Source organism: Bufo gargarizans, chromosome 6 (genome assembly GCF_014858855.1).
Source record: "Bufo gargarizans isolate SCDJY-AF-19 chromosome 6, ASM1485885v1, whole genome shotgun sequence".
Classification (NCBI taxonomy): domain Eukaryota; kingdom Metazoa; phylum Chordata; class Amphibia; order Anura; family Bufonidae; genus Bufo; species Bufo gargarizans.
In genome coordinates, this window is record NC_058085.1 from 248,698,343 (window position 1) to 248,770,431 (window position 72,089).

Genomic DNA, 72,089 nt, shown 5'->3' on the forward strand with positions numbered 1-72,089 from the left:
TGGCACCATGGGTCACTGTGTGTGGTTAGAATTTAGTAAAAGTAGGTGGAGCCTTTAACAGACAATCACATTATAGCCATTCATTTTATATGGGAAAATTTTTATTACTGCCGCTCTTTGACTGTTAATGGCAGGGCCCTCAAATTTGGCACAGTCAGTCATTGGGTGACTTGGGTTCAAATTTTAAAAAAGTGGGTGTAGCCACAAACAGCCAATCAGATTTCAAGCCAACATCCTGTGGTTTCTTCAGAAACTGCACCATCTAGTTATAGTTATTATTTATTTCAACACGCCATTAATTCCATGGCACTATACATCAAGAGGGGGTTACACATACAGTACAGACCAAAAGTTTGAGCACACCTTCTCATTCAAAGAGTTTTCTTTATTTTCATGACTGTGAAAATTGTAGATTCACACTGAAGGCATCACAACTATGAATTAACACATGTGGAATTATATACATAACAAAAAAGTGTGAAACAACTGAAAACATGTCATATTCTAGGTTCTTCAAAGTAGCCACCTTTTGCTTTGATTACTGCTTTGCACACTCTTGGCATTCTCTTGATGAGCTTCAAGAGGTAGTCACCTGAAATGGTTTTCGCTTCACAGGTGTGCCCTGTCAGGTTTAATAAGTGGGATTTCTTGCCTTATAAATGGGGTTGGGACCATCAGTTGCGTTGTGGAGAAGTCAGGTGGATACACAGCTGATAGTCCTACTGAATAGACTGTTAGAATTATTATGGCAAGAAAAAAGCAGCTAAGTAAAGAAAAACGAGTGGCCATCATTACTTTAAGAAATGAAGGTCAGTCAGTCCGAAAAGTTGGGAAAACTTTGAAAGTGTCCCCAAGTGCAGTCACAAAAACCATCAAGCGCTACAAAGAAACTGGCTCACATGCGGACCGCCCCAGGAAAGGAAGACCAAGAGTCACCTCTGCTGCGGAGGATAAGTACCATCCGAGTCACCAGCCTCAGAAATCGCAGGTTAACAGCAGCTCAGATTAGAGACCAGGTCAATGCCACACAGAGTTCTAGCAGCAGACACATCTCTAGAACAACTGTTAAGAGGAGACTGTGTGAATCAGGCCTTCATGGTAGAATATCTGCTAAGGACAGGCAACAAGCAGAAGAGACTTGTTTGGGCTAAAGAACACAAGGAATATACATTAGACCAGTGGAAATCTGTGCTTTGGTCTGATGAGTCCAAATTTGAGATCTTTGGTTCCAACCACTGTGTCTTTGTGCGACGCAGAAAAGGTGAACGGATGGACTCTACATGCCTGGTTCCCACCGTGAAGCATGGAGGAGGAGGTGTGATGGTGTGGGGGTGCTTTGCTGGTGACACTGTTGGGGATTATTCAAAATTGAAGGCATACTGAACCAGCATGGCTACCACAGCATCTTGCAGCGGCATGCTATTCCATCCGGTTTGCGTTTAGTTGGACCATCATTTATTTTTCAACAAGACAATGACCGCAAACACACCTCCAGGCTGTGTAAGGGCTATTTGACCATGAAGGAGAGTGATGGGGTGCAGCGCCAGATGACCTGGCCTCCACAGTCACCGGACCTGAACCCAATCGAGATGGTTTGGGGTGAGCTGGACCGCAGAGTGAAGGCAAAAGGGCCAACAAGTGCTAAGCATCTCTGGGAACTCCTTCAAGACTGTTGGAAGACTATTTCAGGTGACTACCTCTTGAAGCTCATCAAGAGAATGCCAAGAGTGTACAAAGCAGTAATCAAAGCAAAAGATGGCTACTTTGAAGAACCTAGAATATGACATATTTTCAGTTGTTTCACACTTTTTTGTTATATATATAATTCCACATGTGTTAATTCATAGTTTTGATGCCTTCTGTGTGAATCTACAATTTTTATAGTCATGAAAATAAAGAAAACTCTTTGAATGAGAAGGTGTGTCCAAACTTTTGGTCTGTACTGTACATAATATGAAAAAATATGATAAACATGAATCTATTAACAGACTGGTACAGAGGGGGAGAGAACCTTGCCCATAAGAGCTTGCAATGTACAAGTGAAGGGAAGGAGAGAAATCGCCTATGAAATCTTATAGATGATTGTGTAAAGAATAGACGAGAGGAGAACAAAGAAGGAGGTCCTGTGAGGATCAGAGATTACATGTGGGTATATAACTGGAAAGCAGGTCAGAGACGTAAACAGCGGACAGATTGTGAAGGCATTATATGTAGCTTTTAGATGGATTAGCCTGGCAGATTTGAGAATAGATTGGAGGATTGGAGGGGTATGAGAGTGCTAGAAGGGAGGCTGCAAAGGAGAATGTTGCAGTAGTCCAGGCGAGAAAGGATGAGGGCATGCGCTAGCATTTTAGTTGATTTAAATAAGTAGGGAGGGTACACGAGAGATGTTCTTGAGTTGAAAGTGGCAGGTGGAGGTAAGGGTTTGGATGTTTAACCTAAAGGACAGGGCAGAATAAAATTTTATCCCAAGGCAGCAGACCTGTAAGGCCTCTTGCTCACGACTGTATGGCTTTTTCAGTATTTTGCTGTCCGCAAAAAACGGATCTGCAAAAAATACTTATGACGTCCGTGTGCATTCATTTTTTTGCGGAACGGAACAGCTGGCCCCTACTACAACAGTACTTTACTTGTCCGTTATGCGAACAATAATAGGACATGTTCTATCTTTGAACGGAACGGAAAAATGATAATACGGAAATGGAAGGCATACGGAGTACCTTCTGTTTTTTTTGCAGATCCATTGAAATGAATGGTTCCGTATACGGTCCGTATATAGAACGCATAAAACGGAACGTAAACGGAAAAAAAAATGTTTATGTGCAAGAGGCCTAAGAAAGTGTGGTGCTGTTAAATGTAGGGGATAGGTCAGGTGGGGAAGTGAGTGACATGGTGGAAAGATTATACATTTTGTTTTCTCCATATTGAGTTTTAAGAAGCAGGAGGGAGAAGAATGAAGCAATAGATACACAAATGTAATTGTAATTGTGCGTGCAGTGAACGATTCCTGTTAACGCATATGAAATCATTAACGTCCAACAATGATTTTTGTGCCCATACTAATGATCGAACCAACAAGAAATTTACCGATTGTCTGTTGTCGCTCTATTGTTCATTGCTTTTACACTGCCCGATAATCTTGCAGATTCACTCGATTTAACGAGAATTAATTCCCATCAAGAGACTGTGTGTTGGGATTTTGGTCGGCATGCTCTTGTACATGTTAGCTATTACCCCAACCACCTTTTGCAAGCCATACAGTGAGCACAACATGCTAAATACTACATATTTCTTCATATTCACTGCAGGCTCTTACCAGCTGTGCATACGGGCATACATGTCTGAATACACAAACACATGTATGTGTTCCATATCCGTAATGTGAAATGCTCCTGAGCTACCTAATGTTACAAGATTTCCATGGGGAAGAATTAGCTGCAGAGAAAGAAAGAAACCCTTTTTCTTTGTGCTGTATAAACCTCTGCTAATGGAGTGTGGCGGTCATTATTTATAGCAAGAAGTATGGCATATGATGATTTGTGCAGGATGCGGAAGGGAAATATTAGGTTAGTGGTTTGCACATTCCTACACTATAGTTACTGATCAGCTTCTGTACAGAGCAAGAACTATTCAAATAGACCTGGAAAGGGTAAGGTCATGTTAGGAGGAAATGCTGGGAAGTGGGGGAAAGAACTAACTCCTCAGACAGCTCCCAATGACATCACTCCTTTGACTGCAGAGATGACTTTGTACACAGAACATTACTGTTCCTTTAAGGCAGGCCATGAATGCATACGTATATCAGTTACCCCTTAGGGAAACAAAAGTTATTTTTTGACTTCCGGTACTGTTGCAATGTTCCAGGGGATCATAGGCAATGCCATGTTGCCGTAGTGCCCTACATTTAGACCACAGCCAGGGCACTTTATATTGCTATACATATTTAACATTATCCAATGTTGAGATGCTCCTTATTCCAGCCTCAATGATCACATGACAGCGACAATGCCCCCATAACAAGCACGATACATCCATGACAACTTCAACTCTCTAAAATGCCAGCAAAATGTATCAATGACACAAAGCACATGTCAGAATTCCCCCCACTCCGTACACAATGCCCTCTGCGCAAGCCCTGTTTCCTGCATGCCACTAAGGCTTATGCCTTGGCAGTAGGCAGGACCAGCAATACCATAGAGCAGGCATCCTCAAACTGCGGCCCTCCAGCTGTTGTAAAACTACAACTCCCACAATGCCCTGCTGTAGGCTGATACCTGTAGGCTGTTCGAGCATGCTGGGAGTTGTAGTTTTGCAACAGCTGGAGGACCACAGTTTGAGGATGCCTGCCATAGAGGGTCGGTATACTGTGCTACACTTTGGTATTTGGTTCTGCAGGGGCAGTATATTGTGCGGCAGAACCAAAACTACAGTGCAGCACAATATACCATTCCAGCAGAAGTTCTGCTGGGTAAATATATTGTTCTGTACTGTGGTATTTATTTCTACTGGGATTGTATTTTGTGCTGCACTGTGGTATTTGTTCTGCTGGGGCAGTATATTATGCTGCACTTTAAGAATAGGGGTATGCTGGAGCAGTATAGTATGCAGCAATGTGGTATTTGGTTCTGCCACAAAACCACATACCAAAGTGCAGCACAATATAGCGAACTAGCAGAAACAAATATCACAATGCAGCACAATATACTGCCCCAGCAGAACCAAATGCCGAAGTGTAGCACAATCTACCACCCAGAAGAACCAAATACCACAGTGCAGCACAAAGCTGAGACAGCTGCCAAGTTCTGTCTTCCTTCTCAGCTTGTCTCTAACTAAGACATAGATGAGGAAGTCAGACTCAGGCAACATCAGCAGCAGCCCAATCTTCAGAATCCTGCCTGGTCTTTCAGTACCACCATAAATACAAGAGAATATAGCACTACATACCTACTACATCCACTGATGTCTCCTCCTCTGTTGCAGACATTCTCTTTCCTCATCTTCTCTATTAGTACCAGACTGTCATGATGACTTAGTTCAGCCATGTCTCGTTTCTGAAGAATTTGCCACACAGACATCTTAGATTCCTCACTTTTTCATCCTTCTCCCTACCCTATTGCCCCTACAGTGTAATCTGTGCCCGTATGTGCTCCCCAATGGCCCCAAATAATATACTGCAGGAAAAACTCCTTTCAGTAATAATAATGCCCACTATAGTACCCCCCAGCAATAATAATGCCCCTATCCTGCTACCAGCAACTATAATGCCCTGGTAGTGCTGCCAGTATTAATGCCCCCTACAGTGCCTTCAGTAATAATAATGCCCCAATAGTGCACCCAGTAATAATAATGCTCTTACAGTGCCCCCTATAATTCCACAAGTAATAATAATGCTCAGAAAGTGTCCCTAGCAATAACAATGCCCCCTATTGTGCCCTAGTAAATATACTGCAACCAATGGAGCCTACAGTAATAATAATGCCCTCATAAGGCCTCCATTATTAATAATGCCCCCTATAGTGCCTCTAACAATACTGTATTGTGTCTCGAATAATAATAATGCCATCACAGTGCCCCCAGTAATAATAATACCCGCTATAGTACAACCAGCAATAATAATGCCCCCTATAGTGTTACTGGTAATAATAATGCCCCTACAGTTCCCTCTATAGTGCTACCAGTAATATTCCTTTAGGGCCCCCAGTAATGCCCCACACTGCACCCAGTAATGCCCCCCATGGTGCCCCCAGTAATGCTCTCCCACTGCCCCAGTAATGTCCTCTATGGTCAAGAGGCCAGGGAAAAAAAGGCCACAAGCCTCTTCTGGTCTACAGCCTGTGTCCTTGCACAAGCGGTGGGTTGCGATGACATCATTGCACTACATCCCAGTGCAGGTGGTCTTGATGAGGTCATCAAAACACCTGGGTCCCAGCGCAGTTGGTCACGGTGACATCATTGCTCTGCGACCTCGTGAGCTGATTTACTGCCTAAAAGGCCTATGAGGCTCCCATGCCCTGCTGTTGCATGCAACTGTAAATGCAGTTGAATTCAGAATGTCGCCTGTGGCTGCTGGCCATGTATGCAAGTACCTGATACTCCTGGGAGCACCAGATTGTTATATACCTGGCCAGTGGCCATAAGGACGGCTCCTGCAGAACCCCGGGGAATCAGCCCACCAGGAAACTTCCCAGTGGGGTCTATCGCCAGTCCTCCCCTGCCTATGTGAGGCTTCTTTCTGTGATGTGCTTCTCTTGTGTCCATACATCGAACGCAGTCGCTGATGGTAGCAACAGCATTAATCATTAAAAAACAGGGAAGCAGAAATGACAGTTGTTTCCATCACTAGTTTTCAGCTGTAACCAAATTTCAGGGCAGGCACTAGGCACTAGGGTACATGTCCCTGGTGGTCAGTCCTAGTGATGCCACTGATAGCTATTCATAATAATTGGATAGGCCGGTTCTACAAACGTGAGGGCCACTGTTTGCAAGTGATGATTCTACTGAACTCTTTGTCTTTGCTGCTGGATTTGGACATCTCTCTGGATCCTGCCTCTAATCCTGAACACTGGTAACTTCCTGAATTAAAATCCACTGGCATAGCCACTGACTCTTTTCTTGTGCCATATCTGTACAATCCTGTTGAACATAAGTTGATCATTGACTCGGTCCCTACTCCACTTGATGATTTGGACATTCTTCCACTACAAGGAGCTTGCGACTGGGATCTGACTGCTTCCTCCTTGGCAGTCACTGAGCTACCCACCTGTGTGAGCACAAGTCAAACCTACCACACAGAAGTAAGGCCAAGGAGCAATGTCTGGGACAGTCTTCTACTGAGATGACTGGACAGTCCCTGGTTGCACCAACAAATACGGGCCAGAGGAAGACAAACCACGTATTACAGCATTGTTTGTGTCCACTCGAGATCTAACTTTAATTTGGTGTGTCTGTAGTCCAGGAACAACATACCAATGATGACACCCATAGGTTTCTGTAGCTCCAGTGTATTTCAGGCAAGTGTGACAGTGCGCATTCAATAATCTGGCCAAGATTTTACTTAAAATCTTGGTTGATTCTTCGCTGCTCTCACTGAGATAACATGTCATTATGTTAAGTTAATTATGGGACATCACTAAATAAGATACTGAGATATGAACTACACATCCATCATACCGAAGTTCACAATTGCACTCATCTCCCATGAGTAGTTAGGGTTGTCAGGGTCCAGGCTGGTCTAACTAGCCATCTTAAAGCCGTGACTGTCAGAAACAGAAGGGGATTATTCTGCATGAGCTCCCCATAAACAACTGTGTCTCCCTTAGATATGTCAATACTGCTCTCCATTCAAGCTCATTTCTTTCAGCAAAACACACTTTACTTCATCCCCCATTCACATAATTGAGATCCAGCAGTGCCATACAAAAGGCTTGTCATCCCGCTGCTCTGCAGTAAACTAGCCAGGAGAATATTGTCCATTTCTGGCTGCCGAGTTGTTTTACGGCCTTTACTTACTATGTAAAAGTATCCATGTCCTGCGGGTTTTAAAGAGTCCTACAAAATGTGGATCTGAATAGGTTTTGATATAGGAGGAGGGGGACCTATCTTACAGGACAGACCTTGTGTGATGTGGCCTCCTGCAGATCTTCCTCTTTTTCACAGGACCTCAATTGTGCACAGACTGTCAGCAAAAAAGTCAAGCAACAAAAAGAGTATCCTATCCCCCCCTCCAGAGGTCACTGGCGGTGCACCTCTCCAAATGCATCAAAGGAGGAAGTTTATAGGCAGCACCAAGTTATATGGCGTCAGGGAGATTGTTCTCTCATTGTCAGGAATGCAAACAAGATCTTGAAGGAAAGTTCATTATGTAAATATTATATAGATATAATCTAGTATTTATTAGCCTATCATAGGCTGTCAAAGTGCTGACACAATAATAAAGTACTCCTACATAATAAGAATTACCCTCTACACAATGATGGTAACTGACTGGGTATAAAATGTGTGGGGACATTAAATAACAGGAAACCAAAATGTGGCAATGAATACTGCAGATGCATATGATAAGAACATAGTTCAACCTGTTCAGCTCACTAATCATTCTGCATAGTGTAAAATTTTGAGAAGAAGAAATACATAGTAGAGCTTAAGAGGCACCAGAGGAGGGCAAGTAATCTGAACTGCAGAGATGATCAAATGGGTTATTTTGTTTCGAAAAAAAGAGATGGTTTAGGCGGACGTAATAACTACATATAAATATATCACAGGTCAATAAAAAGGTATTACTAATAATCTGTTTATACTTTGGCCTGTAACCGTAACAAGGGGCATCCGCTAACACCAGAGAAAAGAAGGTTGTAACGGGGTGTAGCAGCCTTTTTAAATTGTTTCATGCATGAGTTAAATGGGGGGTTTCAAGTATCTGATTGGTGGAAGTCCGACACCTGGGACCTCTAGCAATCAGCTGTTTGAGAAGGCACCAGTGCTTCTTCTGTCTGTCATTGAGCACAGCACTGTCCATTTGATGGCGGCTGTGTTTGGAATCACAGCTCAGACCCATTGGCTTCAATGGATATAAGTTGCGCCTAGGCCATGTGACCAATGAACGTGATTTCACATTGCCTAGGGAAGGCAGTGGCGCTACTGTGAGAATGCTGTTCCACTACTTTGAGCGCCAATGCCTTCTCAGGCAGCTGATCAGCAGGGGGTCTCAGGTGTTGGACCCCCCCCCCCCCCCCTAATCAGATACTGATGGTAGAAGTCGCTTCGTTCAAAACTTCTGAATAATACTGTACGGATATTCGTCTCCATACAGTATTAGAATGTATGGGCTCCAATGAGCTGAAGTCACAGAGATACAGTATATATTAATGGCTGAGCTGTGTTCAGTTGCCCATAGTAACAAACTTAGAATACATTTGTAACCGTCAAGTTGATCCCCAGTTGTGACTGTAACCACTAAGCACTGTGCTGCCAGCTGAAGTGAAGCTAAATTGCAAGTACAGTTAAAGCATCCTCCTCACTGCTGTGCCATCCTTGACTGGCGCCCCAGAATAGGATCAAGGACTACACATAGAATTGACCATCTCAGGTTTTGACAGTCCAGAAAGTCTTCAGACCCTTTAACTTTTTTTCAAATTTTTGTTATGTTGCGGCTTGTGCTAAAATGAAATAAAATCAAGTTTTGCCCCATCAATTTTCACTCAGTACCCCATAATGAGAATTTTTGAAATTTATTAAAAAGTAAAAGTTACAATTTTGCATGGACATGAGTATTCAGACCCTTTGCTATGATACTTAAAATTTAGCTCTGATGTTACTGCCAGGTACATAATGATCTGATGCTCTCAGAATTTATTAATGCATCAGGTACTTTTGCACCTGGTGGGTAGCCACAGGTCCCCTCCTGAATTCAACTGTATTTCTTCAGGTCAGTAATACAGTGGATTACTATGACATGGCAGTGGTATTTTGTGCTGAACTGTGGTATTTGATTCTGCTGGTGAGATATTTGGTGCTGCACTTTGTTTATTGCTGGCCACACCTACTTCTGGTGTCTCTGCCTACTTGTATTGGCCCTGCGTACTCATGTTGTCCCGCCTTCTCTCAAATTGGACCCGTCAAGAACACGGCCCACCTTTAGTTTTTTCCAGGGCCACTTTAAGTTCTCAGCTCACTCCTGGGAGCCTCCAATTTCTCTTGCTTTGAGTTTCTGCAACTTGCTTGGAGTCTGCCTGTGGTAAATTCAGTTGATTGGACATGATTTGGAAAGACACACCATTGTCTATAAAAGGTCTCACAGCTGGCAATACATATCAGATCAAAAACCAAGCCACGAGGAGGAAATAACTGCTTGGCCTGTAGAGCTCAGAGACAGGATTGTGTGGAGGCACAGATCTTTTTGCTGCACTGAAAGTTTCAAAGGGAGCAGTGAACTCCATAATTCGTATATGGAAGAACTTTGGAACAACCAGGACTCTTCCTACAGCTGGCCGCACCATCAAACTAAGTTATTGGGGAGAAGGGGCTTGGTAAGAGAGATGACAAGAACCCAATGGTCACTCTGGATGAACTCCAAAGATCTTGTGTACAGATGGAAAAACTTCTGGAAGATTAACCATCACTGCAGAACTCCTCCAATCTGGGCTTTATGGCCAGAGTGTGGCTCTCTTCAGTAAAAGACACATGAAAAGGTTCAATCTTGGTTTCACCATATCAGAGAATCTTGTTTCTCACAGTCTAAGTGTCATGTCTGGAGGAAAACAGGCATTGCTCTTCACCTGCCAAAAACCATACCTACAGTGAAGCATAGTGGTGGCAGCATCTTGCTGTGGGGTGTTTTTCAGCAGCTGGGACAGAGTGACTGGTCAAAGTTGAGGGAAAGTTGAATGGAACAAAGTACAAAGATATTCTTGATGAAAACCTGATCCAGAGTGCTCTGGATCTCAGACTGGGCCGAAGGTTCACATTTCAATAAGACAATCATCCAAAAACACAGCCAAGGAAACACAGAAGTGGCTTAGGGATAACTCTGTGAATGTCCTTGAGTGTCCCAGCCAGAGCCCTGACGTGAACCCAATCGAACATCTCTGGAGAGACCTGAAAAACCCTGTCCACCGATGGTTCCCATCCAACCTGACAAAGCTTGAGAGGATCTGCAAAGAAGAATGGTGTATGTTTGGTTTTTAATCATTGTACATGATGATTTTAAGGATCCTCAAATATAGAAGTGAAGCTATTACAGAGATTTTTTCGATTTGAATTTGTTCATTACAGCTTCACACACAGCCAGGATGGGTAATAATTAATAAATAGTATTGATTTAACCAGTAAATGTATGCAGCTGGGATCAAGTAATTGCAGCCTGTGCAATGACTTTAACATATAATATATCAAAATTATAGAAACAAATACATCCTGAAATGCAAAATACAAGACCTCACACAGCAACATCAGTGACAAAATAACAGTAACAGCTCTTGAAATGTGGCGAGGCAAAAATGTGCCGTGTTCCAAAGGCCAAAAAGAGCCATGTGGTCACCACTGCATTTTATTGACCACAATATTATCCCTCCTTCCCCAGTATCGGGGGCTTCATGGAGCCCTTAGTCACCATAAACCCATGGCATACCAATGTCAGCTAGTGTTACCTGTGGAGAAATCCATAGACATCTTCTCCTTGCTGCTTCATACTATCTCCATAGCACTGGGCCCTTCACTGGTCTTCCGATCCCCAACTGTCAACTTCCGCACAGATGGGTTCATGTGCGTAGCTGAACCAATGACTGGTCTCAGAGGTGATGTGTCCTCAATTGGTATATCACTGTTGGACCATGTGCTGCTTGGGGACACTGTGAAGACAATTATGAGGTCCCTTATGTGTAATACATGGCATAAAGAAGAATAAACTTTTGTGTAATACACTGTGTAGACATTTATGTGGAATGTATAATTGGCTGTGTAGACTAGTATGAGGTATATGTAGACAATTAGGAGGTATCATAATACACTGTGTAGACAATGATGAGGTATATGTTATACACTGTGTAGACATTTTCTATGGTATGTGTAATTCCTTGTGAACTCAATTATAAAGTATTTATAATACACTTGCAGTGCCCCGGAGGACCCCTTTTTCTATACCACACAGATGCTGACTGAATTGAAGTATGAAGAACTTGGAAGCCAACCTTGGCTTTTTGTTGTGTTGCTCAATTCATTCCTGGACAATTTATCCTGCTAAAAGTGCTGACTGCCAAAATTGTATTGAGGTGTACTTGGTCTGCAACAATGTTTAGTTAGGTGGAATAATGAATAATTAATACAACATACCAGTTCTATATGATAAATAAAACCAAAGGTAAATTGTGGATAATAAAGGGTATGGTATGTATTAATTTTTATTAGTAAACATTAGTGATGAGCGGCATGGGCAATATTCGAATTCGCTATATTTAGCGAATATTTGGGCAAATATTCATAATATATTCGTGAATTTGAGAATTCGCGATTATTTTCTTGATTTAGAAAAAACGGCAATGTATTATTCGCGTAATGCGCTCGCAATACAGGCGTGGGTAACTTTTGCTACATTTTTCAAGCAGCTAGAAGTTTCCTGAGACTGGAGAAAGTGGTTGGCACGGCAGAACATTACAATATATTACTTTATAGGTAGATAGAGTGCTCCAATATATTCGCAATTGCACAAATCGGCAATTAATGATGAGCATATTTTTGCGCAATACGTGCAACTTCATATTTTAGCAGGTCTGACTACATATTACTGATTGGTGCACTAAGTATTGTTGTGAACTTGTGACATCACAGCACTATGTCTGTAGCATGTATGTATGGACTGCAGAACCTATTACACTAGCTAACACCCTGCACTGGAACCTATCAGCTACACTATATCACTATCTAACCTACACTGACTGATCTCCACTAACTATCTGCATTATATTATATATAGGAGCTATTTAATGTAATTACACAGCAAAGCACAGAGCACAGCAATGTCACTGCTATCTCTCTCAGAACTGCAAAAAATCTGCAGAAAATGGCTGCTGGGGAGGTTCTTATATAGTAAGGGGTAGGCAACTTTCCTATTGGTTGCTAGGGATGTTGCTAAGCTCAGACAAAGACATTGCAGCCTTCTCATTGGCCCAGAAGCAAGAAGCAGGGAGGGATCATGGGTTCAGATGAAAAAAAGTCTAGAATATTCGCGAATACGAATAGATAGCCCTATATTCTACATCTTTGCAAATTCTCAAAGGGGCGCTGCCTGTGCTGTTAATAGTGCGCCCTGCACTGCTTGTGCTGTTCATAGTGCGTCCTGTGCTGCCTGTGCTGTTCATAGTGCGTCCTGTGCTGCCTGTGCTGTTCATAGTAAACCCTGTGCTGCCTGTGCCGTTCATAGTGCGCCTTGCGCTGCCTGTGCCGTTGTTAGTGCGCCCTGCGCTTCCTGTGCTGTTCATAGTGCACCCTGTGATGCCTGTGCCATAAATACTGCGTCCTGCGCTGCCTGTGCCGTTCACATTGCGCCCTGCGCTGCCTGTGCCGTTCATAGTGCGCCCTGCACTGCCTTTGCCATTCATTGTGTGCCCTACGCTGTTCATAGCGTGCCCTGCACTGATGAATGGCAGGATAAGTCTAAGGCATATTGGTACACCATAGACATTTCCCCAGGTACAGGTGCCCACAGAGAGGCTCTGAGTGCCACCTTCGGCACCGGTGCCATAGGTTTGCCGCCACTGGCCTACAAGTTCAAATACAAAGTATTCTCCAATAATTGACCTTGTTCAACCATTTTTTAACTGGGCAGCAACTCCACTAATACCATGACTTCTAGGTGGGAGGATGCTGCTCTAGTATTCTTTCTTCCAAAGGACCCTGCCCCTGCCATAGAGATGTAATAAGTAACTACACAAATTCCTGCCGAAACAAAAGTGTCCAATCTGGTTCTAGGTGAAATGGGGCCCTGGGGCGAAAAAACAATAAGGGCCCCCCCCCATGGCACATTTATCCCCCTCCATCGCCCAGTGGCACGTGGCAGCAGCACATCTCTCCCCCCCCCCCATTGGCAAATTTCTCCACCAGCACATGCACATCTCTCAGACTGTCATCATGAGTCATCCTAATGACCCCCCCTCTCCCCCCAAATGCACATGACATTTCTCCAGTCCATGGCTAGTACAGACTGCTCCCACTGCCACATGCCACTGGCACTGGTGAGATGGGATCCAGTTGTTATTTGTACCTAACCTGCTACCTCCTGTTCTTCTGTTGCTTTTGGAACTTGGCTGTGTGGGACGGCTGTGGGCCTTCCCTGGCAGAGTCTGTGGCAGAGCCGCCACAACAACAGAATTATAGACTAGTCTAGTTACGGGTCGGCGCAGGGGGCCCCTAAGGACTCGCCCCCCTTGCCTCTATGGAAGCGCCGGCCCTGAGTGTTGTCCCATGTGACATTGGTGCTAAGGGCCCCTGTTGCCTTCCAGGACCCAAGGTTTCATAGAGGAACATTACCCAGAGCAACAAACTACCTCTTCCGTCTTGCTTTCTTCCCACAGTGTGAGGAAACCGTATTTTCGGATGCAAATAGGGAGGACTTGGTGTCATGCCCCCAGTTATTTGCATGTGCAAATGATGTGTGTGTGGTATATGACTTACCTGGTAACAGCTGTACTTGGTGCAGGCTGAAGTCTTCTGGAGCATCTTGATTGGAGGAAGGATCAACGGCTGGTCGCGTGAAGAAACCTAAAAAAGAAGGGAGATGTCAGTTGCTGCGCACTCATGTAAAAAGCAGAGAAGAATCTCCCTCACCCCACCCCCTTTTTATAATTAAAATGTCACGGTGCTAAGAATGGGGTAATAGTCACTTGCTGAGTGGACTAGTGGGAATTATTTATTGGTATTTAGTTATGTTGATATTTATTAATATGGTTTAATTAATTATATATGTATTAGGTAACATTAAGCACGGTGGCCAATTATTTTCCAACAGTAAAAACATATTTATTAATTTAAGCGTGGTTAATTATTTAGCGATTCATAAATTTTGATGGGTACAAGATTGGGGTCTATGACACCATGTCCTGTTGCCATCTTTTCTCCAGGTAAGCAACTGACCTGCACCCTTCCATACCCATGATGTGAAGGAAAACATGATTCATCAGACCAGGCTACCTTCAAAATTTGTGCTACAGTAGCTCTTCTGTGGGAAAGGTGAGCTAGCGCTCCTTCCTCACGTGAATCACAGAGTTTTGACCTCCCATGACCCTTTTGCTGACTTACTGTTTGTTCTTCCTTAGACCACTGTCGGTAAGTGCTGACCACTGCATCCCGCAAAAACACCGTCAAGACCTCTAAACATTGCAATTGAATTCTTGTCAAAGTCGCCCAGATGCTTATGTTTACCCATTTTTCCTGATGCCGATATATCAGTTTCAAGAACTGTTCACTTGCAACCTTATAGATCCCTCTCTTGGCACACGCAATTGTCACAAAATAATCAATGATATTGACCTCATCTGTCAGTAGTAGTTTTAGTCAGCAATTATGTGGTATGTGGAATCCATTGTGCAGTCAACTATCAGTTATGTATAATACGCTGTGAGGACAACTGAGAGCAATGTATAATACACTGTATAGACAATTATGAAGGATGTATAAAGAATTATGATCATGCTTGATCTCCTGGAACATCCCAAAAGCTTTCGGAAAAATGGGAGACTTCTCCGAATAGTTGGCAAATTGCCTAATATCGGGAAAGCCTCCAGGCACCTCCTGAAAACAAGCCCTTAGCTTTGTGAGGCATCAGGGCTTCATCATCAGACACAGCTCAGGTGTCCATTCACATATTGAGAAGGTGGTGCAAAGGAGGCAGGGCTTGTAAAAAGGGGTGTGCATGGTCTCCCAAAAATTTTTAACAATGCACTATGTGCACTGCAATCCTTTGTCTTCCAGGCACCGATGCCACAATATTGGCAAGCATTATTATGAAGTATGTATAATTAGAGATGGCCTTGCGGTTCACCTGGGGGTCGTTTCGCGGCAAACCTTGAGCGTTCGCGATTCGCAGAAAATGCAAACATATGGCGATGTCTGCTTGCGCCATATTCTTTTGCACTGCACTGAACTTTGACCCATGACACATCCATCAGGTGGGACAGGACAGCCAATTGAGATGTTTCAGCACATGGACACAAAGAACCCGATCTGGCAGCCATTTTACATTCTGTGTTTTGCCAGTGTAGGGAGAGGTTGCTTTGTGGAGCAGGGACAGGCTGTTAGGGACATCAAACGCTAGCTAATAGGGCCACAAAAGTCCTTTTAAGGACTGGTATAGGTGTGCTATCGATAGGTGTGATTGGAGTGTAATATACTTATAATATACTTTCTAACATAGAAAGTATATTATAGTGCATTTGTATTGCGCAGCAGTTGTATGTGGTTCTGCTGCGATACCGCAACTATATAGAGGGACAAGTGCTATTGGAACAACTTTTTGCAACGGGTGTGATATACCTGTTGCCCCCAAAAAAACTGATTGAAGGGTGTGATATACCTTCTTCCACAAAATACTAATTGAGGGCTGTGATATACAGTGAGGAACAGAAGTATTTAAACACCCTGCGATTTTGCAAGTTCTTCCACTGATGGAGGGGTCTGAAATTTACTTTGTAGGTGCATTCCCAATCTGAGAGACAGAATAAAAATAAAAAAAATCATGAAATTACATTGTATGATTTTTAAAGAATGTATTTGTCTTGCACTGCTGAACAGAAGTATTTGAACACCTGAGAAACAGCAAGAATTGTGTTTCTTAAAGACCTGTTGCTGTGCCTTTAAAAAATCCACCTTTACTCCACTCTAATCTAACTTAGTAGCACCTGTCTGAGCTCTTTAAAGACACCTGTCCACCCCACAGTCAGTCAGACGCCAACTACTACCATGGGCAAGACCAAAGACCAAAAGACACCAGAGACAAAATTGTGGACCTCCACAAGGCTGGAAAGGGCTACGGGGCAATTGCCAAGCAGCTTGGTGAAAATAGATCAACTGTTGGAGCAATTGTTAGAAGATGGAAGAGGCTAAAGATGACTGTCTCCCTTGGACTGGGGCTCCATGCAAGATCTCACCTCGTGGGGTATCACTGATGATAAAAAAGGTGAGGAATCAGCCAAGAACTACAAGGGAGCAGCTGGTCAATGACATGAAGAGAGCTGGGACCACAGTTTCAAAGGTCACTGTCGGTAGAACACTGCGCCGTCATGGTTTCAAATCATGCAATGCACGGAAGGTTCCCCTGCTCAAGACATCACATGTCCAGGCTGTCTGAAGTTTGCCAATGACCATCTGGATGATCCAGAGGAGGCATGGGATAAAGTCATGTGGTCAGATGAGACCAAAGTATAACTTTTTGGTCTAAACTTCACTCGTCGTGTTTGGAGGAAAAAGAAGGATGAGTTGCATCCCAAGAACACCATCCCTACTGTGAAGCATGGGGGCGGTAACATCATGCTTTGGGGGTGCTTTTCTGCGAAGGTGACAGGACGACTTCACTGTATTAAGGAGAGGATGAATGGGGCCATTTATTGTGAGATTTTCAGCAACAACCTCCTTCACTCAGTCAGAGCATTGAAGATGGGTCGTGGCTGGGTCTTCCAACATGACAACGACCCGAAGCAGACAGCCAGGATAACCAAGGAGTGGCTGCGTAAGAAGCATCTCAAGGTTCTGGCGTGGCCTAGCCAGTCTCCAGACCTCCATATTGCTCAGAGACAGCCCCAAAACCTGACAGATCTAGAGGAGATCTGTGTGGAGGAGTGGGCCAAAATCCCTGTTGCAGTGTGTGCAAACCTGGTCAAAAACTACAGGAAACGTTTGACTTTTGTAATTGCAAACAAAGGTTTCTGTACCAGATATTAACACTGATTTTCTCAGGTATTCAAATACTTCTGTTCAGCAGTGCAAGATAAATTCTTTAAAAATCATACAATGTGATTTCCTGATTAAATTTTTTATTTCTGTCTCTCAGATTGGGAATGCACCTACAATATGAATTTCAGACCCCTCCATGATTTCTACGTGGGAGAACTTGCAAAATTGCAGTGTGTTCAAATACTTCTGTTCCTCACTGTACATTTTGCCCCAAATAAACAGGGTGGTGTGATATAACTGTTGTGGCAAAAAAAATAATTGAGGGGTGTGATACACCTGCTTCCACAAAATACCGATTAAGGGGTTCGATATGCAGCCAAGAATGGTGGTAGTCATAAATTAAATAAATAAATAAAAAATGTATTAGGTTAGAGTCTACAGATTTGGATTTAATGTTATTGTTTGTGATGGTGTAAGGACTATATTAATATCTTTTATCTATGTCTGTAAGTTCTCTTTGTTCTGTTTAAAAGCTTTGTAATTATTTTAAAGAAAAAAAAATGTTTAATTAAATAAAAAAAAGCACAAAAAAAAGGGGTTCGATATGTTTGTTTCCACACAATACTGATTGAGGGCTGCGATATACCTGCTTCCACAAAATACTGATTAAGGGGTTAGATATACCTGCTTCCGCAAAATACTGATTGAGGGCTGCGAGATACCTGCTTCCACAAAATACTGATTAAGGGCTTTGATATACCTGCTTCCGCTAAATACTGATTGAGGGCTGCGATAAACCTGCTTCCACAAAATACTGATTAGGGGTTTGATATACCTGCTTCCACAAAATACTGATTGAGGGCTGCGATATACCTACTTCCACAAAATACGGATTAAGGAGTTTGATATACCTGCTTCCACAAAATACTGATTAAGGGGTTTGATATACCTGCTTCCACAAAATACTGATTGAGGGCTGCGATATACCTGCTTCCACAAAATACTGATTAAGGGGTTTGCTATACCTATTTCCACCAAATATTGATTGAGGCCTGCGATATACCTGCTTCCACAAAATACTGATTAAGGGGTTTGATATACCTGCTTCCACAAAATATTGATTGAGGCCTGCAATATACCTGCTTCCAAAAATACTGCTCTTCTCTAGGGACTAAGTGGGAAGTTGGAGAAGGCGAGTGGGATTACTTCAAAGGGCGCACCAGAGTTGGGTGAGTGGCTCACTCACCCTTCTGCTTCTGCACCCTCCTCATTCTGTATCTGCACCCTCCTCACTCACTGCTGTGTGCACCCCCAAAGACACCACCACCACCACCACAGCCCCTCCACTTGAGTCAGAGGAATTATTTTCCTATCTATTCCCAGACCTTACCGATACGCAGCCATTCTTGACATCGGATGAGGAAGAGGAGGTAGCAGCGGCCACTACCCAGCGGTCTGATGACAGTGCCCAAATCATCCTAAAGAGGGAGGTCCCCGTAGTTGCTGCCTACTCCGAGATATCCGTGAAGGTGACGATGATGACGTATCGATGGCCGTCACGTGGGTGCCCACAAGAGAGGAAGAGGAGGGGAGTTCAGAGGGAGAGACGGAGCAGCAGAGAGGGAGGAGAAGGAGGAGAAGCAGTCAGAGCTGGCAGGGCACACAAGGCAAAAAGCAAACTGCAAATGTATCTGGAGCGAGCTATCCACCATTCACGGTCACTTCTGGTGCTCCCAGGACACCGGAACATGGCTCCGCAGTGTGGGCTTTTTTTTTTACGTGTCAGCTGTTGACAATAGTGTTGCCATCTGCAGCCTGTGCTGTCAACGCATAAGTCGCGGTAAGCCCAACACTCACCTAGGGACGACCGCCTTAAGAAGGCACCTGGCCTCCCATCACCGAGCCCAATGGGAGCAATGCCGTCAGAACCCACAAAGCCACACTCCCGACGCTCCACGTCCTGCCTCTTCTACTTCTCCTCTCTCCTCCCATTTGTCCTCCACTCCACCTTCCACCGTGCCGTCATCGCGTTCATCTGGTAGAAGGCAGGCTTTCGTGGCCCAAATGTTTGAGCGTAAAAAGCTGATTACGCCGGATAACCCTCTTGCCCAATAGCTGACCGCTGGCTTCTCGGAATTGCTAGCCTGCCAACTACTACCATATAAACTAGTGGACTCGGAGGCCTTTAGAAACTTTGTGGTCATTGGCACACCGCAATGAAAGGTCCCCAAAAGGAAATATTTCTCCCAGAAGGGCATCCCAGAGCTACAGTTGCAAGAAAAAGTATGTGAACCCTTTGGAATTATATGTATTTCTGCACAAATTGGTCATAAAATGTGATCTGATCTTCATCTATGTCACAACAATAGACAATCACAGTCTGCTTAAACTAATAACACACAAATAATTAAATGGTACCATGTTTCTATTGAACACACCATGTAAACATTCACAGTGCAGGTGGAAAAAGTATGTGAATCCCTAGACTAATGACATTTCCAAGAGCTAATTGGAGTGCGGTGTCAGCCAACGAGGTGTTGGTTACAGCTGCCCTGCCCTATAAAAACACACACCAGTTCTGGGTTTGCTTTTCACAAGAAGCATTGCCTGATGTGAATGATGCCTCGCACAAAAGAGCTCTCAGAAGACCTACGATTAAGAATTGTTGACTTGCATAAAGCTGGAAAGGGTTATAAAAGTATCTCCAAAAGCCTTGCTGTTCATCAGTCCACTGTAAGACCAATTGTCTATAAATGGAGAAAGTTCAGCACTGCTGTTACTCTCCCTAGGAGTGCCCGTCCTGTAAAGATGACTGCAAGAGCACAGCGCAGACTGCATAAAGAGGTGAAGAAGAATCCTAAAGTGTCAGCTAAAGACTTACAAAAGTCTCTGGCATATGCTAACATTCCTGTTAGCGAATCTACGATACGTAAAACACTAAACAAAAATGGATTTCATGGGAGGATACCACAGAGGAAGCCACTGCTGTCAAAAAAAAACATTGCTGCGTGTTTACAGTTTGCACAAGAGCACCTGGATGTTCCACAGCAGTACTGGGAAAATATTCTGAGGACAGATGAAACTAAAGTTGAGTTGTTTGGAAGAAACACACAACACTATGTGTGGAGAAAAAGAGGCAGAGCACACCAACCTCAAAACCTCCTCCCAACTGTGAAGTATGGTGGTGGGGGCATCATGGTTTGGGGCTGCTTTGCTGCGTCAGGGCCTGGACGGATTGCTATCATCGAAGGAAAAATGAATTACCAAGTTTATCAAGACATTTTGCAGGAGAACTTAAGGCCATCTGTCCACCAGCTGAAGCTCAACAGAAGATGGGTGTTGCAACAGGATAACGACCCAAAGAATAGAAGTAAATCAACAACAGAATGGCCTAAACAGAAGAAAATGCACCTTCTGGAGTGGCCCAGTTAGAGTCCTGAGCTCAACCCGATTGAGGTGCTGTGGCATGACCTTAAGAAAGCGATTCACACCAGACATCCCAAGAATATTGCTGAACGGAAACAGTTCTGTAAAGAGGAATGGTCAAGAATTACTCCTGACCATTGTGCACGTCTGATCTGCAACTACAGGAAACGTTTGGTTGAAGTTATTGCTGCCAAAAGAGGTTCAACCAGTTATTAAATCCAAGGGTTCACATACTTTTTCCACCTGCACTGTGAATGTTTACATGGTGTGTTCAATAAAGACATGGTAACATTTAATTATTTGTGTGTTATTAGTTTAAGCAGACTGTGATTGTCTATTGTTGTGACTTAGATGAAAATCAGATCACATTTTATGACCAATTTGTGCAAAAATACATATCATTCCAAAGGGTTCACATACTTTTTCTTGCAACTGTATATGGCCATTTCCAGCGGCAAGTGAATATACAGTTCCTTGCAAAAGTATTCACCCCCCTTGACTTTTTTTGTATTTTGTTACATTACAGCCTTAGGCCTCATGCACACGACCGTTGTGTGCATCCGTGGCCGTTGTGCCGTTTTCCGTTTTTTTTTTGGCGGACCCATTGACTTTCAATGGGTCCGTGGAAAAATCGGAAAATGCACTGTTTTGCAGCCGAGACCGTGCTCCGTGTATCCTGTCCGTCAAAAAAATATGACCTGTCCTATTTTTTTGACGGACAACGGTTCACGGACCCATTCAAGTCAATGGGTCCGTGAAAGAACACGGATGCACACAAGATTGGCATCCGTGTCCGTGATCTGTGGCCGTAGGTTACTTTCATACAGACGGATCCGAAGATCCGTCTGCATAAAAGCTTTTTCAGAGCTGAGTTTTCACTTCGTGAAAACTCAGATCCGACAGTATATTCTAACACAGAGGCGGCACCCGATCTCTTATAGGGGGCTGTGATCTGTACAATTAACCCCTCAGGTGCCGCACCTGAAGGGGTTAATTGTGCGTATCATAGCCCCCTGTAAGAGATCCGGGGCTGCCAGGCAGCAGGGGGCAGACCCCCCTCCCTCCCCAGTTTAAATTTTATTGGTGGCCAGTGCGGCCCCCCCTCCCTCCCTCTATTGTAATAATAACATTGGTGGCACAGTGTGCGCCCCCCGGCCTCCCCCTTCCTCCCTCTATTGTATTAATACGTTGGTGGCACAGTGTGCGGCCTCCCCCGGCCCCCCTCCCTCCCTCTATTGCATTAATAACATTGGTGGCAGTGTGCGGCCTCCCCCGGCCCCCCTCTCTCCCTCTATTGCATTAATAACATTGGTGGCAGTGTGCGGCCTCCCCCGGCCCCCCTCCCTCCCTCTATTGCATTAATAACATTGGTGGCAGCATGCGGCCTCCCCCGGCCCCCCCTCCCTCCCTCTATTGCAATAATAACATTGGTGGCAGTGTGCGGCCTCCCTTCCCCCCCCCCCCCCGATCATTGGTGGCAGCGGAGTTCCGATCGGAGTCTGCAGTTTAATCGCCTGGTTGCCATGGTTACTTAGCAATAGTAGAAGCATCATACTTACCTGCTGGCTGCTGCGATGTCTGTGTCCGGCCGGGAGCTCCTCCTACAGGTAAGTGACAGCAATGCGCCGCAGAGACCTGTAACTTACCAGTAGGAGGAGCTCCCGGCCGGACACAGACATCGCAGCAGCCAGCAGGTAAGTATGATGCTTCTACTATTGCTAAGTAACCATGGCAACCAGGACTGCAGTAGCGTCCTGGTTGCCATGGTTACCGATCGGAGCCCCAGCGATTAAACTGGGACTCCGATCGGAACTCCGCTGCCACCAATGATGGGGGGGGGAAGGGAGGCCGCACACTGCCAACAATGTTATCAATGCAATAGAGGGAGGGAGGGGGGCCGGGGGGCCGGGGGAGGCCGCACACTGCCACCAATGTTATTAATGCAATAGAGGGAGGGAGGGGGGGCTGCACTGGCCACCAATGAAATTTAAACTGGGGAGGGAGGGGGCTCTGCCCCCTGCTGCTTGGCAGCTCCGGATCTCTTACAGGGGGCTATGATACGCACAATTAACCCCTTCAGGGGCGGCACCTGAGGGGTTACATGTGCTGATCACGGCCCCCTGTAAGAGATCGGGTGCTGCCAGGCAGCAGGGGGGAGTCATGTACACAGTTTGTAGTATATTCTAACTAGAAGCGTCCCCATCACCATGGGAACGCCTCTGTGTTAGAATATACTGTCGGATATGAGTTTTCACAATGTAACTCATATCCAACAGTATATTCTAACATAGAGGCGTTCCCATGGTGATGGGGACGCTTCAAGTTAAAATATACCATCGGATTGGAGAAAACTCAGATCCGATGGTATAAAAGAGACTCCAGACTTTGCAATTGCACCATATTGTGTCAACGTCAAACGGATCCGTCCCCATTGACTTGCATTGTAATTCAGGACGGATCCGTTTGGCTCCGCACGGCCAGGCGGACACCAAAACGACTTTTTTTTCATGTCCGTGGATCCTCCAAAAATCAAGGAAGACCCACAGACGAAAAAACGGTCATGGATCACGGACCTACGGACCCGTTTTTGCAACAAAAAAAAACGGTCGTGTGCATGAGGCCTTAAGTTCAATGTTTTGGTAATCAGAATTTCATGTGATGGATCGGAACACAATAGTCTAAGTTGGTGAAGTGAAATGGGAAAAATATATAAATAAAACAGAAAAATGGCATGTACGTATGTATTCACCCCCTTTGTTAGGAAGCCCATAAAAAGCTCTGGTGCAACCAATTACTTTCCGAAGTCACATAATTAGTGAAATGATGTCCACCTGTGTGCAATCTAAGTGTCACATGATCTGTCATTACATATACACACCTTTTTTGAAAGGCCCCAGAGGCTGCAACACCTAAGCAAGAGGCATCACTAACCAAACACTGCCATGAAGACCAAGGAACTTTCCAAACAAGTAAGGGACAATGTTGTTGAGAAGTACAAATCAGGGTTAGGTTATAAAAACATATCAAAATCTTTGATGATCCCCAGGAGCACCATCAAATCTATCATAACCAAATGGAAAGAACATGGCACAACAGCAAACCTGCCAAGAGACGGCCGCCCACCAAAACTCATGGACCGGGCAAGGAGAGCATTAATCAGAGAAGCAGCACAGAGACCTAAGGTAACCCTGGAGGAGCTGCAGAGTTCCACAGTAGAGACTGGAGTATCTGTACATAGGATGACAATAAGCCGTACGCTCCATAGAGTTGGGCTATATGGCAGAGTGGCCAGAAGAAAGCCATTACTTTCAGCTAAAAACAAAAAGGCTCATTGTGAGTTTGGGAAAAGGCATGTGGGAGACTCCCAAAATGTATGGAGGAAGGTGCTCTGGTCTGATGAGACTAAAATTGAACTTTTCTGCCATTAAAGAAAACGCTATTTCATGGTGGTGGCAGCATCATGCTGTGGGGATGTTTTTCAGCAGAGTTAAGGGAAAGATAGATGGTGCTAAATACAGGGATATTCTTGAGCAAAACCTGTACCACTCTGTGATTTGAGACTAGGATGGAGGTTCACCTTCCAGCAGGACAATGACCCCAAACACACTGCTAAAGCAACACTTGAGTGGTTTAAGGGAAAACATGGAAATGTGTTGGAATGGCCTGGTCAAAGCTCAGATCTCAATCCAATACAAAATCTGTGATCAGACTTAAAGATTGCTGTTCACAAGCGCAAACCATCCAACTTGAAGGAGCTGGAGAAGTTTTGCAAGGAGGAATAGGCAAAAATCCCAGTGGTAAGATGTGGCAAGTTGCTCATAGAGACTTATCCAAAGCGACTTGGAGCTGTGATTGCCGCAAAAGGTGGCTCTACAAAGTATTGACTTTAGGGGGGTGAATAGTTATGCACTTTTTCTGTTATTTTGTCCTATTTGTTGTTTGCTTCACAATAAGAAAAAAAATAAACATCTTCAAAGTTGTGGGCATGTTCTGTAAATTAAATGATGCAAATCCTCAAACAATCCATGTTAATTCCAGGTTGTGAGGCACCAAAATAATAAAAAAAAGTCAAGGGGGGTGAATACTTTTGCAAGGCACTGTATCTCTGGCACACAGTGTCAGTGCCAAGATACATCTGACCACAGACACGTGGTCTAACAAACACAGGCAGGGAAGGTACATAATTTTTACTACCCACTGGGTGATCCCGTGTGGATTTGGTGTTTCTGCCAAGGATTGCATGCAGGCCTGCCTCTTCTTCTCCTCCTCCTACTCTATCCTCCGTATCTTCTTGGCTGACTCCTTTTCCACTGCTACCGCTTCTTCTGCTGCTCCCCCTAAGCTCCCCAGAACCTATTCGACGTCCCAGGTGAGACGTTACCATGCCGTGCTGCGGCCTTTGTGCCTGAAAGCCACACCAGTCCTGCACTATTTTCAGCTCTGCAGTCACAGGCCGATCAGTGGCTAACCCCACTGATTTGACAGTTGGTAAAGTGGTGTGCGACAACGGTGCCAAGCTGCTGAGCGCACTGAAACAGGGCAAAATGACATGGCACATGTCCTGAACTTAGTTGTGCAGTGATTTGTTGCCAAATACCCCGGGGTCCAGGACATCTTGTGGCAGGCCAAGAAAATCTCTGGCCATTTTAGAAGATCTTACACGGCCATGGCTCGCCTTGCTGACGTTCAGCGGCGACGCCACTTGTCCGTCAGACGTCTCATTTGTGACAGCCCGACATGCTGTAACTCCACCTTGTAAATGCTTGATAGGCTGCTCCAGCATCAAAGTGTCGTTAACGACTACCTGTACGAACTCTGCAGCGGGACAGGTTCTTGGTTTCTTTTCACCGCCCGAGTGGTTGCTAATGCGCAATGCATGCAGACTTCTGCGGCCATTTGATGAGATCACCAAACTGGTCAGTAGCAGCCAGGGCGCCATCAGTGACATCATACCTTACGTCTTCTTTCTGGAGCGTGCATTACGTTGTGTCATTGATCAAGCCGTTGAGGAGCAGGAGAAGGAAGATGAGGAAGTTGCAATGCTGAATGAATTCCGAGGGGGGCTACTCCATCTGAGACAAGTCAGCAGGAGTCTGAAGAGGAGTCAGAGGAGGATGGTGGCTGGGGGGAGGAGGAGGAGCAAGAAGAGCAGGCTTTGAGGGCGACTTTAAACTTTTTGGGGATCCCTGGTGTTGTTCGTGGCTGGGGGGAGGAGACCGAGGACAATCTCCTGGGCGAAGAGCAGAAGCCAGGGCGCTCCACTGCTTCCAATTTACTGCAAATGGGGGCCTTCATGCTCCAGAAGAGGGCCCCCCGTATAAAAAGCATAAAGGGCAAGGACCGGTACTGGGTGGTAACGTACTTGGACCCCCGGTACAAACACAAAATGGCGGACATGTTACCAGCATTTCCAGGCCTTGCTGCAAAAGATGCTGCATTCCGCTGTTGCGGGCGCTGGCAGAGGAATTTCCTCCCACAGAGAAACAGGTGCGGGTACCAATCCTACTGTGTCTGCAAGAAGAGGGTGGTTTGAAAATGTGTTGGTCACTTTGTCCATATTTAATGCTTGCATCTACTTTATTACGTGCATTATTATCTTATTTCTGTGATTTTCTTCAATGATGAGGTATACACTGTGTAGACCATGATAAGTCATGTAAGATACACTGTATAAAGAAGTCCTTAAATTGGCCAAGTTATTTAGCAATGTATGCTATTTCAAAATAATGTCCTATTCATAGAAGTAAATCATGCTGTTCAGACCACTGTTTTCTGACATATAACTCAGAACATGTCCTGCTTTCATCTCATGAAACACGGTTCTGGAGACCATTGTAGACAATTGTCTCCAGGTTTATGTCCTACAAGGCCATACGGAACATCACTCCTGTTGATTTGTGTGTTTTGGTAAGGACAATATAGCTAAATAATTAGGCGTCGTGTAGGTCATTATTATGTTTACCAGTTTTGGTATGCTCTGGTTTAATAGCTGCCATGCTATGTATAGATATAAATTGTAGAGGAGACATCTGAGTGGGGAGCAGGATAACTACTGCAGCAGTAAATACCTCTGGGCTGAAAGGAACTGATTAGATGCAGGTTAGAAAAGCATCCCAGGGAGCTCTAAAGTGAAGCTGAGCCCCTGGCTGTAAAAATAGTGTTATCATTGAGCAGCCACAACTAGCATGAGGTGAGTGGTGAATGGGCGGGAAGGGCGAACCTCACTCCTCCCAGCTCCTGGGTATGAGCTGTAAGCTGAGCTTTGAATGTGACACCCGGGAGAAAGAGAGAGCTACACAAGCATCAGCAGAGAACAACCTAGTGACAGGGAGCAAGGCGAGATCACAACTTCTCAGAAGCATATAGCACATCTACCCCCTGCTAGATATATTGTGGCCACTCAACATGAGTTCTCACTATTGGATGCTCCTACTGTTCCTGAGTATGAGCAGAGGCAAGCAACCACAGAGCTCTGACTCAACCCTTAACCCAGCTCCAGGGATACTGAGCCCAGCCACAGACCCCCTGTCATTGCACATGATGAAGCTCTATGAGAAGTACAGTCGAGAGGGCAGTCGACCTCAGAATGGGAACACGGTACGCAGCTTCCGGGCACAGCCAGGTAAGACTAAACTCATAGGAGTCAGTACTGTTGGTGTAGTACCTCAATATACATAATGTTGTGTAATGCAATGCAACAGGTCCACAGGGTCTGACTAAACTCATTGTGAGTGGCGTCATTAGCACAATAGGGCAGATGTTTTAAAATGACCCTGTTGGCAGGTTACTGACATGAGTTCGGCTTTCATCCCACAAAAGTTATGGGATGTGTATCTACACCTTTATTTTATGATCAGTCACCTGTACGGTAGCTTATAGCAGATTTAATCGTGTGCTGTCCACATCTCAATACAGAAAAAAGAAGTGTGGCCACTACTGGCACTAATTAATTGCGGTGGTATCAGCAAAATAATGGTTAAGAAGCTTCAGGGATGGTACACAACGCTCAAGCGTGCTCCAACTCACCCAACCTACAGTTAATAGTCCAATACAAGGTTAGCTTCAGCACGCAATATGAACAGAAGTTTGGTGCAAGAATCCTTTAATCCAACATTCAATTCTCCAGCGAATACTATGGGGGAGATTTATCAAGATTGTCAGTTTCAATGTCTGTCTTGATATCCCTTGGATGCTCTTAATTTATGGAGGCTGAATCCTCCTGCAGTCAGTAGGTCTAGAATGAAATCTATGCCAACTTGTAGCTGGCGTAGATGATGATAAGTCTGCCGGGGCTAATGGACCTGCTCACACCACACCTCCATTTCGGAAAGTGGCTATGGCAGAGTAGCCCAAATGAAGTTTAAAAAGTCACGAGACCTGCAGTTATATCCCCATATCCCAGTTTGGTGGCATATGGCGATGATATATCTCACATATGCCTATTATGCCTGATAAAGGCATACAGTGTTCACCAAAATGTAATGTCTTCGTATTGGACTACTATTCTGTCCCTTGTTTTGCACTACTGAGATCGTATCAATGAAGGTCAAGTCTATCGAAGGTCAAGGTATGGTATACTTAAAGTGTAGAAAATCTATAAAAAATAAAAAAAACGGCAATGACAAACATTTGTAATGCTCTCATCTCACACAAGGCACTCAAAGTGCATGGATGGATGAGGAGCAGGGGAAATAGTCGCTGCCATATATATAGACACTCATCCCCAATACCCATTGGTCTCAATTTCATAGGAAGCCAATTTACCTTTTAGTATATTTTTATACTAATAAAGAAGAACCATACTGATAATGCTGTCCTTATGACAATAAATGATAGGGTCACACAGTTACAATCGTGCCCTGCCCTTACATGCAGTACTTCCCCATCCTCTTCTATGGTAAAGAGCTACACAAGTTATTTGTGAAGTGATGCTACCCTGTGGTATGCAAATTATAGTAGTTTTTCCTCTCTATGATCAAAATTCGCCCACTTTATCTCAGCACAGTGGAGTAATACACCATTTATATAAGATATATCTAATACCCCTACTGAGAGTGTCTGGGGCTCATCAATATGATTGGATTAAGCAGATCCTATTATTATTTCACTTGCATATCATTGTCTTTTGATCCAATCACTGAATGCAAACGGTAGTTGAAGCTGAAAAACTATTATGGCAGCGCTTTATTAGGAGTCCACAGGAACTAAAACATTTCTCTATTCTAGTAAAATATAGAGTTCCTACAAATAACAGGAATATTTGGTTTAGAAAATAGATTTTTAGATACCCTATTGGGGAATTCTGGGCTAATAGAGGGGGTCCTCAACTAGTTATTTTGTTCTTCTCTCTGGCAACTCAATACATTTCAACAGACCCCACAGTTAGCTGGACCCATGGTGGTTATCATACTTTCCTGATCCCCACCGCTGTGTTCCAGCTCTATTGCTGCCCTGACAGCTCTGCAGCAATGTAGTCGGGTCTCCTGACATTAACATCTGTTTTGACATGGTGCATGTGACCACTGGAGCCAAACACTGGCAGCAGTGGTGACGTGTCGCCCATTTAGCATGTGCCCCAGTGACATGCCACATGGGTGACATGAGACTGCTGCAGCCAGTGACTGAGCCCTGTGTCAAAATGGATGTTCATGCGGGGAGAATCAAGACCTACCAAAGCGGCACAGGTTCAGCCGAAAGGTGAACAAATGCTAAAAAGGTGAACAAGCCCTTTAAGGGGCAGCAGAAAGGAACTACGGATGCGGAAAGCACACTGTGTGCTGTCCGCATCTTTTGCGGCTCCATTGAAATGAATGGTTCTGCACCTGTTCCGCAAAATTGCAGAATGGATGCGGACCCAGAAATAGGGTCATGTGAATGGACCCTTAATCTGTGGCAGAACCTGCAGCAAGTGCTCAATTTTCCTACAGCACCACCACAGGGGAAAGTAAGCATTACACTGTGCTCACTGAAATTAATCACCAGGTAATGTACAGATGTGTCATGCCCTCCAGAGCAAGATACTGTCTTTGTAAATGAGTATCCAGAATGTGAGACTACCATCTAATAACTCAGAGTTCTCTAATAGGGTAACAGATTTTCTAAAGCAGACAAGTCCATTAAGAGCTGCGTCTCATAAACTGTTGAGTGCCTATGTGTTTGAAGCATTTTATTCTCTGATTCTGCCTCTGTACACACTTTGTATAAAATACTGTAGAGGCAGTTTCAGTTTTACTGCCTCCATTGGTCCCTGTGGTCACTTGACTGACCATGTGATCACATGGATATCTGAACAAGAAGGAAGCCCCTTGGACTAACTAAACTCATGACTATGAACAAGGCTAATTTCAATATAATACAGTGATCTTTTCTGACATTTAGGGACCAGCTATGAAAATAAAAAGAAAACAACCACCAAAAAATCATTGTCACAGCAACTGTGACAAGCTATAAGACTAAATTTTAAAATGGGACAAAATGATGCATAGAAATGCTAAAAATCACATTGATAATCCAATAAATAATAACCTTCTACCTTGTGAACTAAAATGTACTGATAATGGTGAATCCCAAAGGCTCAAATCATCCCAGCCCTGAGCCAGTTAAGTAAAGGATCTTTTGTGACTTGAATAGCTTAGTTTTTTGTAAGAGTTGATGACACTAGAAGTATATTAGAAGTTTGACAAAAGCATCTATGGATGACTTAATCATGCAAACACATTGCAGGGCCTGAATTCATACATCCATGTAGTTAATCCGTCCATAGAAAATGAAGTGTTGGCACAATTTGTTCCTCATACAATAAAGCTTCTTTATCTGACAGATTTTCTGGCTTCCCGTCCTACATATCGCTTCAACTTAACATCTCTACAGCAGTCTGAAGTTGTCTTGGCTGCCACTCTCCACTTTGGACCTGACAAAGGCCCCAGGCCTCCTAGGGACTCCTTTTGCAAACGTTCCAAGAGTGCTTCCTGTCGTATTTCGCTTCCACCACAAACTCAGAGGGTCAGTGTGATTTTCAAGAGCATTCTCCACCAAACAGATTTAGGTTTGGTAAAGTGGAATATCAGCAGCGCCACGTTGAATAAAAAGGGTGCCTGGCACGTGAAGGACATAACCAGCATCATAAAGGAAGCGCAACATCAACAAGATCTGTTCATTTCAACAGAAATTGACTTTGGCCATAAATTTGCTACTATCCATGAAAGTAATCCAAGTGAAGCCCCATACATCTTAGTATTTGCCAACGACAGAGCAATATCAGAGCCAAACAGTGTGGCAGTAACTTTACAAAGGTATGACCCACTCCAACCAAGTGTTGCCGATTCTAAGCAGCAGCCCAATGCATCTTCAGAGAGCAGAGTAAGGAGGGATGCTACATTTTTGGCTTCCACCCATAATAATGAACTCCCTGACGTTAAGTATGTTCAATACAGCAAGCAGCATCTCTGGGAGAATACATATAAGTCACTGACACAAAAGCCCCAAAAGAAGGAGCGGAAGAAGAAGGTAAATGATAATGCTGATGCTTTACCAAAATCTCCAGTCCTTCACTTTGATGAGAGGACAATGAAGAAAGCTCGGAGACGCCAATGGGATGAGCCAAGGGTCTGCTCCCGCAGATATCTCAAGGTGGATTTTGCTGACATTGGATGGAGTGAATGGATTATATCTCCTAAATCTTTTGATGCTTATTACTGCTCCGGTGTTTGCGAGTTTCCTATGCCAAAGGTAAGAAGTTAAGCAAACAAAGTGAATGCTAATGTCTCAGTTTTAAAAGGGTTCCCTGGGGTTAAACAATGATGACCTATACTTGGACAGACCATCGGTGTTTGACTGGCAACTGTTTTACCTGTGGATAAGCATAACAAAGATGACACGGTGAGTGTTGGACCCTGAATGATCAGGCTATTAATATTGCAGTATAGGAAAACCAATTTAGCTTAATTTCTTGCTCTGAGCACTAATCATGCCCTGATTTACCTATTACATGGATAAACTTACATGTATATTCAAGGGTGTTAAAGGAACTGTGGCATAGATACCGTAGATCCCTTTAAAATTTGGGCTCTTCCAGAGGCGTTACTTAAAGCTTCTGGTCCCAATGCAGGGCTTCCCCAACAACTACATGTCATTTATAGTACTGGTCTGGTTATTTGGATCAGAGAGACCAATGCCACTGGGCACAACTAAGAATCTCCACCTCACAACACATATTGTTAGAGTTGTCTTTTATTCAGCTATTCGGGAATATATTGCTTCCATCAGCATCATTCCCTTCACAAGTAGTAGTGCCACCATTTCCCAGTAGGTGCTTTCATTAATTAGAGTCAGCAGAGAGTAGACTACTTTGTTGGCACAGATAATGCAGTTCTTATGCATATTATGCAAAATGGTTCAAAGGTGGGGCTTCAACTTAAAGGGAATATTCTACATTTTTCTAACCAGCATCTGGATTTGAATAGCTTTGTAATTGCATATAATTAAAAACGTGGTATAGCCAGTTAGCTATCTAATAAAATCTATCTGTATAGCTCCACCTGCTGTTTGTTCTTTTCCTTATTTCTCCATCCACCTCACTGAGGTGGTCGCATGCGCTCAGTTTAAATCTTTAACTTCCACCTTCCATTATTTTCACTAGACACTGTGAAAGTTATAGGGAAACAACTACAGCAGAAAGTACAACACAAGGACATGCCTCCTGAGCTGCTGAAGTAAATCTAGCAGAAGCAATGAATGGGGAGATTTTTGTTTCCATGTGAGGTACAGAGCTGGCTCTACCTTCCTTAGAAAGAGGCTTTCATGTACTACATGATGTTTGATTTTCATTGTATACACCAACCATGGCATAACCCCTTTAAGTCTTAAACTAAAGCTCCACCTTAGAACCACCTTAAAGTTTAACGAAATTAGTTAGAGATAGAGTCAGTCTTTATAATTAAGAGATTTTGGATACTATATTATTGATAGCCTATTCTTAGGATAAGACTATTAATATCAGATTGGTGGGGTTCCCAATCCCGCGACTCTGCAGTACCAGGCACAGCTCTAGCAAAACGTATGGCGCAGTAAAATGAAGATTTGGTCCAAGGATTCAAACCTCTATGAATCTAATATTGATAGCCTACCCTAAACACCACTATTGTACTGTGAAAAGTTTTTCAATGTGAAGTAACATAGTAACATAGTTTGTAAGGCTGAAAAAAGACATTCATCCATCCATCTGTCCAGTTCAACCTGTTGTCCTGCAAGGTGATCCAGAGGAAGGCATAAAAAACTGTGAGGTAGAAGCCAATTTCTCTCATTTTAGGGGGAAAAAAATTCCTTCCTAACTCCAGTCAGCCCATCAGAATAACTTGCTGGATCAACAACAACAACCCATTTCTAGTAAATATAACTTGTAATATTATTACACTCCAGAAATACATCCAGGCCCCTCTTGAACTCTTTTAGTGAACTCACCATCACCACCTCCTCAGGCAGAGAGTTCCATAGTCTCACTGCTCTTACTGTAAAGAATCCTCTTCTATGTTTGTGTACAAACCTTCTTTCCTCTAGACGCAGAGAATGTCCCCTCGTCAAAGTCACAGTCCTGGGTATAAATAGATGATGGGAGAGATCTCTGTACTGACCCCTGATATATTTATACATATTTATAAAGTTGTCTTTTTTCTAAACTGAATGACATTAATTATAATAATCTTTCAGGGTACTGTAGTTGCCCCATTCCAGTTATTACTTTAGTTGCCCTACTCTGTACCCTCTCCAGCTCTGCTATGTCTGCCTTGTTCACAGGAGCCCAGAACTGTACACAGTACTCCATGTGTGGTCCGACTAGTGATGTGTAAAGTGGCAGGACTATGTTCTCATCACGGGCATCTATGCCCCTTTTGATGCAACTCATTATCTTATTGGTCTTGGCAGCAGCTGGCTGGTTTCTTCAGTTTAGTTTGCTGTCCACTAAAATTCCTAAGTCCTTTTTCATGTCAGTGTTACCCAGTGTTTTACCATTTAGTATGTGCGGGTGACTTGCATTACTCCTTCCCATGTGCCTAACTTTACATCTGTCAGTGTTAAACCTCATCTGCCACTTCTATGCCCAAGCCTCCAATCTATCCAGATCCATCTGAAGCAGTATACTGTCCTCTTTCTTGTTAATTACTTTCAACAATTTAGTGTCATACTGTTGAAGTCTTCTACAAAGTCATTAATAAATATATTGAAGAGAATATGGCCCAATACTGACCCCGTTGGTACCCCACTAGTGACAGTGATCCAATCTGAGTGTGTAAAGTTAATAACTATCCTCTGTTTTCTATCACTGAGACAGTTACTTACCTACATACAGACTTTTCCTCCCAGTCCAAGCATTCTCATTTTATAAGTCAAGTCAAGATATGCAACATACATTGACTCACCCCGGTCTAGTCTAGAACTTGCCTCCTCATAGAAACTGGTTACATTAGTTTGACATGACTAATCCCTCGCGAATCCATGCTGATTTGGCATTATTCTCTTATTTTCATTGTGGTGCTCCAAGATAGCATCTCTTAGAAAACCTTCAAACAGTTTACCCACAACAGATGTTAAATTTACCGGACAATAGTTTCCGGGCTCTGTTTTTGGATCTTTTTGAATACTGGCATCACATTTGCTATGCGCCAATCCTGAGGAACGCTCCCTGTCAATCTAAAGTCCTTAAATATCAGTAATAAGGGTCTGTCTATGACATTGCCTAATTCTCTTAGAATACGGGGGTGTATGCTATTTGGTCCTAGAAATTTTTATTTTAATCTTTTTAAGACGCTGCTGCACTTCTTGGGGTGAGACAGGGTACTTTAAATGGGGGATTAACTTTTATACTCTGCATTTCATCTGGCAGTTTATTTTTCTCAGTGAATACAAAGGCAAAAAAAAAATACATTTAATAGCTTTGCTTTCTCCTAGTCGCTTTCTGCAACTCTCTTTATAAAGGGCTGACAATTCATTCGAGTTTAGGATGGTTTTAAAAATATCCCATTTTGTGGCTGCATTTCTATTATTGAGGACCTTGTCCCAGTTAGTTTGGCCTGTGGCCTCTCTTAGCTGGTCAAATTTAGCTTTTTTTTGAAGTTTGGTATTTTGTGCCTCCCTGAAGCAACACTCTTTTGACTGATAACCCTAACAAAATATAACTTGTATTCTCTTAACAATTAAAACCATTTAATTGCTAGGAGAATAAAAGTTATATTTTATTAAGATTATTAGTTGGTCTAAAGTGAGAATTTATGTCCCTTTTGGCCATGTGTGTGCTTACATTGATTTCCCCAAGAACCCCCAGAGGGATAACTATACATGCCTGATAATTCCTCTGTTGCCAGAATTCCAAAACACATTGGAGAAGAGTTCAGGTACATATGTAATAGCCACTGCAGTTTCAATTAAGCCACATATGGATCCAGCAGGAAGGAGAAGTGCAATTCCTTTCTTTATATTTCCCTTACCTTCTGAAACTACTCCTGACTTTGACTCAAAGAGCTTTTTGAAGCATTACCAGAAAAACTGCAGAATATTTTGTAACACTGTGCATGTAACCTTTCTAATGTGACGTTGATCTGATCAATGCAAGTCAATTCCAAACACATCTAAACCTAAACTTTCAATGTACTCCACATAGTTCCTTTTTTGTGTGAGGCCCACTCAGGAAATCAAGAACACACAGCCAGGGTCTGGACGCACTTAGAATTTTAAAGATCTAATGTAAGATGAGTTAATTACAGTATGACGTGTATTCTACATTGTAATCAGAATTCTTCACCAAGGACCCATTTACATGGACCAATACCAATGGGCAATGATCGGGAATGAACATTCATAGTAATATTTGTTCCTGGTCATTTCCCGCAGGTTGCCTGCCTTTACATGCAGCAACCATCGCTTCTATATGAGCATGATCCTCCGCATAGAGGTTCATCTTTTGTCGGAAACATGATGTCCTCTTTACACAGGGAGATGTGCTGCCAACAAACAATGATCTTTTTGTGCTGATTAGATCCAGTGACAAATGATTGTTTTGCTGGTTTATTGACTGATCACTGGCATATCTGCACTGTTCATACAAACGTTCCTTTCCAGATAACTGGCCCAAACATTTGCCTATGTACACATGATATAGTTCTTAGCAGAGCATTCATTCAGTAGATGGCTATATCTCCCAACTTTACCATAAACACGCATATTTATTTCAATTGGGAGAGGGGAATAAAATGCCAGAATGATCGTGTTTGAAAAGTCATGTAACTGGGATTTGATGGTCATCTTCATCAGATCACTCCTGGTTGATCGAAGATCATCACTACTGTCTAGTGACAAATCCACAAAAGCGATGCAGTAGGCAGAGATTCCTACTGTAGATGTCTACGTAAGCTTCGGGTAGCCAAACATGAAATTCTAATGTTGCCTTTCTAAACCACAAGTTGTAGGATTAGTGTACACTTATAACAAACTGAATGAGATCTAGTCACTACTCACTTAGTTGTGAGATCCAGTAGCATAACTAGAACTCATAGCCCTACAGCGAATGTTAGATCCTCACTCTCGAGCCCTTAGGCTGGCCATTTATATATAACATTTCTGGTGATATCGGCCAACTATCTTGACTTTTTCTCAATGGAAATGTTCCACATGATTTGTCCCTGTGGGAGCTGAGCTGCGTCGAGAAGGGTCTAGCAAAGGTTTCTTTTTCTTTCCAAGCTTTGCCTCAAGCATGCATATTTATGGCAAAATTGGGAGGAATAGCTGTTGCCAAATGAGCATTTGCCTGACAGCATTCGGCCGACAGTATGACCATTCACAGCGGGTAAGAGGATCCCTGGAATTCAGTCCCTTATCAGTGGCTAATGGAAAAGGGAGATATGTACAAAACTAGCCCATTTTGACTTGACACACAACCTTTTCTGAAGCCATACTGTATCTTTGATGGCCCTGTGTCTCTATCATACAGATGGCACCTTACAGTCTATTACAGGAGCAGAGGGTTAGGTTTACATTTACAATTTTTGGTGAGTGGTTGTTAATAAGGGTAAATTACAAAGCTATTACATGGTTGTTATCAGGCACGGATAGCGTTCAGGATTTGCGGCTAATTGCTGGGCTGCAACTGAACTTGCAACCAGAAACAATGGACCTAAATTCCATGGCAATTACCAGTGATTCATAAGCGCTACATGTGGCAGCTAACATGCCCCTTTACCGAGTGATGGAGTTTCCAAGAAATCAATAGCAGTCATATAAATAGATAAAATACTAAAATTCATAAACCTTAAAAGAAACAGGTTTCTTCATCTCATAGATTCGCCACAGAATATTAGCCCTTAAGTATATCTCACTGCTGCATTATTGTTCTGCTCCATATATGTAACTGGTGTCTGCGTTCTGCTAACAGATTTTCAGGGCGATTGCAGAATTTCCTGCCTTGTGTCATGAAAAGAATATTAACTACAATAAAAGTCAAGTCACTTGGGGCTCGTTCACCTCTCCGGATTCAACCATTCACTGTCAGACTTCATTGACTATAATGGGATCTGGTGGCGATTGGGCTGCTTTCCAGCATAAATGGTGGGTTTCGGACGGAACTGGAATCTATGCCACAACAGGCTACCAGAAAAGCCTGCAGGATTTAGAAACGCACTGTGCACGTACCCTTGGTGAATACATTATGTTACTTATCGTGTACTGATACTAAGTTATGGGCTGCATTAAACTCCAGAGCTGCATTTACAATTCTGCTGGCTTTTGATATTCCCTTCAAAACAACTTCTGTAAATAAGACCTATTAGGGCACTCTCAAATATTAGCCCCGCTCTCAAATATGAGCCTTAGCAAGCATGGCCAATCACTATAGCAGGCTCGGCTGTCCTGATGGAGGCTATTCAGTACTATGTTTTCCCAGCAGGGGAAATGTTGGATTGGTGTAAAATCAGATTTTAAGTAGACACCGTTTAAAAAAAAAAGCATTTCAAGACTAATGACTTTTAAACATCCCATTGTGCTACATAACTTCGGTGGATCCACCACCAGCACAGGGGTTAAACGCTGGTCTTAATAAATGACCCTTATATCCTTAAAGTTTTTTTTGCATCCACCTCTTCATTCACAGCTACAGGACAAGGGTTTTAGGTGGGGCTTGCACTTATCGGTCATTTATGCCATATCCTTATTATTCCGTGGATATGCCAGAAATGTCTAAGATGGGAACAATCCTATAAAAGGTTGTGAAAGAGACTGAGCTGCAACACGAGACACGGCGTACAAGGGTGGTGCTGTTTCCAGAAATTAGCAGCTGATTATTCTTTGTAACACTGGAGATCAACCTGACAAATTTTACGGCCTCAAATGTGGTCCTTCTCCCAATCCATCACTGCATATTGCATTCAGCTTGTGTCAAATCAGGGTATAGGCGCATATACAACTGACTTTTTTTTAAACAACTGTACATGTGCCTGGAATTTCCTTGATATAGTTTACTTAATTTAACCCTTCAGTCACCACATTTTGGTGTTTTGGTCCTCAATGACCAAAGACCTTTTAGTAATTTGCGCAACACTCCTACGTTTTTCTTTCATACTTTTTATAGGTTGATTAGGGGTGGTAAATTTTGAATTCTTTTGTCCCTTTGTCCATTTTCCACAAGATAGAACATCTCCTATACTTTGCCACAAAATGCAGACCATGAACCTGTTGACGTTAACGGATTCATAAAAAATGCGGATACCAAATGAACCACATCCATATTTAGCAGATATAGCGGATTGTAGACCACCAAATACAAACAGTCGTGTGAAGGTACCCTAATGCAAAACATTAAAACCAGACATCATATAGCACATACAAATCTCTTTCTGAAAAAGCTAGAACCAGCCCTGGACCTCACACAGATCCACATCTCCACCCATTCATCGCTCCTATTGCTCCGCTAGATTTATTTCAAACTGGGAACTCAGGGTGTGTGTCCTTTCTGCTGCAGCTCTCTCCCTATCATAGCTCATGTGATGTGTTTGTTCTCAGGGTGTGTGTCCTTTCTGCTGCAGCTCTCTCCCTATCACAGCTCATGTGATGTGTTTGTTCTCAGGGTGTGTGTCCTTTCTGCTGCAGCTTTTTCCCTATCACAGCTCATGTGATGTGTTTGTTCTCAGGGTGTGTGTCCTTTTTGGTGCAGCTCTCTCCTTTTAAATCTCATAGCTTATAACAGTAGTTATGGCGGAAGACAGTTGGATGGAACTGAGCATGTGCGACCACCTCAATGATGTTACTGAGGTGGACAGAGAATTAAGGAAAAGAATCAACAGCAGGTGGCGCTATACAAATACATTTCATTGAATAACTCAGTGGCTATGCTAAATTTTTTATAACATGTAAATTACCAAAGTATTCAGATCTACATGCTGGTTTGAAAAATGTATATTTTTTTGTGGGATAAATCTGTTGTGATACATTTATTAAGCAGGGGGAGAAATACAGATATCAGACCACTGTTGCTTATCCTTGGGGTAAACTTAGGGACACAATAGGAAACATTCATCCTGTTGATTCCTTGTTTGCACCTACTTCAACCTTTGGCTAAAGGTCTGGCAGACAGAAAAGAGATGTCTTCATTATCCCACTAAAATCAGCTCGATCCTAGAAGCAACTCATGTCTCAGCTCTTTTTGGGAGCAGGACCTATAGGGTATAAATATGCACATACCTATCCAAAGATGGTATATTCTTGCATCACCATTGGTAGCAGGCAGTGTGTAGACCATTATGTTTCTTTTTTTTTTTTAAGTAGAACATGCAGTATTCCAGATCTAGTATTATGGATAGATATGTATGAGCTACCATATGATGCCACTGTACAGGACTGCATTACAGGAGTATCACTTAGAAACAATGTTGGGATATTAAGGAGTTAAGAAGATACATAAGTAAACGTCACTGTGCATGATGGATCGTCTATAATTGCGCCTTTACTTAAACACTGGGCAAAATATAGTATGGGAACATCCATGCACTTACAATATAGAACAGCACCACCTAGTGGATAAATGAGTACATGAATACTATGAAATATAATGTATATACATACACACCCATGTATTACAGCCCTGCACAACCTATGAGCTATAGGCAGCCATAATACTGCACCCATATGGTTCTGATTGTAAATCATGGCACTGAAGCATTGCATCTAGGGGAGAATAACTCGGTAATACGGCGCTTTACTCCGACAGGATATAGTGTCGGTTTACAGAGCTGGTAAATATGTGTGTATAAGTCATGAGCCAAGCGGATCCTTACAAGTTACGAGCGAGTAGCCTGCCCAGAGTGTTTTACAATTCTTACATGGCTGTGTGACACAACATGGGTTTTGTTCTTGTTTGTAGATTCATCTTCTCCCAAGGGGGTACTCATATATTTGAGCTTTAAGTGAAGCCTATGCTTCAGGGGCTTGTATACACTGTGGAATTTAAAGGGGTAGTATATTAGGGTAGCAGTAATTATTTCCCTTTTCAGGGCTATAAAGATTGTGCTTTATAGGTTGTCACTATGAGGCAAATTCCTCCAGTGTGGAGGATGGGCCGGTAATTCTACTGTAATATGGTATTCTTAGATCTGTTATGCTCGCATGCTGATAAAAAGCCTTCACATGTACATACTTATATATGTAGTTGTATAGCATAGGGCAGTGATGGCGAACCTTTTAGAGACCGAGTGCCCAAACTGCAACCCAAAACCCACTTATTTATCGCAAAGCGCCAACACGGCAATGTAACCTGAATACTACAGTCCAATATAGTATATCCTCCATGTACTTTATTGTTAGCTATAATAGCCTGCCTACATTCAGTGCGCTGCCTGTGCTGTTCATAGTGCGTCCTGTGCTGATGAATGGTAGGAAAAGTCTAAGACATATTGGTACACCATAGATTTTTCCAGGGTGCGGGTGCCCACAGAGAGGGCTCTGAGTGCCACCTCTGGCACCAGTGCCATAGGTTCGCCATCACTGGCATAGGGGGTCCCGAGATGGTAGTTATACCTGGTCTGCCACGGTAGTGTGATTGGCATATGATGGGTGGGGCCCTGTTATTGATTTTGCATAGAAGTCTCATACAATATTTGCTGGTTAAAGGCTCCATTCAGACGTACGTAGAATGTGTCCGCACCCGGACCTAAGGGGATTGTTCCATCTGGATATTTATGGCATATAAATCCAATGTCTGATCTCAAGAAAGGAGCCCTGTCAGGAATGGAGAGGACATCATGCATACGCGACTTTCTCTGTTCACTTCTTTGAGACTTCTGAAAATAGCTGCGTGCACTTACTTGGCTATTTTCAGAAATCCCATGGCAGTGAATGAAGAAGCCATGGATGACATGAGTGGCATCCTTCCTGATGGACCTCTTTCTTGGATAGGAACAGGTGCCAGAGGTGGAACCTGCACCTATCAGACATTTATGGCATATCCAGATGGGACAAAACCTTTAAGCCAAAAGCAACATATAGACATTTTTGTGATGCCACCACAACTTAATGTGTTCCTTTGGACAACAGCTGTAGCTTTGTGTGTAGCCTCAGCCTAATACTGGGGGCATTTGGGGACTTGAAAATGGGTTGTCTTTGTCTTATCAAAAACATAAGTGGCATATGTGTAATTGGCAGAAGTCCAACCACTGTGACTGGTGGTAGTGCTAGGAATGAACCATGCACCTTGGTCTCCTGTTGACTTTTATTCTGAAGCTGAATGGTTTTCTCTTTATATCCAAGAGACCAAGTAGTACAGCTCTTTCCTAGCAACAGTGGAACGTCATCTAGTGATTGGTGGGGGTTAATTGAGCCCTACCCATAACACATAACCCAGCAATATGCCATCAATGTCTGTCCTGAGACTGTGTGCCAAATATTAAAACACAACCCTGAAATAAAATTTAGATTTGTGCTTAATATTGTCTACCATCTATGTAGTATATACAGTAACATGGCCTAGTTTAGGAAATTGTTCACATGCTAGGGCTAGGACTTTCAATCTTGGTCTGAATTTTTATTAATTTTTTACTTTTTCTTAAAATTTTATTGACGTCTATTTTCTGATTTTTTAAATTATAACTTTGCAAAAACACAAATGCAATCGCACTCTGCAACCAGCACTCTGCCCTGCCTCTATGCTAGATGTTGAATAAGGCATTGGTGTACATTTTGGCCAAAGCGTAATAAGCCACTCACCAGTGAGTGGCTTATTACGCTTTGGCCAAAATGTACACCAATGCCTTATTCAACATCCAGCATAGAGGCAGGGCAGAGTGCTGGTTGCAGAGTGCGATTGCATTTGTGTTTTTGCGTTTATATCTATATTTCGCCATAGCAATCTGCACCTGCATAGGGTTGTGTGGGCTGAACCCCCCAAAAATTATAACTTGTCTATCAAAGATCAAAAAAGATTGCTCTGTTGAAATGGAGCTTTTACCCCCTAACTTTTTTTTCTCTAGCTCTGCTCAGGCTTCAGGAAAAGGACCTACCAGTTCAGCCTGAGCAGAACTCAGGCAGCAAGAGGAGTGGTGCTTTAACCCTTTACATATCATGCTGTATAGCAGCTAGAGATATGTGCCTGAAATTGTTTGAACGCTGTCAATCTAAGCTTTAAAACAAGACCAGCATTAACTCCTCTATATTTATTTATTTATTTTATGCACTTATATAGCACTACTATATTCCGCAGTGCTTTACAGACATTAGCAACCAACTGTCCCGAATGGGGCTCACAATCTAAGTTCCCTATGAGTATGTCTTTAGAGTGTAGGAGGAATTCCTATCAGTATGTCTTTGGACATATTTTTGAAGACAGTCAAGTACGTGTTTTGGATAAGGAGGCCGATTGGTACAAACGAGGCGTGAAGGAGGCCATCTACGTAAAAATGGAGAAGCCAAGCTTGAATAGAGGTGGGGGGGTTAGACATCTATTGTCTGCCACATACAATGCTGTCTTGACAACTTTTTCTGGGAAGTCTTTATCACCTACTGACTGTACTTTTTGTACAATCACTCAGAATTGAGAAAGCTCGTTGGAAGAACTAGTGAAACGTTTTCAAGAAATCTACAGTACGTCCAGTTGCCTTGATTTATTCTTTACAGATATATACCATGACCTGGATAAATGAGACCCTTCACAGACATATGTCTTTGGAGTGTGGGAGGAAACTGGAGTACCCAGAGGAAACCCACGCAAACAAGGGTAGAACATACAAACTCCAGGCAGATGTTGTCCTTGGTCGGATTTGAACCTAGGACCCCAGCGCTCAGGAGATATTTCCTTTAAAAATCGGGTTGGTAGTGATAGCAGCTGAAAGTGAATACAGGTTTCAGCTGCTTAAATCCCAACTCAGTTTCTGAAGGCTATATAACGCGGTAATCCTAGTCTTGTTATAAAGCTTAGACTGACAGCTTTCAAACAAGACACATATATCTACCTGCTACAGAGACCAAGATATGAAGGGTTAAAGCTGCCCTCCCACTGCAGCTGGATTTGATGTCAGCCAGCCTATGGGGGAAAGGGGGCTGACATGTTGCAGGGAGGAGAGAAGTATATCTGTGCATGCTACTTATCTCCCTCTCCTCCATTAATCAGAAAGCATACTTTCACAGGGGCGAGAATTCCGTGCAGGTGCAATGCGTGAGGTGAACGCATTGCACTCGCACTGAATCCGCATCCATTCACTCTAATCGGGCTGTGCACATGAGCTGTGATTTTCGCGCATCACTTGTGCGTTGCGTGAAAATCACAGCATGCTCTATATTGTGTGTATTTCACGCGACACAGGCCCCATAGAAGTGAATGGGGCTGCGTGAAAATTGCAAGCATCCGCAAGCAAGTGGTTGCTAGGTGACGATCGAGATAGGGACCCGATCTTTATTATTTTCTCTTATAACATAAGTAAATTAGGGATGGAGGGGTTAAACAACAAAAAAAAAAATATTAAACTCACCTCATCCACTTGTTCGCACATCCCCGCTCGTCTTCTTTCTTCTTCTTTGAGGACCTGGGAGGAAAAGGACCTTTGATGATGTCACTGCGCTCACCACATGGTCCATGGTGATGGACCATGTGATGAGCGCAGTGACGTCACCAAAGGTCCTTTTCCTCCCAGTTTCTCAAAGAAGAGGGGCTGCGCGAACAAGTGGATGAGGTGAGTTTAATTATTATTATTTATTTTTTTAACCCCTGCATCCCTAATTTACTTAGCATTTACTTAGCATACTGTACTATTATTATAACACTGATCCCAAACCCGAACTTTTGTGAAGAAGTCCGAGTTCTGGTCTGGGTATTAAAGATGCAGATTTTTCTCACGTGCCTGCAAAATGCCTTAAAACGCTTTGCACTCACGCAGAAAAATTGTGTATTTTCTCGTAACGCACCCGCATCTTTTCCCGCAACGCCCATGTGGAAAAGGCCTTGCTCTCTGTCACATATGAAGGTCTTTCTTATTCAGGAAAGGAGTGAGAAGATGAGCATTTGTCCATCTAATTACCCCTCTGTGACAAATTACGCCATCTATTGACACCATGACCCAGCGTCAGGATCACAGCATAAAATAAGTCAAACCAAACACTTAAACCACACACAAACAAATATCAATAAAGTTTTCATTTTACACTCTTTCCCACAGTGAAACCCGTTACATGCTACAGTAAGAGAGAGGAATCTAATATATTATCCCTCATACAGTTATGGCGTCAGAAAAATTAAAATGTTCTGGTTCTTGTAAAGTAACGACACAAAAACAGATTATTTTGTAAAAACAAGTGTTTTTATTGTGCAAGTATTATAACATAATAAAACCTGACTCACAGAATAAGTTATCAGATTAGTTATACCACACAGCCATACCATAAAAATAAATCCCACAAAATAATGTTAAAATTGCTGTTTTTTAAACCCCAATAAAATAATAAAAGTTATTTAATACACTATATGAAACCCAAAGTTTTGACCACTGGAATATAGAGGGGGAAAAATGTTACTGGTCTGTAACCCTTAGGCCCTTTGCAGATGAGCGTGTCGGAGTCAGTCTGGATGCGTTGCGGGCAGGTTCAGGTAAACCAGCGTGAGTTTGCACGCAATTTGTCTGTGATTGCCTTGCGTTGTTCATTTTTTTCCACATGTGATAAAAAACTGAATGTTGGTACCCAGACCCGAACCCGGACTTCTTCACTGAAGTTCGGGTTTGGGTTCAGTGTTCTGTAGATTTTATTATTTTCTATTGTAACATGGTTATAATGGAAAATAATATCATTCTTTAATACAGAATGCTAAGTGAAATGTCCATTGAGAGTTAAAAAATTATTTAAAAAATTACTCACCTCATCCAGACGCCTTTATCGTCTTCTTTCTTCTTCTTGCAGGACCTGCAAAAGGACCTGCGCTGAAAACATCGCGCTCACCATGTGGTGAGCACGGTGACGTCAGCGCAGGTCCTGCTGAATGAAGATAGAAGAACCTTCTATCTTCTACCACACTCCAGACTTAACTTGCTGCTTATGGAGCAGGTGCTGCTCCTTCCCCATCAGTCATGGCAGAGGAGTATAAGTGCAGAGAGTCCCCCCGGTCAGACCTTCCTGAGGACTGCAGGTGGCGCTCGTAGGCAGAGACCAACCGACTACAGAGCATGTATCTATAGTAGTCCATTTTTGCATCCCTAAGAAGGTCTAAAAAATCCACTGATAGTTGACCTGTAGCGAGGATCTAACAATGTGGCTAGCCAGTAGTCATCCCTCTGACGAATTCTGAAAATGTGGCTATCACTGCGCAAACATAACAGTATGCATCTGGCCATTTGCGCAAAGGACTTAGAGGGTCTCCCTGCCTCCATCTCCACTGCATACTGCCACAGTCTGTCAGGGTCATCTGTGTCGTCTTTGTCGTTGTTGTTTAGCTCCTCATTCTCCTCCTTCTCCTCCTTCTCCTCCTTCTCCTCTCTTGTCCCTTGGGCAGAATATACATGGCCGTGAGATGTAGGTGCCATTTTTTCTGTTCCCTCGCCATCATATTTCTCAGCATCCCCTACAGGATGTGAAGGAGTGGAATGACATATTTCATGCCATAATTCTGCCGACTGACAAATAAAGTGGCCTCCTCAAACGGCATGTGTCATGGATGATCAGCCACTGGCTAAGATGGAAATTACACCGGGGAGTAAACCTGTCCGTCTGCCACATAAATAAATCGTTGACCGCCTTCCCCTGCACGTACAGGCAGTCTAACATATGGAATGTGGAGTTCCAACAGGTGGAAACGTTGCATATCAGGAGATGTTAGGGAAAAGCATTTTGCCTTTGCAGCTCAAGGAGGGTGTGTTTTGCATGGTAAGAGTGACTGAAGTGCATGCATAGTTTCCTGTACATTTTTAATAGCTCTTGCAGTCAAGTGAAAGACTTGAGGAACTGGGTGGCAATTAGATAAAAGACGTGTGCCATACAGGGCGCATAGGTCAGCCCTCCCTGATGCAGCGCAGACAAAATGTTCTTCCCCCTTATCAGTAACCACAGTTTCTATCTCCAGTTGGCTAGCCAGTTGTCACAGGTTAAGGGGAAGGGAAAACACCAAATACACACCACAACGAATAGACAACAATCTAGGCCTCAAAAGCTAAGGAAGAGGGATGGTGACCTTCTAGTAATCCCTAGGCCTTTCCCTAACTCCTGCCAGTATGAGCAGATCCTGATGGTGGAAATACTCATTCACCAGATACCTAAAGCCATGCAAAAACTGACAAGCCCTAGGATAGGTAGCAAGGGATGAGACAGCTGGTTCCTTCCAGAATGAAGGAACTTGTGTCTCCCTGAGGCCTAGAAACAACACACTCCAGATAATAAGAAACAGCGAAGGCAAGAAGTACTTAGCTTACAGAAGTATGGAGAAGCAGGATATCCAAGACAAACCAGCACTAGCAACTCCAAGGAGAAACTATCAACCGCATGGTCAGCAGTGTGAGGCGAATCTGAATAGAGCCTCATCACTGATAGCGAGCGCCACCAGAGGAGAGGTGAGATCCTGCCAAACAACAACATACATAGAGGAAAACAGAGAGACCTGTCAGATAGCCTCATGTTCAGCAAGTCTATCCGATCTTCTCACCTCTCTCACAGGAGGGACCGTGACAGTACCCCCCCCCCCTTCAACGGGTGGCCTGCGGACACCCAGGACAGTCTTTTTCAGGATGCGCCCTGTGAATGGCCCTCACAAGGCAACTGGCATTCACGTCAGCTGCAGGAACCCACATTCTTGAGTTCACTATCCTGGTACTCTGAAACTCAAGATTACCATCCACCATGACAGCAATGACTTGTGAAACACATTATGAATCTTCAAAGCCTGCGGAAGCTCAAGACGAAAAGCAACCGGACTAATAATGGCAGAGATCTTGTATGGTCCAATAAACCTTGGCCCCAACTTCCAAGAGTGTACCTTCAACTTAATGTTTCTTGTGGACAGCCACACAGAATCACCCACTCTCAGATCCGGACCACTCACACGTCTCTTGTCAGCCACCTGTTTATGCTTTTTGCCCATTTTATTTAAATTCTTTTGAATCTTCCGCTAAATATAGAGAATCTTTCCTCTTCAGGTATACCAGACGTCTCAGTACCAGAAAATATGCCAAACTGCGGATGGAACCCATATACACCAAAAAATGGTGACTTATCAGTAGACTCCTGTCTACGGTTATTTATGGAAAACTCGGCCAACAACAAAATTGAAGACCATTCCTCTTTATTCTCAGAGACAAAACATCTGAAATAAGTATCCAGATTCTGGTTAGTGCTCCCAGTCTGTCCGTTCGACTGAGGATGAAAGGCTGAAGAGAAGGACAATCAGAACCCCAGACGAGTACAGAACACCTCCCAGAATCTGGAAACAAATTGAGTCCCTCTATTACACCACATCAGAGGGAATGCCGTGTAGTTTCACAATGTTATCGACAAACACTTGAGCAAGAGTTTTGGCATTAGGTAAACCTGAAAATTGTATAAAGTGCGCCATCTTGCTGAAGCGTTCAACAACCACCAGAATCACAGTTTTCCCAGAAGAATTAGGCAAATCTGTGATAAAGTCCATGGACAAATGAGTCCAGGGTTGGGATGGGATAGACAAGGTAAGTAGGGATCCTAAAGGCCGACTATGAGCCACCTTATCACGTGCATAAGTCTTACTAGCTGCCACATAGCCCTCAACACATTTACGTAACTATGGCCACCAGAATCTTCGAGAGATGAGATCCACAGTGGATCTGCTCCCAGGGTGTCCCGTAAGAACAGTATCGTGATGTTCCTTAAACACCTTGTGTCGTAGTTCCGAAGGGACAGACAACTTCCCTGGAGGACAGGAATCGGGTGTCTCTCCCTGGGCCTCCAACACCTCTGCCTCAAATTCAGGATAAAGGGGGGATACAACCACCCCATCATCCAATATCGGAGCAGGATCCTCCGAATCACCCTCTCGGGAAATCTACGAAGCTTTTATTTCCAGGACGATAAGTGACAATGAAATTAAATCTAGTAAAAAACAATGGCCATCTGGCCTGCCTTGGGTTCAGACGTTTATCTGACTACAGGTCAAAAGCCAATTTAATGGCCAACAACTCTCTATTACCTACATCATAATTTATTTCGGCAGAAGAGAGTTTTTTTGAGAAAAAAAGCACAAGAGCACCATTTGCTAGGAGAAGAACCTTGCGACAAGACTGCTCCAACCCCAAACCTCTGAAGCGTCAACATCCACAATAAATGGTTGTGACACATCTGGTTGCACCAGAATAGGAGCAGAAGCAAAACATTCCTTTATTGCTGAAAAAGCATGCAATGCTTCTTCAGACCAGACTGAGAAATCTGTGCCTTTCTTAGTCATATCAGTTAATGGTTTAACAACAGTTGAGTAATTCAAGATAAATTTACAGTAGTAATTGGTGAACCCCAAAAATTGCATAAGTGCCTTTGGGTCGATCCACAGCACAGACTTTTTCAGAATCCATACGAAAACCCAAGCAGAAACTATCAACCGCATGGTCAGCAGTGTGAGGCGGATCTAAATAGAGCCTCATCACTGATAACGAGCGGCACCCGAGGAGAGGTGAGATCCTGCCAAGCAACAACATACATAGAGGAAAACAGAGAGACCTGTCAGATAGCCTCACGTGCAGCAAGTCTATCCGATCTTCTCACCTCTCTCACATGAGGGACCGTGACACCAGTATTTGATTTCTTTATTGATGACACAAAGCAGTTCCTCCCCGGGGTGGCTCTGTTCGCCCAAGCTGACAAGGTGCAGAACCATGTGACAACGCCTAGCTTTGCATAGTTGATATGATGGATGACCACTGTAAACTGTGCCTAGAGGGAAGGGTGAGGACAAGGTAGAGAATGAGGAGGCAGAGGAGGACATAGGCGCAGAAATCCCATGATTACAACACGTGATTACAAATTGCTGGTGTGGCTGGGCCAGAACAACATTTACGCAGCGGGCTGTGAATGACATATATTATCTATGACTATCGTTACAACTCCATACGTCAGTGGTCCAAGGACTGGCCCACCTTCTGCTCAACGTATGTGTGCAGGGCTGATACACCTTTTTGGGAAAAGTAATGTTGGCTTGGGACACCTTGGGTCCGCACAAGCCATCAGTTTTCAGAAATGTGCAGAGTCAACTACATGGAAAGGGACGGACTGTAGTACCAGCAATTTGGCCAGGTGCACGTTGAGCTTCTGCCCCAGTGGATGAGTGCATGCATACTGTTGTCTTTTTGCAATCGCCTCAGTGATGGATTGCTGTCGAAACAAGTGGCACCTCAGGAGCAATAGACGAAATTTAAGTCTGATGAGAAGGAAGAACAGCTGACGTTGATGAGCCCTGACTGCTGGAGGGATGCAGCGGGGCCAGTGGGGGATGCAGCGGTTGCTGCATCAGGCTGTAAGGCGAAATGAGTGGTATGGTTTTCCTACACCACTTTATGGTGATGCTCTATGTATTCACACAGGGCCGTCGTGCCAACATTAGCACCCTGGCCGCGCCTCACCTTCTGCCCACACATCCTACATAGCACCACACCAATGCCCCCCAGTGAAATATTTCCATACTGCAGAGTATGGCATTTTACCTCCACCATAGTGTGATGCCTGCTTGTCGCTGCTTTTATGAACCTCTGCACTGCCAGTGTGTTCCTCACAAGTAGTCTCCCGAGTAGCAGACGGCGTACCCTCCTGCATTTCGCTCCGGATCTCCCACTGCTTTCACCTTGCTGTCTTACAGGCATGTTGCCACCCTTGATCCCTGATAATGCCCTCTCTTCACCTGGCTCCCACGAGCGATCGACTACATCATCATCTACATATGTTTGTGAGTCACTTGTGCCACCCTCACCTGTCTCTTGCGCATATCCCTGACCTCTTGCAACATGTGCTCCTACCCAACTGTCATCATCGGTAGTTCCACGCCTAAAGAAGTGCACAGAGGACCTCTCCTCCAAGTCTGTGTTGGCCTATAACCACTGACTGTCCTCACAAAGGTCATCATCGCTGTAAAGCGGAGCAGAGCTGGTGGCTACCATTACTTGGCTAACAGATGGAGCAGCAAAAGCAAGAGGCAGGTTCAGGACAGGTAAGGGCATAGAGGCAGTTCCTGGGTCATGCCAACTAAGCATGGTGTTAGCATGATTGGGAAGAGCGAGTCAACCATTTCAGTACAGCTAGCTTGTTGATCAAAACTCAACCGCTGGATGACAGTGGTAGCTCTGGCCTATTACTACGGCTGCTACCACCACCCCTTCTTCTGCTTCTACCTGTGCTGGCTACAGCATCATTTTTGCCACTGCCTGTTCCTTTGGAGGACCCAGTCTTCTGTGTGTTGGCCATAGTGTATAACAACTGTATCACTAACAGAACGGATTATGGTAGCTATGAATTTTGGTGCACTGCACACTTATGTACACAGTGATAAATTAGACTTGTCGGTAACAGTGACCTGTAATACTGATGCACAGTAACTCTACAGCTAACAGAACAGATAAATTAGACCTGCCTGTGATCTGTAATCAGTGTTGTACTGGGCTGTGTAGGGCCCACCAGTAAAATTTATTTTGGAGGCCCACCATAGGGATATATCCAAATATTACCTGCTCACACAGCAGCAGACAGTAGCAAGATGCTGCAAGATGATTGATTATGGGGTTCCTGCAGTGACTTTGAGAAGGTATGTCCCTGGGAAAGGAGGACACTGGCTGCCCTGTCACTGTGCCTATAAGTCATCTCAGCCACATGAATGTGTCTATAATAATAAACTGGATAGTTTCTTAAGGTGCTGTACTCTGCATATCTATATGTAATGCAGTAAGTCTACTGTGTTATGTGCCACTTTTGCAGTGGAGTGGATAACAAGGGGTCCCCTTGCTCAGGGGCACACTGGGGGATTCACTTGTACACCTGTGGGCCAGTCCGAGCCTGCCTGTAATACTGACGCACAGTATCTCTATAGCTAATAGAACGGATTAGCTATGACTCTTGGTGCACTGCAAAGTTATGTACATGGCAATAAATTGAGTCTGTCCCTAGTGCATGAGCATCTTGTCACGTCTCTCCCTATGCTCAGCTCACAGGAAAATGGCGGTGACCGTGCGAGATCAGGGTTTTATAGGGCTCTGCCTAGCTGTGACATCACAGGGTGATGACTACCTGCCCACTGGCTGGCTGCATGGCATTATGGATGATCTTATGTTCCCGGCCTTGTCTCCTCTACACTTACTTTGATTTTCCAACACATGCAGCCACCATTTTAGGAAAACTCACTTGTTACCACAAAGCGCAAAAAATTTGACTTCCGCTTCAGATGCTTTGCCGCTTTTCTCAACACTAGTAATAATATTGGATCCATAGCTGCAGTTTTTCTCTTAAAAATTGAAACAATATAAGCCGTCCCCTCCCCTTCTGAAACAAAATATCCACTCTGTTTATGAACTTCTTCTCGCCTCATGCTCTCAAAGTCTTCTGACATGTCTCTCCCGCCTATGGAATTCACTACAACAGTTGCCGTGGCAGCGGAACATATCCTCAGTACCTATTTTGTCCCCTTAGTCCTGTCTCTTGGCTGGGTGTAGTTATTGGTATACAGAATTATATGGCTAACTAGTGGATCTGCTCTGTAGTCAGACTAAGCAGAAGATCTCCTAATTTCCCCAAGCAAATGATCCTACATCTGTACCCTGAAAGGGTAAAAAGTAGGACTGAAGTGACAGTGCAACCTAGAATGCTAAGAAGGAGTAGGAAGAAGTAGGTTCTGATCAGGGCCAGCTCCAGGTTCAAGTGGACCCTTGGGCGATAAATCTCAGTGGGACCCCTTGTGGCATTTGTCAAATGTCACCATAGCATCTTTGTGTTAAAAAACGGAAGCGCGGGCTTCCTGCTCAAACGTGCCTTCCCCCAGCAGAGATCAGGGAAAGCACCCTTTCTAAAAATACACCCCCCAAAATAGTATTGTAAAAAAAGACAGATTTCCCTCAAATGAGCCCCCACACATCTCTGTAGACATAACTATAAAAAAAAAGTTATGGGGGTCACTAGGGAGCAGGGGTTCTGTTAGAGTTGCCACCTTTCCCAACAAAAAAATAATAGTTACACAAATTAAAAAGGTTGGTGTGTCTATTTAAGTTTTATTTAGCCTCTATTTTTTTAATGATTATGCTGGGATTCAAACTTATAGCCTTCTACATTAAAGTCTAGAACTTCATGGTAACCTGCTGTTCATATATTATGGCTAAAAACCTTAGTAGTAATTTCCCACATATTATGCATTCATATATATATCAGAAGTATGAATATATACATATATATATATATATATATATATATATATAGTAATTACACATTTATTTTGTGCCATACATTTTTTTACAATTATAAAAAAAAAATGTAAAATTATACTTCTGCTGTAGAGAAATACCTCATACATGAGAAACTACTCTGAGGTTTTTCGGGCACTGTGTAGCATTGAGCTTCGTAGCTCAGTGGTTAAGGTTCTTGTCTCTAATGTAGAAGGTTGTGAGTTCAAATCCTGGCCTAAACATTTCAGTAATAGAGGCTAAATTAGACTTTAATACACTGGGTGTCCCCAAGCATACTGATAATGCTTGGGGATACCCCCTTCATGTTAATAGCACCTACTGTATATATGGACATAGCCATATGACTGTTCAGTAACACTGGGGGTTCCCTTACAGCCATCTTCAGCATATACCTGAGGGGGCCCCCTAGGAGCAGTGCGGCTGACGCTGGCCCGTGTTCTGAGTGATCAAACAGCAGAAGGATTACTTTTTCTAGAAACAGTGACAATTTTGCATATGGACTGTATCTGATATTGCGGATCATCTCGACTAAAGTAAATTACTGGCTGCAACACTGGAAGCAACCCATGGGCAAAAGTGGTGCTGTTTCTGAAAAAAAAGCAGATCCATTTGACTAATCCTTGACTTGCCCTTATGTTTTTAAGAAGGGTTCGGAAAATACTACAATTTAAGCCACTTTATATTTATATTTTACATGTCTTTCCATTGCTTCTCTCTCGACAGGTGGTGCGCCCTTCGAACCATGCAACAATACAGAGCATAGTCAAGGCTGTCGGCATAATTCCAGGTGTCCCAGAACCTTGCTGTACGCCAGAAAGAATGAGCTCCCTAAGTGTCCTTTTCCTGGATGAAAGTCGGAATGTAGTGCTGAAAGTCTACCCCAATATGTCTGTGGAGAGCTGTTCCTGCAGATAACGTCATGCAGAAGTCTTCAGCCCCAGTGGATTATGACGTTGGGCCTTCAAATTCTCTTTTCTCCTTCCTAATCAATGTTTCACAGTGGACAGGACAAGAGTGTCATTGTAAGGAAATAGATGCTCATTATGAGAAGAAAGGCAAAGGTTAATATATTGATAGCGATGCCAATGGCCCCCACATATTCTCTTTCCGTGACTTTGTGGTGTGAAGTAAATATATACAGATTGATGAACCTGATCTGGAGATGGCATTCTTACCTCACTCTTTACTGGAGTGGATTTCTACTTTTTATGTTAAAAGGTGTTCCTTATGGTCCATGTGTATAGTATATATTTGTTGTACAGCTATATTGTTTTCAGTGACATATTATTTAGGGCTTTACTCTGAAGAACAGTATGCTCTGTAAAGATAAAGTGTTCTTCCAACTATGACATCAAGTAGGTCCAAACTTCTGTCCTGATTATTGTCACAATATATATTTAAGGGGGTCAGAACTCTATAAAGTTATATAACAATATTCTGCCTATCCGCAACCACCACTAGGGGGAACTCACTGCATACAGATATAATAATAAATCCTGCTTCATTAGAAGGGTTTTCTGAGAATATTAAAGAGGACCTGTCACCCAAAAATGCAATCTGCAGGCACCATGTTATAGAGCAGGAGAAGCTAAACGGATTGATATATATTTTTGCGGGAAAAGATGCTGTAAAACTTGTAGTTTTTCAATTTCTTTCGGCATCCCTGTTAAGAGCTATCGGTACAGGAGGGAGGGGTTATCAGTGATGGACAGCTATCTCTGTATAGACACTTTTATTCATAGTACTGTCAGTCACTGATAACCCCTCCTCCCTGTACCGATAGCTCTTCACAGAAGGGAGAAAAAGCAGAGAGATAAATCTCTAAATTACAGGTTTTACGGACTCTTTTCCCACAAATATATATATCAATCTGCTCGGCTTCTCCTGCTCTATAACATGTTGCTGTCAGATTGCACATGATTTATCAGTTACAGGTCCTCTTTAACTTTTGAGGGAAGACACTAGCCTACATCACCGTCCTAAAGATAACTGCTCTCAACCACTCCGTTCTTGCGTACTGGCACTTGTTCCTATGTCTTCTGGTTGCAGCTTGTTTTCTTCCACCCGGGGCATGGATATGGCCAACTGTGCCACTACAGCCATAGACTGGCTTCAGTGGTGACGTGTCACATGGGGATATGTCATTACTGAAGCCAGTTACTTTAAGTTCCTAATATCCCTCTAGTGGTGACTGATGCCATACCGAATATTACAATTTAACTTTCTCTCTATGCATGACATACATTCAGAATTGCTTATATCACAACTTTACAATATAAGGTTATTACTGTAATTGCTTCTTCTGCTACTGATCGATTTGCTTACACGTCACTAGCTAGGAATGGAGCCCTTGGTAATGGTGGGCATCCCAGAGGTCAGGCCTCTACCTACCATAATTTTATGACCTGTCTAAGTGTGTCCTCCACATAATAGATACTAATATGAGTATATGACTATTACCCTTTAACAAACCACTTGAAGATATACCTTTGTGGTATTCAGAACACTTTAGGGAGAACTAATTGTTGTGACAAGTTTATTAAGAGGTACAAGTCTCTTAATAAATTTGGGGCATCTGAGGTGTGTCTGTACTCCCACAAATCAAGTCTATGCCTGCTATAATTTAGATTTTTCTCTTTCATCTGCTGCAGGAATGTACATATAAATGACTTACAGTAGGTTTCCCATTATGTGACCTCAACTCTTCGTGGAGGTCACATGACAGGAAGTCCATGAACTGATATCTGTTGATGCCACCATAGCAACCCCAGAGCAGGCACAATATTGTACGTATATTACTACAGCAAGGTGTAAATATATAGGGGCCCTAATGGGGAAATGAATATACAGTACATACATTTTATTTATATGTTGTTCTCTTGAATATTTTTTTATTGTTTTTATTTTTTTATTGTTTTTATTTTTTACTTCCAAATAATTTGTGTGGCAAAAATAACACTAGCGTACATTACATTTGCAGGCCTATTGTCTGTATGGGTCAATGCCATCATGCCACTTGTAAATAAATTGTATACAATGAGGTCTAATTTCATTATTGTTAGGAGGTTTGGGAGAACTTGTATTGTGTTGTCCTTTGACCTTGTATTAAAGGAGTTGTCCTACACTTTTTAAGTGATGTCCTATATTTGGGATAGGTCATCACTAGCTGATCAGTGGGGGTCCAACACCCCACACCCTCACCGATCAGTTACTCTGTGTAGCTCTGTCAATGGAAATCAGTGCTGGAGCTACATAGTACCAGCAGCACTGTAGCGGTATTAGCTTTCTACTACAGCACTGCTACCATTGAAGTCAGCCGCTTCCCCTGCTTCCACTATAGCTACACCCCTGAGACTAAGTAATTCTCTCCATAGAGTTAAAGGGCCTTTCCAAGAATTCAATATTGATGATCTTTCAATCTGCTGTTTGAAAGGGCGCTGCAGCTTCCTCACAGCATGTCAAGCACACACAGGTGGACTGGCCATAGACCTTACAGAGATATTTCCCGGCGGGCCATTTTCCATAGGATCACCAAAGCCCTCCTCACTACCTCTGGCTGGGTACATAATGATCTGATGCTCTCAGCGGTAATTAATGCTGGGTTCATTAGGTTCTTATGTACCTCACTGGCAGCCGCAGATGGCCTCCTGAATTCAATTGTATCACTTTTCTTAGGGCAGTGATTCCATTGAATACTGTTGCGGGCCATGGGAGCCTGCCTGCCGTTCACCCTTACTGTATGAGGCAGTGTACAAATGGTGCAGGGACACACAGGCATCTCAGACCACAGGCTGAAAAAGGCCTGTGGCCTACACAGGAAATGGCAACTTCCAACAACACCCAGGTATTTAAATTGGTCTTCTTTCCTTGGCCCCTTGGGGAGCATTCTACCTGGGGCATTATTGTGGTCATTATTAGGATAAGTCCAGGCAGCATGCTAAAGGTAGGACTGCCTTGTTGCTGTGGCCCACATCTCAAGTTTCCTGCACCATAGCTTTATTAGAGGCAATTGGAGGAGAAGGAGAACAGAATGTGGCAGCTATTAATGATCACCACAGAGGGACAGCTTCTGGGGAGGTTTTATGGTGCTGCACATGGTGTTTTGTTCTGCTGGGGTGGTATTTTATGCTGACTTGTGTTGGCCCCATCTACTTGTGTTAGGTCTGCCTACTTGTGTTGCCCCACCTTCTGTCAATTTGGACCTGGCTAAAACATGGGGCCACATTAAAAAAAAATTCAGGGACACTTTATGTTTCCAGTCTGCCGCTGCACATTGCGCCATCCATTGTATACTGGATGTGCTTGTTATTGCAGGCAAGGCCCATTTACATGACCACATAGGCCATGTGACTGATTGACTGATGATTGTGATGTCACTGGCCTAGAAAGAAGCCACATCACTGAACTGCCTCTTCAAACAGCTAACTGGCAGGGTTCCAGGAGTCGGACTTCCGGCTCCACCAATTTTATTTTGATAACCAATCCTGAGGATAGGTCATCAATATTTTTCATAACCCCTCTTAAATGGTAACCACTAGAGGGTGCTTGGGAAAATACTGCATACTGTATGTATGTTGAAGTCAGGCAACAATACAGCACAAGAAGGCATCTAAGCTCCCTCTAGTGATGTCTACTGGTAGTCACAATCTTCAACTCTATAACTATGGAATGGAAGTCACAAAAAATAGAACTTTTTCTGCTATAAATATGTTAAGGATTTAACCAACAGATAATTTTAACCCTACAATAGCATTCTGTTACAAAATGAGGTTCCTTTTAGGAATGTAATTTTTTTTTCTGGGGTATAAATATTATATAATATGATGTAAATAGGACACTGGTAGTTTATCACAGTGTCACATTGGGAGGATACCCCAATGTTATAAACACAATTTTAACAGTTCACAGTATAGAAGCTTATGTCACTAGTCCAATCCTAATGTTGAAATGAGAGATGCTAGTATTTTACGTAGTGTAAACTAAATGAATCACTTTTCTACTTTTGTAAAGGGGGTATTTTGGTCTTTATTTATTTGTTTATAGAACAGTAAGTCATACAATTTTCTAATAAACATGTATTAAAAATTCTGCATATATATTAGGCAGTTGACCCCTATAGGCAGCATAATGGTATAGCCCAGGGATGGCCAACCTGCAGCTCTCCAGCTGTTGTAAAACTCCCACCATGCCCTCCTGTAGGCTGATAGCTATAGGCAGTCTGTGCGTGCTGGGAGTTGTAGTTTTGCAACAGCTGGAGGGGCGCAGGTTGGCCATCCCTGGTATAGCCCATGTATCAGTCCTATCTATGTATTCATGGCCAAACTGAAACATGGCATCAGTCAGGTCACACTCTTTACATCATGTAATCCCTGACATTCGATAAGCAACATTGTTTCATGACATACATGTGCTTGCTGAATACACAAATGGTGGAAATTGATTATTATAATGGTTATTGTGTGTATTTACATGGATGACTGTCTCTAGGTGATGTTGTCATGTTGTTAATAAAGTTTATTGCAAAAAACAAGCAAACACAACACACCTTACAGGGATTTGCTTCTGCACAGACACTGAGACATGATGAAGAACTTACCTGTTAGACACCTGGGCAGTTAACTGAAAGCCAGAGGTCACAAGACTGACACCATGTTTAGTCCTATTTACCTCTCCCATCAATGCATTTTGAAGAAGTAAAATGGACCATACCATTTTTATTTCTTTAGAGAGGGGTTACAGCATGGAAATAATGAAGGCCTGCAAGAAAATGTTTGAATACATGCATATTAGAAAATTGTTCAACATCCTATTCTCTAAATGAATAAATGTAATCATTAAAACTGGAATACCTCTAGATTTATTGCTTGTAGTATTTCTTGTATGCTGTCTATTGCTCTAAAGATGTAATTTATGTTTTGAATTATTAATATGTATGGAATATTTTTATATTAGATGATTATATAATATGTAGCCAGTCTGTGTCATTCATGAACGTATTTCTACATTAGACAAGCCCTAATAAAATGTATACTTGTTTTACAGTATGATATTTTATCTCTCTGTCTGGTTTTCCATTCAGTGTTAATACTGATCACTTCTTGAAGGATTTGTTCAGAATTGGGGTGGCAATATGTCATCCTACCCCCCCCCCCCCTTAGTCTGAGCAGCAGACCTCTATGTGAGTGCTGCTGCCTCACAGTTATTCCCTCCTCCTGTACTCTGAGTCAAAGAAGCCAACAGTCTGTCTCCGGAGCTCTGTGGAACCGACAGTATGGCATTGTGGGAACAGTATAACAAGGGGAGGCACAGTGGAGTCAGCATTTAAGTTTGCCATTTGCCATCACATACAGGACCAGGAATGTGTCATCCGAAAATAGGCTATTGTTTAAATTATTTTTACATGTTAAACATATTTTTTTTATTTTAGAATTTTCGGTGATTTTTTAAAATTTTCCATGTCAGTATACACTCACCTAAAGAATTATTAGGCGTAATACTAATACGGTGTTGGACCCCCTTTTGCCTTCAGAACTGCCTTAATTCTACGTGGCATTGATTCAACAAGGTGCTGATAGCATTCTTTAGAAATGTTGGCCCATATTGATAGGATAGCATCTTGCAGTTGATGGAGATTTGAGGGATGCACATCCAGGGCACGAAGCTACCGTTCCACCACATCCCAAAGATGCTCTATTGGGTTGAGATCTGGTGACTGTGGGGGCCATTTTAGTACAGTGAACTCATTGTCATGTTCAAGAAACCAATTTGAAATGATTCGAGCTTTGTGACATGGTGCATTATCCTGCTGGAAGTAACCATCAGAGGATGGGTACATGGTGGCCATGAAGGGATGGACATGGTCAGAAACAATGCTCAGGTAGCTTGTGGCATTTAAACGATGGCCAATTGGCACTAAGGGGCCTAAAGTGTGCCCATAAAACATCCCCCACACCATTACACCACCACCACCAGCCTGCACAGTGGTAACAAGGCATAATGGATACATGTTCTCATTCTGTTTAGGCCAAATTCGGACTCTACCATTTGAATGTCTCAACAGAAATCGAGACTCATCAGACCAGGCATCATTTTTCCAGTCTTCAACAGTCCAATTTTGGTGAGCTTGTGCAAATTGTAGCCTCTTTTTTTTGAGTGGTACCCGGTGGGGTCTTCTGCTGTTGTAGCCCACCTTTCATTCCCATTCTGACATTCAGTTTGGAGTTCAGGAGATTGTCTTGACCAGGACCACAACCCTACATGCATTGAAGCAACTGCCATGTGATTGGTTGACTAGATAATCGCATTAATGAGAAATAGAACAGGTGTTCCTAATAATTCTTTAGGTGAGTGTATATCCTGCAATTTTCACACTGGCCACTAGGCCTAATAATACAACATGCTTTTCTGTTCTGTAAAGGTAATTTTTTTAGTAGCTATCTCATTATCACTACAGGAATTATTACAATGACCAGTAACAGCTCTATCCAGATAACACAGGATCGACCATTCACAATAGGTGATATCATAGCTTATCAGCTCCCTTCTGACCTCTCTACAGGTCATAGAACATGCCTAGAAAACTCTCCAATATAAATCAATTGAGCCCCCTCCTGTCTTAACATATTTTGGGCGTGGTGGCCAGTATAAAAATTGCAATATGATATCATTTTGTTAAAAAATATAGTTAGAGACATAGATGGAAAAAATTAAAAATGTAAATAAAAAATTCAAAAAAATATATGTTTAACATAAAACATTAAGCAATAGGTAATTTTCTGATGACACATTCCCTTTGAAATGTGCGGAAGCAGATGCAGACCTCTTTCATTGCTTTTGGGGGTGATTCCTAGTCCAATAATTCTGGAGAAGGATGGAATTTTTCACTCTCTCCCATCTTGCCCCATTAACACCTTCTTGAATCTTTGATTATCTGGATTCCAGTGTTTATTCTTGTACTCCAGAGGAGAAGAAGTTGTTTTTCATTATTTCCAGTGTGGCCTGCAAACCATTTTGCATGAATGGCTCTCCCCGCAGCCACCACCCTTTTGATTTTTCTTGCAGAAACTTTCAAAACCATTTCAAAAGGACGGGGAGGAGACTCCTCAACAAAAAAAAAAGCAAAAGACCAAGGGGGAGAGTTATCAAAACTGGTGGGAAGGAAAACTGACTTAGTTGCCTATAGCAACCAATCCGATCCCACCTTTAATTTTCCAAAAGAGCTCTGAAAAAAGAAAAGTGGAATCTGATTGGTTGCTATGGGCAACTAAGCCAGTTTCTACTTTTTACCAGTTTTGATAAATCTCTTCCAAAAAGTTTTCCACTTTATGAGAACCTTTTATAGAAATATTAAAATAAATGTGTCCTTACTAACTAGTACTTGACACAAATGGTGGGAGGCAAAACACCAATTTTATGACACTGACAAACAGAGGAAAGTAAAGAAGGAGATAGAGAATTTCCATTTTTTTTCGCTCTTCCTACCCAGTGACATTTTATTATGACCTTTGGTCGGCAAGGAATGGTCCAAGCACAACCCCTTTTCTCTTTCTCCTCTATTTCCCACACCACTGTTCATATACCCTTTTTTCTTTCTCTTCATTCCCATAAACCAGAACACGTGTTGTGTTCTGTCTACTATTATTGATCATTTTCATGTTGCTGTTGAGTAGACAACCATAGCCAACTTGCATAATTTATCCTTATGCTCCCTTCATAACAATTGCGAACTGTACGTATTAGATGACACTATCCACTATCCTTACTCCCTTTCTCTTTTTTTATCTTGTTCATATTTGTATAACTCAAAAAAACTGTTTGAAAAAACAGCAAATCTTTTACACCCCTCCTTTATTCTTCTATACCAGCAGGCAGTCAGGATAGGCAAAAGGAAGCAGGCTGCAGAGACAGAGCAGGCAGCTCAATCCTGTCTAGGCTGGCCACATTCACTACCCAAAAGGAGGATATCATATTTAGGACAAGAGGTCATGATGCTACAACACGCAGAATGGAAACCAGATTAAACAAGAAATCTATCAAATAAATTACAGTGGTCCCTCGGGTTACATTTTCAAATGGTTCTGGGGCGACCATTGCAAGTTGAAATCATTGTAACTCGAGACCATAATTCTATGGAAAGTTGGTAATTAGTTCCAAAGACCCAAAATGTCATCCCAAAGTAAGAGAAAATGAAGATTAAAGGGCATTAAGCAGCTAACTACTATAGATAAAGCTAGTACTTACATATAGCAGTCAGAAAGAGCTGCTGGAGGCTGTAAATCACTTTCTATGAAGAGGAAATGAGCTTATTCAGGGTCCTCTACAGGACACACAGTGTACCATATAAATTACAGCTCATCCTGACACAGGTAAAGAGCAGTACAGGACATGTAGTACCATCACTGTACTATAGGGAGGCGCTACTAGACAGCCAATACAGGTGTTTTACCAGGGAAAAACCTATGTTGATTTGTTGGCTCTTCCAGTCAACCACATGAACCACACATCAGCAATGTTTGAGGCATTGTATGTTGAGTCTGGTTTCAAGTTATGATGGCCCAGAGAAGACCATTGCATGTTAAGAATCTTGTATCCTGGGGCCATTGTAAGTTGAGGGACTCTGTATTGTTTTACTTACCAAACTTGCCTACTTGTGATATTTAACTCCTTTCCTTGCTGCCTCTAAAAGTTTGCTTTTAGCCAGGAATTTGTAATACATTTCTGTACTTTGTCCCTCGTATGCCACCACTCTGACCCAATGTTGCACCAATCTCTCTCTGCTTCAAATGCTACTCTGCCCCACATACCACCACCTTGTCCATCTAAAACCCACCACACTAAAACCCACTAAACTGCTCCCCCTTGTGCCATCACTTTGATCCCCCATGTACTACCAGTCTGCCCCCTCTTTCTCTGAACTTCTTCACTTGCTTTATAATGTCTTGCTTGCAGGAATTATCTCCAGTACCTTGCAAAAGTATTCACCCCCTTGACTTTTTTCCTATTTTGTTACATTACAGCCTTAAGTTCAATGTTTTGTTAATCTGAATTTTATGTGATGGACCTGAACACAATAGTCTAAGTTGGTAAAGTGAAATGAGAAAAATATATAAATAAAACTATTATTTAAAAATAGAAAACAGAAAATTGGCATGTGCGTATGTATTCACACCCTTTGTTAGGAAGCCCATAAAAAGCTCTGGTGCAACCATCTACCTTCAGAAGTCACATAATTTGTGAAATGATGTCCACCTGTGTGCAATCTAAATGTCACATCATCTGTCATTACATATACACACCTTTTTTGAAAGGCCCCAGAGGCTGCAACACCTAAGCAAGAGGCATCACTGACAAACACTGCCATGAAGTCCAATGAACTCTCCAAACAAATAAGGGACAATGTTGTTGAGAAAAATCTTTGATGATCCCCAGGAGCACCATCAAATCGATCTTAACCAAACAGAAAGAACATGGCACAACAGCAAACCTGCCAAGAGACGTCCGCCCACCAAAACTCAAGGACCGGGCAAGGAGGGCATTAATCAGAGAAGCAGCACAGAGACCTAAGGTAACCCTGGAGGAGCTGCAGAGCTCCACAGCAGAGACTGGAGTATCTGTACATAGGACGACAATAAGCCGTGCGCTCCATAGAGTTGGACTTTATGGCAGAGTGGCCAGAAGAAAGCCATTACTTTCAGCTAAAAACAAAAAGGCACTTTGTGAGTTTGTGAAAAGGCATGTGGGAGACTCCCAAAATGTATGGAGGAAGGTGCTCTGGTCTGATGAGACTAAAATTGAACTTTTCGCCCATCAAAGAAAACGCTATGTCTGGCGCAAACCCAATACATTACATCATCCAAAGAACACCATCCCCACAGTGAGACATGGTGGTGGCAGCATTATGCTGTGGGGATGTTTTTCAGCAGCCGGGACTGGGAAACTGGTCAGAGTTGAGGCAAAGATGGATGGTGCTAAATACAGGAATATTCTTGAGCAAAACCTGAACCACTCTGTGCGTGATTTGAAGCTAGGACGGAGGTCCACCTTCCAACAGGACAATGACCCCCAAACACACTGCTAAAGCAACACTTGACTGGTTTAAGGGGAAATAAATGTGTGGAAATGGCCTAGTCAAAGCCCAGATCTCAATCCAATAGAAAATCTGTGGTAAGACTTAAAAGGGTTCTGCAGTTTGTTTAAACTGATGATCTATCCTCTGGAGAGATCATCTGGAGAGATCATCAGCATCTGACCGGCAGGGGTCTGACACCCGGAACCTCCGCCGATCAGTTGTTTGAGAAGGCAGCGGCGAGCCAGCAGCGCCGCTGCCTTCTCAGTGTTTACTGCAGGCCCAGTGATGTCACGACTAGTATCAGCTGGCCTGGGTGGGGCTAAGCTCAAGTGAACGGAGCTGAGCCGCGCCCAGGCCAGTGATACTAGTCGTGACGTCACTGAGTCTGCGGTAAACAGTGAGAGGGCTGTGGCGCTGCTGGCTCGCCGATGCCTTCTCAAACAGCTGATCGGCAGGGGTCCCGGGTGTCAGACCCCCACCGGTCAGATGCTGATGATCTATCCAGAGGATAGATCATCAGTTTAAACAAACTGCAGAACCCCTTTAAAGATTGCTGTTCAGAAGTGCAAACCATCCAACCTGAAGCAGCGGGAGCAGTTTTGCAAGGAGGAATGGGCAAAAATCCCAGTGGTAAGATGTGGCAACTGCTCATAGAGACTTATCCAAAGCGACTTGGAGCTGTGATTGCAGCAAAAGGTGGCTCTACAAAGTATTGACTTTAGGGGGTGAATAGTTATGCACATTGACCTTTTCTGTTATTTTGTCCTATTTGTTGTTTGATTCACAATTAAAAAAAACATCTTCAAAGTTGTGGGCATGTTCTGTAAATTAAATGATGCAAATCCTCAAACAATCCATGTTAATTCCAGGTTGTGAAGCACCAAAATACCAAAAAAATCAAGGGGGGGGGGGGGAATACTTTTGCAAGGCACTGTATATGCCTGCTATGTGAGGGCCACAACTTAATTTCTCTTAAACCTATTAGAGCAATGAATGGTTAGCTTGGCTCAGAGGGAATAGCTTGTATCATGACAGAGTGGGGTATCGCTCTAGTCAAGTGTCTGACTGAACAGGAGAGCCTCAGTCACTGCTGTGATGGCCGTGAGCTAATAGATAGCACCATGCCGTTGTCTGAGTGCACTGTGCCATAGAAAAAGAGGACTCCCAGGCGACCATCCAGGCCTTGTGTAGTGATCCACAGGGCAGAGAGGATGGGAGTGGTGGTTGTGACCCTGAGATGGGTAGTAGTTCTCACAGTTCACAGTGGCAGTTCTCACTTTGGAGCTTCCCAGGCTGTGCACAGTGACTGGAGGGGGCACCCTTTCTTCCCTTGGGGCACCTTTCTGATGTAAGTTGGGGTGCCCTTGATGTTAGATGGTTGGCAGGGAGCTAAGACAGGAGCACAGATAAAGGGCTGGCAGATAGATGAAGTCAATAAGGCACTTTGGTTGCAATAAATAATGTCTTTCTTTACTGAATCGATGATGGTAGTAGTAGTACATATAGCAGCAAAGGCACAGTCCAAAAGGTATATCATAATAGTCTCCTCCCAATAATTGCATTTGGGCAGCAACAATGATGGTAAAAGTAGTGCTTCTTGACTCTCCTAAGGATACATTGCTGTCTCTCCCAATAACCCCAGCATGCTATTCTGTTCTTGTTAACTCTTTCTGCAATTCCTGAGCTTAGGGCTGCAGTTTTAGAGCCAGATGGCCGTTCCATCTCATAGTGTGGCAGGTGCCAGAAGAAATGATACCTTTCCACAGCCCTAAAGTCTCCTGCCATAAACAAATGGTCCCTTACTGACGTTATCTTCCAAGGCCTTAATGGCTCTGGACCTTCTAAGATGGCTAATCTCTTTCTTTTAAGAGTACTCTTATGATAAAGGCTCAGTTGTAGCCTAGGAGATAAAGGTTCTCTGGTCTCTGGCCTAGTTTGCAGGAGTTTGCACATGTAGGTCTTGTCTGTAGCTCTGCTCAACTAAGACTCCACTACTTAACTAATTAGAGGGCTGTCAAACTCCATTAGCCTGGTGGTAACCCAACCAAATTTGCCAGTGTTAGCTGTGTATTGCACATACATTGCCACTAGATATACACATTGCAAAAAGAAATGAGTGCTTTGACAAAAACAACAATATATCTTCCTGTCTTTCTTCTCTTTGTGTCTATACAGTTCTAAAATATACCTTTATTTAGATAGATAGAAACAAAGTTAGATCAGCACCTACAAACAATGTGAAATATAGACCATGCTGGTGCAAGCTACCAGGGCTGCAGTGGAAAAGCAAACAAACACTATATGCAGCAGCACAATGCACACATGCAAACACTGGAAACATGGATAAATCTGAATTGCATTGCTGCTATACTTACTATATGAAAATTTTAAGCTCTTTGCACATATAGTGGATATAAAAAGTCTACACACTCCTGTTAAAATGTCAGGTTTATGTGATATAAAAAAATGAGACAAAGATAAATCATTTCAGAACTTTTTCCACCTTTAATGTGACCTATAAACTGTACCACTCAATTGAAAAACAAACTGAAATCTTTTAGGTTGAGGGAAGAAAACAAGGTGATGCTGGTTTAGCATTGTTGCCCACATCTAACCTAAGTTCCCTGTTCCATATCTTAATTAGAGACATTTGGAGGAGGACAGAACGTGGCGGCTATTGATGGCCATCACAGAGGGATAGCTTCTGCAGAGGTATTCTGTGCTGCACTATGGTATTACTATTAACTAGTGAGGCCGTACTGGGACGTCAGTTGAGGGGAGGCCAACATGATAGGGTTTGGATGGAGGGGGCCAGCAGTGTGAGGGTTAAGAGTTTTACATTATGGGGTGGGCTTGTAGGGTAGGTTATAAGAGGGGGAGGTAACCGGCGCCATTTTAGAGCATTTAGCAAAGGGAGAAACTCCCCCCCCCTCCCTCCCTTATGGAACAGGGGTTAGTTGGTGTGCAGGTTTTGAGGGGGGGGGGGGGTTAGGCAAGGATGTGAGTGGGGTTGGGTTTATGTGTCTTGGGTTTGTGTTTTTTATGTTTGTATGTCTTTATTGTCGTGGCAGTCGGGGGCGGTGGGAGGACCTCGAAGTTGGTGGTACGGATACTTCGGGAGAATGGGAGGGCCTCAATGGTGGGGCTGGACTCCCATGGTTGAACAGTTGGCTTGTGTGAAAAGGCGTCCGTCAGTTGGTCTCTGAGCTGGTGTTTTACGGCTGGAGGCAAGATGGATGGGCCAGTTTGGGGAGTTGTGATAACAAGTTTTTTGGGGCTTCAAGGACCTCCCTTGTCAGGGAATAAACAACTGGAGTTATGTTTATTTATGTTATGTATTTAATAATAAACGGCTGCTGTGGCCATTTAAATAAATCCAAAATCGGTCTCAGTGTGTTATTGTTAAGTTTGGGTTGGAATGGGGTTTAAGGGGATTGGAAGGAGGCCCGCGAGCGATGGACTCATATATTGGCCTCATCAACTTGTGTTGTTCCGTCTTCTGACAATTCATACCCACCTACAACATTGGGGCCATTTTTTTGTTTTTTTTTCCAGGGCCACTTTAAGTTCCCAGTCCTAGTGCAAGGTCTAAAGAAAGGCAGCCACTTCCCCAAACGTACAATACAAAAAACAAAAGTTAGACCAGCCTCTTCAGACAATTGGAGATAAAGCATAGATGCATGCTAACATGGCTGCAATGCAAAAGATAGATAGAGCAAAATATAAACAGCATAGAAGAAACAAATATTATCAGGTACGGATCCAAAGGGTGTGGCTGAGACCCCCACTTGTATGGCAAAAAAAATCTGGCAGCTCTACACAATTAGTGAAATATCTAAAATGTATTCACCCATGTATCTAGTGCAACATTTCAGCCCCCAATCTTGAGACTTTCTTCTTGAGACTTTGGAGTGCTGCCAGATTTCTGTTTAAAATGTGTATGTAGTGCAGGATGGACCATTATTAAAAAAAATAAGCATATATGCCAACTGTCCTTGATCCTGCGGGACAATCCTGGATTTCGTCAGGAGTCCTGCGGTTCCTGGGCGGTTGAGGTATGTCATATTATCAACTGTATCTGTGTTCAGAGGAAGCAGATACAATTGAATGCAGCTTCCTGCTCTACTATTCACTTGCTGGGGCGAATCAAGACTGGTGTAGAAAACGCATCTTGGTATATCTCCACCTACTGTATATCTTCAGCATTCTATGTATACAGGGATATACTGAGGGACAAGAAGGGAGAAGAGGGGTGTGAGGGCTGCCAGGAGGTATTTGATAGGAGATGATGTCATTCTGTACTTGACACAAAGAGACTGCTGGGAGACTGACCACTGCTGTCTACATGGGAGAGCAAGCTCTGGCCTTGTGGTCAGACTTTAGATTACATAACAGGTCCCCATAATGAAAAAGGTCAAATGTATGAATGCAACTGAGCTGGAGTGAAACAAATGACACTGCCAATTTGAGTTAGCATTATGTGTAAAAAATAAAATATATCCTAATGCTGAGCCCCTAACTCTAAGGCCCCTTTCACATGGGCAAGTTTTCCACCCAGGTGCAATGCGTGAGGTGAACGCTCTGGGATGGGGACCCGATCTTTATTATTTTCTCTTATAACATGGTTATAAGTAAAAATAATAGCATTCTTAATACAGAATGCTAAGTAAATTAGGGATGGAGGGGTTCAAAAAATAAAATAAAATTTAACTCACCTCATCCACTTGTTCGAGCAGCCCAGCTTGTCTTCTTTCTTCTTCTTTGAGGACCTAATAAAAAAGTACCTTTGGTGATGTCACTGCGCTCATCACATGGTCCATCACCATGGTGATGAACCATGTGATGGATCATGTGACGGACCGTGTGATGAGTGCAGTGACATCACCAAAGGTCCTTTTCACCTAGGTCCTCAAAGAAAAAGAAAGAAGACAAGCCGACTGTGCAAACAAGTGGATGAGGTGAGTTTAATTTTATTTATTTATTTTTAACCCCTCCATCCCTAATTTACTTAGCATTCTGTATTAACCACGTCAGCTCCCCTAGCTTAAACACCCTTAATGACCAGACCACTTTTTACAATTCTGCACTACACTACTTTCACAGTTTATTGCTCGGTCATACAACTTACCACCCAAATGAATTTTACCTCCTTTTCTTCTCACTAATAGAGCTTTCATTTGGTGGTATTTCATTGCTGCTGACATTTTTACTTTTTTTTTGTTATTAATCAAAATTTACCGATTTTTTTATTTTTTTGCCAAAAAATGAAATTTTCCCTTTTTGTAATTATTTTGTTTTAAAATACATTTCTATGTAAATTTTTCTCCAAATTTATTGTTCTACATGTCTTTGATTAAAAAAAAAGTTTGGTTAAAAAAAAATGGTTTGGGTAAAAGTTATAGTGTTTACAAACTATGGTACAAAAATTTGAATTTCCGCATTTTGAAGCAGCTCTGACTTTCTGAGCACCTGTCATGTTTCCTGAGGTACTACAATGCCCAGACAGTAGGAAAACCCCACAAATGACCCCATTTCAGAAAGTAGGCACTCTAAGGTATTCACTGATGGGCATAGTGAGTTCATAGTACTTTTTTTTTTTTGTCACAAGTTAGTGGAAAATGATGATTTTTTTTTTCTTACAAAGTCTCATATTCCACTAACTTGTGACAAAAAATAAAAACTTCCATGAACTCACTATGCCTATCACAAAATACCTTGGGGTGTCTTCTTTCCAAAATGGGGTCACTTGTGGGGTAGTTATACTGCCTTGGCATTTTAGGGGCCCTAATGCGTGAGAAGTAGTTTGAAATTCAAATGTGCAAAAAATGTCCTGTGAAATCCTAAAGGTGCTCTTTAGAATTTGTGCCCCTTTGCCCACCTACGCTGCAAAAAAGTGTCACACGTGTGGTATCGCCGTACTCAGGAGAAGTTGGGCAATGTGTTTTGGGGTGTCTTTTTACATATACCCATGCTGGTTGAGAGAAATATCTCTCTAAAATGACAACTTAAAACTGCCGGATCCGTCAAACCGGAAGTCAACTGATGGCATTTGTTAGACTGATCATGATCCTGATCCATCTTACAATTGCATTGAAATGCCGGATCCGTCTTTCCGGTGTCATCTGGAAAAACGGATCCGTCATTTTATTTATTTTTTCGGACGGATCCGGCATTCCGGCACTAATACATTCCTATGGAAAAAAATGCCGGATCTGGCATTCAGGCAAGTGTTCCGTTTTTTTTCGCCGGAGATAAAACCGTAGCATGCTGCAGTTTTATCTCTGTCCTGATCAGTCAAAAATACTGAACTGAAGACATCCTGATGCATCCTGAACGGATTTTTCTCTATTCAGAATGCATGGGGATAAGACTGATCAGTTCTTTTCCAGTATAGAGCCCCTAGGACGGAACTCTATGCCGGAAAAGAAAAACGCTAGTGTGAAAGTACCCTAACCCAAAAACCCAAGGGGCACAGCATTCAACTGACAGCTTCTTAGCACCCAGACATCACCTGATCAAAACATCTGGCATGTCAGGAATTTTGTGAAAGGAAGGATAGAAAGGATAATGACCCCTATGAGTGTATCCCATGAAAAGCAGCTGTTTTATTTATCCTCTGTGAGGACATTCACAAAGAATGTGTGTTACGTGTATGGTAAATAATTTTGCTTTCACTCTTCATTAGTTTAAATATAGTACTATATTTTTCTACATTCCTTTCCTTGTATGCACATATATGTATGTCCTTTTAGATGGACATCTTGAATAAGGCCATGAACCAATAATAACTAAAAGTGGACAACACCCTTAACACGTTACAGGGGTTGTCCAACCTTTAACAGGTGATGGCCTATCCTCAGGATAATCCTTCACTATGTGATCAGCAGGGGTGTAGCTGTTCTGTAATAGGAATTCTTTAAACTTATACAGACCTTGGGTTTTTCCAGGATGCAAGGAGTAGCTTTTTTCTATCCCTCAGCTCTGGACTCAAATTCTCTGCCATGCTCAGCTGCTTTGTGGCCCTATCTATATCTTGAGGTGTTGGGCCCTTATGACTAGTACTAATCACCTTCACTGGTAGGAAGCTCCATACAGGAATATTTCTGGCTTTGTTTCCAGGAGCAGCAGGATCCCATCTTTAGTGTCTTGCCTGCTACTGCGATGAGGTCTGCAAAGCACTGCTACCATATTTTTCGCCCTATAAGAAGCCCCGGCTCATAAAACTCACCTAGGTTTTTGAGGAGGAAAATAAGAAAAAAATATATTTTTAACCAAAACATGTGCCGTGGGGGTTTTGAACTAATAGTGGTCTGTGCATGGGGGATATGTACTGTTATGGGGGGATCTGTGGATGGCACTGTTATGGGGGGATCTGAGGGGGGCACTGTTATGGGGGGAATCTGTGGATGGCACTGTTATCGGGGGGTGATCTGTGGATGGCACTGTTATGGGGGGTGATCTGTGGATGGCACTGTTATGGGGGGGAGATCTGTGGGTGGCACTGTTATGGGGGGAGAGATATGTGGATGGCACTGTTATGGGGGGGTGATCTGTGGATGGCACTGTTATGGGGGGGTGATCTGTGGATGACACTGTTATGGGGGGAGATCTGTGGATGGCACTGTTATGGGGAGAGATCTGTGGATGGCACTGTTATTGGGGGGGTGATCTGTGGATGGCACTGTTATGGATCTGTGGATGGCACTGTTATAGGGGGTAGATCTGTGGATGGAACTGCTATATGTGTCACCCACAGATCCCCCACCCCATAACAGTGCCATCCACATATCCCCCACCCCATAATAGTGGCATCCACAGATCACCCCCCATAACAGTGCCATCCTCAGATCACTGCCCCATAACAGTGCCATCCACAGATCTCCCCCCCATAACAGTGCCATCCACATATCCCCTATCCCATAATAGTGGCATCCACAGATGCCCTAATATACCAGAGCTAAACCTGTGGGAGGGGCCGGTGTCATGCAAATGCGGCGGGGCCGGTGCGGTCACTGTACTCTGGCCTCGCCGCTCACTCACTGCTTTATTGCCTAAACCTTTTATAATAATAACTTTAATTGAAGTTCTGATCCCCAGCCCCATCTGTACTACTTACTAAATGTCCTGTAGCAGGCAGAGCAGGGCGGCCGGCCGGCCGTAACTCACTGATGTCACGTGCCTGCGCCGCCTACTTCATTCATAAAGTATCGGCACAGGCACGTGCCATCAGTGAGTTCCAGCCAGCTGCCCTGCTCTGCCTGCTACAGCACATTTAGTAAGTAGTACAGATGGGGCTGGGGATCGGAACTTCAATTAAC

General features: G+C 43.1%; 1 protein-coding gene across 1 annotated transcript; it reads left to right on the forward strand.

Annotated features, from left to right (window-relative positions):
* The first annotated feature begins 27,163 nt into the window (after positions 1-27,163).
* Positions 27,164-53,685, forward strand: GDF10 (growth differentiation factor 10). Its single transcript, XM_044300126.1, has 3 exons — positions 27,164-27,424; positions 30,623-31,530; positions 53,427-53,685. Exons 1-3 carry the CDS (start codon positions 27,208-27,210, stop codon positions 53,616-53,618), a joined length of 1,317 nt encoding a protein of 438 aa, XP_044156061.1. The 5' UTR covers positions 27,164-27,207; the 3' UTR covers positions 53,619-53,685.
* The last annotated feature ends 18,404 nt before the right edge of the window (positions 53,686-72,089 follow it).

What these genes read in the sequence shown, in the direction of transcription:
- GDF10 (XM_044300126.1), top strand. Translation starts at nt 27,208, where the DNA reads ATGAGTTCTCACTATTGGATGCTCCTACTGTTCCTGAGTATGAGCAGA. An exon ending in CAGCTTCCGGGCACAGCCAG is followed by an intron (nt 27,425 to 30,622) that starts GTAAGACTAAAC and finishes TTTATCTGACAG; the next exon opens with ATTTTCTGGCTTCCCGTCCT. An exon ending in GCGAGTTTCCTATGCCAAAG is followed by an intron (nt 31,531 to 53,426) that starts GTAAGAAGTTAA and finishes CTCTCTCGACAG; the next exon opens with GTGGTGCGCCCTTCGAACCA.